At 40.3% G+C, this 72089-nt stretch overlaps 4 protein-coding genes across 8 annotated transcripts in view; 1 reads left to right on the top strand and 3 right to left on the bottom strand.

Annotated features, from left to right (window-relative positions):
* LOC123745811 (L27 and PDZ_signaling domain-containing protein veli) overlaps positions 1–13494 on the bottom strand; it is a 14114-nt gene extending 620 nt beyond the window's left edge. Inside the window, exons 1-6 of one of the 3 annotated variants that reach the window (XR_006771418.2) lie at positions 13362–13486; positions 12235–12276; positions 10746–10894; positions 9399–9608; positions 6503–6742; positions 1–2285 (exon numbers count right to left, since the gene is read on the bottom strand). The exon at positions 1–2285 is cut by the window's left edge and continues 620 nt beyond it. Coding sequence is in view for 2 of the 3 variants with exons in the window: in XM_045726817.2 (XP_045582773.1) it covers positions 2266–2285; positions 6607–6742; positions 9399–9608; positions 10746–10894; positions 12235–12276; positions 13362–13398 (594 nt within the window). In the remaining variant the exon portion in view is untranslated. Of the gene's footprint in view, positions 2286–6502; positions 6743–9398; positions 9609–10745; positions 10895–12234; positions 12277–13361 lie in introns of all 3 variants that reach the window. The other 2 variants (XM_045726817.2, XM_045726819.2) reach the window with 2 other exon arrangements.
* A 1314-nt stretch (positions 13495–14808) lies between these two features.
* Positions 14809–21446, bottom strand: dbe (KRR1 small subunit processome component homolog dbe). 2 transcript variants are annotated; one of them, XM_045726815.2, is made up of 6 exons: positions 21339–21446; positions 20017–20234; positions 18874–19059; positions 18154–18318; positions 15628–15729; positions 14809–15284 (listed from the first exon to the last, which is right to left on the bottom strand). In XM_045726815.2, the coding sequence occupies exons 2-6, from the start codon at positions 20212–20214 to the stop codon at positions 14922–14924; spliced, it is 1014 nt and encodes a 337-aa protein (XP_045582771.1). In that variant the 5' UTR covers positions 20215–20234; positions 21339–21446; the 3' UTR covers positions 14809–14921. The 2 variants fall into 2 exon arrangements, with proteins under 2 accessions (XP_045582771.1, XP_069173733.1); XM_069317632.1 differs by having other exon boundaries at positions 21342–21413.
* Positions 21447–23063: 1617 nt separating this feature from the next.
* LOC123745808 (uncharacterized) lies at positions 23064–40168 on the bottom strand. Of its 2 annotated transcripts, XM_069317633.1 has the most exons (5): positions 39918–40167; positions 39633–39716; positions 25896–26071; positions 25127–25324; positions 23064–24979 (listed from the first exon to the last, which is right to left on the bottom strand). In XM_069317633.1, exons 3-5 carry the CDS (start codon positions 26014–26016, stop codon positions 24783–24785), a joined length of 516 nt encoding a protein of 171 aa, XP_069173734.1. In that variant the 5' UTR covers positions 26017–26071; positions 39633–39716; positions 39918–40167; the 3' UTR covers positions 23064–24782. The 2 variants fall into 2 exon arrangements, with proteins under 2 accessions (XP_069173734.1, XP_069173735.1); XM_069317634.1 differs by lacking the exon at positions 39633–39716 and having other exon boundaries at positions 39918–40168.
* Positions 40169–43868: 3700 nt separating this feature from the next.
* Positions 43869–44294, top strand: LOC138359074 (acidic leucine-rich nuclear phosphoprotein 32 family member B-like). The gene has a single exon (XM_069317774.1). The coding sequence runs from the start codon at positions 43869–43871 to the stop codon at positions 44292–44294; it is 426 nt and encodes a 141-aa protein (XP_069173875.1).
* Positions 44295–72089: the final 27795 nt, after the last annotated feature.

Below are 72089 nucleotides of genomic sequence, written 5' to 3' on the forward strand. Positions count from 1 at the left end.
AAAAATTAGACTTTTTAAATGCAACATCCGTAAATATTAATTTTAACCAAGACTAGATTACAGGACCTACTACATTGTAGGGGCACCAGTGCGCAACACTGACGAAATGCACGCAAAAGTACAAGAGGCTAGTTTTATCCCGCTTAGGTTGGACTGGCAGACCTTTTAAGTCACGTGTGCATATACAGTACAGGCAGTTGTTGTGACCAATCTCCCCACAAATACTATCCTTCAGCAGTGGTTCCTCATCTAGGGTCTGGTACCTGGTTGATACCTGGTTAATGGGGTTCTGGGAGTTCTTCTACTCCCCAAGCCCGGCCCGAGGCCAGGCTTGACTTGTGAGAGCTAGTGGACCAAACTCTCACAAGTCAAGCCTGGCCTCGGGCTGGGCTTGGGGAGTAGAACAACTCCCAAAACCCCATCAACTATGTACCATAATTTACGACATACAAGAAACCCCCTATTTTACAAGGACACATTTTGTGGGGAAAAAATAATTTAGTAGGCTTCATCATACCAGTCAGGTGCCTCGCACCTACAGAGCCAGCTTCTATCCAGGTGAATCAGAAGCAAGGTAATATTTGTATAAATTTGATTTTGAAAAACTTGTTTCCTATCCACTGGCAAATATGCTAATTAACTGATCTGACAGTAACAAGGCTTTTTTGCCTAATGCCTCAATAATATTTCCTCATTTATCAGCTCCTTAGCAGAGATTGCATTCAAGATGAAACATGAAGTGCTCAGAAATAATAACTTTAAACTCGAGAAAATAAAATTTATTAACAAAGGCTAGTCAGTATATATTAATGAACATGGATGTAGCAGTAACAATGGCAAAATTAATTAGAAAATTTTGAACCAAAATCATTTTGCCAAATAATATTTTCTTTGTTTAACTACTGACTACTTCAGGTTATTTTGTTAATGTCACTAATCTGCATAATTTCTCTATGAAAATGTTAAATGTTTTAAAAAGTAAAGTGAAGTTTGGTTCCTCTGGAGAAAGAGAAAACAAACAAGGAAGATTTAAGTTAATTTCTATGTAATTTTGTTACTAACTACAAATATGAAAATCATATGGCTCTCAATAATTAGTGATTCACCCAAGCTTATTCCCAGCCTTGCCTCAAAAACATCACAAATGCCACTTTCAGTACATTTGTTCATAATCTAAGTTAAACTAGATAACTGTTCTATAAATTGGAGAAAATATTGTATTCAAATCAATAAAAATACTATGGCATGGTTCAATATTTTCATTAGCGGAAGTAAACTAAATTAGTAATAAAAATGAGTAAATACATTCATGTTAAAAGTAGACTTTACTGAACACACAAAGTTTTGCCTGAGTGGGGGTTTATGAAATCAAGCAGAGCTACACAGGACAGCTGCTTCTTAAGGAAAATGGCAAGGTGAAGATGGGCAGGGAACTATCGAGAGAAAGTGCCAAGTCATTATGACTATATAACACTGGGAAGGGATCAGGATGAGGATCTGGGATGGGAAGGAATGTGTTCCTCGTAAGAACTCATACAGACAGTACGAATGAAAGCTGTCCTCTGTCAAACACGTTTACTCGTAACATGGTGTATCTCTACCTTATTGCCAACACTTTGTTCCCACTTAATACGAACATAGAATAGTTTAATCACTGTAGACTCATTATGTCCTCAATTCAAACTTTCTTGCATAATACAAAATGCTGAATATTCACTAATTAAGGCTTTACATTTAACATTCACAGTTTCATTAAAATTAGAAGACACTTAAACTTCAATCAGCTGTGTCTGAAGCTAGGAATATAGTAACAATGAACAAATCCACAAGGGCCGTGACGCGGGTTCGAACCTTGTGGATTGTGGATTAGTTCATTTGTTGCATCACACTATTGTGATTTCTGTGTGTAATATAGTAACAATGTTTATCTTAAAAGAGATTCTCCAAGGTCAATATTTCAAATCACTATAATTTATAAAAAAATGGTGAACACCCTCTAAAAGCATCAATTTATACATGTGAACCTTAACATCAAATCAGGAAAATACTCTTCAATAAGTACAAGAGAGCACAAACCTATGTAACACTTTATGAGGTTTTCAAGACAACGCTGAAGTGATGGGGAAAGAAAATTCTTTTAACAGAGTCCTCTTGAATATGGAGTAAATATTTATTAACTAATGCTATCTCAAAATGGAAGAGTCAGTCAATCTTTGGTCTTCAAGTGAAACTTGCTCCGCTGGGTTGTACTCTGCATCACGGTGTTCAGTTCCACTGTCCTCCACCTGAGGGAAAACAAGCAAACATATACATTGATCATCACACCACTGGTTTAGGAACAATAAAAGTGGATAATTATCCTAACCTAGGAAGACAAAAAAAAGTAAAACTGAATTAAAAACAAATGAATGGAATCACAAATTAAACATTGTATTGTACTGGTAAGATGTGCCCCTCAAGAATTATTATGAGACCAGCTAAATGTATTAAATACTTAATAACTGTGATATCTAGTAATGGTAATTAAATTGTATACCCAATAACAGCTCTTCATAAATCTAGTCTCTGCAATTACTTTGTTAAGCAGTCATGGTTTTGTATAATCAAAAGCATAACCAAAGGTAAAGTATACAAGAAAGAAAGCATTATGCTCAAAAAGCCTATGCTCTACAGATGTCTGTGTTAGAGTAATATAAAAAGTGCCGAGATGTATTCAGGATATCAATATGAGCAGAAATACACAGGATGAATAATGTCCAAGGAATCAGTCGCAACAATTTTATCAACGGACATGTAACTCAAACGAGCAGGAAAGCCAGATTTCTTATAGTATCCCTGGGTGGGTGCCTCATAGCCACTTAGGAACCCAAACCAGGGGCAGAATCCAGATGTACCACCACTCAATGGTCGAAGCAAAAGTGGCAGTGGAAGCCACTGGAAGCACTGCACATTCTCAAGATAACTGAAATGCTCTTACAACAGTGAGGGACAGACAGCAGTGCTTCCTGCTGCAACAGCCGGTGCCCATAGCATGATCATACACAATGGCCACAACCTGATAAAAGTCACTGCCCAAGGTGACCATTCTGCAAAAGCAGAGGTCAAGCACAAAAATAACACAGATCCAAGGGAGGAAAGGGAGTCCTGCACCCAACAGGTTGAATAATGAAGGCAAAAGGAATGATCATCAGTGGTCAAAAACATTGATTTGTATCCAGAAAGATTGAAATCAGTAGTTAAGGGCGCACAGTTGGATGGAGAAGCCGTAACAACCTAAGGTTACAGGACTGATAAAAAATCCACACGAACAAGAGAAACCAGAAACCTAGACCAACACACAAACAGGTTGGTGTATCAGCCACAAGGTAGGTTCCACAGCTGAACAAACTCTGAACCCTGACCATAAACATTTAAGTGACATACATAGGCTGCCACGGACATAAAATCACTAATATGACTCCAGCACACCTTCAGCAAAAGCCACAACATACACAAGGAGCAGGCCTAGGCATGATCTTAATATGTTAGACAATACACGGCTGACTACTATACTCGATCACCAACAGGGCTCACAGTGCAGAACAAGTTCCATGTATCACTTGGAAGCAAGATGACTCGAGAAGAGGAACCCTAATACCTCAGAGCAGGTATCTAGTGGGTTAGGGAAAATGCACACAAACTACCAAGGAAGAGAACCCTGACTCACAGTTGAAGCAAAATACAGAGCAAGAGCACACACAATATAGGCGACATAAAACAATTATAAAGAAGATTAAAAACAATATAGCAATGGTCCAAAGCAGCGCTTATGCTCCAGTGATAGCCAACAACACTTAGCTTAACCCCATTAGAGGTTCTGTGGAGTGAAGATGCAGTCTGGATGAGGCCCCCTGGACTGTCTGGGATGCCACCTGGTGGCAAAATGGCACATGGTTAAAGTGTTATTTCAGAAACCTAATTTTCTTAAATCGGTTACTTTATAGCTGCGCTCATGCTTCCTGGTCGAGCTTGTCTTGGGTTTGGGTTCACATATTGCAAGTTCCTTTGTTTCATAGATCGCTGGATTCTAGTCCTGGCTTCCAGTAGGCAAAGGTAAGTCTGATGCCTGGTGCACCTCCCAAATGCTTGACTGGTTACCTTACCTTGCGATGATTTCGGGGCTCAACGTCCCCATGGCCCGGTCCTCGACCAGGCCTGGACCAATGTTTAGTGTGGGAAGCTACTTAGGAGGTTCTCCCAGAAACTTGATCATTATAGCCCCAAAACAACACAAAATTTGTCTAACCTTTTGGTTAAGATACAAAATCTTGACTCCTGCAACAAAAAAGGATCCAACTGAAGAGGACAAGATCTTGTTGCCCATGAGGACCACAAGGCTCATTCACAGAGAAGAGATAAGATGGTCTCTCTCCCATCCCCATAGACACAAGAAGGGCTCCACAAACGACACTCAACTGCCTTTAGGGTTGTTAGTGCATGCAATCCCCTTCACCACTTAAATTTAGTGTTTCAAGAAAGCCACATGGAATATAACAAATGTTATTACAGTAACACAATTTTGTAATTTATACACTTATGTACACAAAATACTACAGACTAGATTCACCTTCTTCCCAAGTAAGTAAATATAAAAAGATGGAAACAAGCCTGGAAGACCATTTAACACCATGTATGTCAGAATATTCTGAAGATCCTAATATCACCCCAGGATGCCAATATGACAGCATAAAGATGTAAGATGAACAATACCAAAGACATTGCATTCATCAAGTATTCTAGTGAGGGACAAGTGACTCAAAAGGGACACCAACCCAGTATGACTTAAGGTCATCCTGAAAACTCTGGACATTCTATGAGGAGGTGCACAGCTGTAAAGGAAATGATGCAGCTCGGTCAATAAGGTGCCGGTCCTTGCTTCACTACATGCTTATGAGTTAAGCACGTGTGAAGTACCCAATACTACTGTTGTGAGGAGTTAAAGTCAGAATCTCACAGAACTTGCTAACAAGTTTGGCTGTACTTTAATAGAAAATAGCCAAGAGCTAAAACATAAACAAATAAAAATTATTGTATAAGCAAACCGATCAGTTTCTAGCCCGAGGATTCTCCCCTAGTAAATAAATTTACTATTAAGTTTAAACCTGATGATCATGAATTTAAAATGACAGTAATTTACACAGATTCAGGATGAAAGATTACATATCCCCAACTATTTTTAACATTACTTTTGAAGGAATTTGTTGGGTATACAACCATGAACACCTGAGCAATACATAATGGAAATGCCGACAAAAATATATATCTCAATCTGAAATCCAAAAAGTCTTTAATTAATTATTGTTTATGTAAAAATATTATGATAAAATGTTTTTTTTATATATGTTAAAGGCTCAAATATGAGCTTCCTAATTTGAACTAACAGCTGTTATAGTAGGAACGCAACTCTCTAAGCAGAATACTTTATCACCTATATCTCCATTCTAAAAATTAAGTTGGATAGATCAAGCACTTTATTAACCCTCAACTGATTAAGTGATGAAACTTCAACACAAACAGTAAATATAATACAAATAACTGTTAAAAAAATTTAATAAAATTAAGTAACCAAATTGACTTGAACTCTGTACCTGGAAGGCTAAATGTTACACATAGCAGACATGGGATTCTTTAGCATCCCAATCCTCTTAAACGATTTATTAAAAGTATCTAAGACATGTAGGCTTAGGGGATGCAGGGGGTACACAAGTGGAACTGTGCAAGACAAATGTGAACCACTCCATCAACAGAGGCCAATATGTTTGCTTTAGACCTCATTTGCTATCAGGCTAAAGACGTGACCGTATAGGCATGGTGATCCAGAAACAGTGAGGTGCAGTTTGCGTGGCAGCCATATGGTGGTGCTCAAGTGGGTGATGCAGGAGTTAAGAGAGGGACAGGTGAGCCTTGTGAGCTGTGTTAGTGTTGTCATTAAGTGAGGTAGGCAATATGGGGCCACCTTCCTAGTGGCCTGCTTCAAGAGAAAAATATATACTGAAGCAATAAAAGTTTTAAACATGTATTTAAGCAAACTTCTAGGATATTTAAAATAGGCACAAGTACAGTTGAGCATCAAGGAGTTTATATTCCCCAAAGAAAACTGAAATATGGCTTGAATTTTGGTTTTTTCCTTTTAAGTGGAGATGTACTCACTGCTTGCTGCTTTTAAATGCATTACCATTTTATATAATTGAATGAAAAACATGAAAGAAGGTGAGTTCATAAAGAAAACTTATACACTAGGAGCTGTTAGGAAGCTTCTCATTACCAGAAATGTGTAAATGGCATTAATAATGTATCTAATAAATTTGTGAGTAAAATTCCCCATTATATGACAGATGCTCTACTGTAGGTACAAACACAGCAGCAGACCTAAACATCATACTAGTTTTAAGCCATGGCATGACAATGCCTCCACTCTAAACAGCGAGTTCTGGCTACGCTTCTACAACTGACAACTCTCAACCTGGCTGGCTCTCTGCCTGTTCCCCATCTCTCGCACGGAGTGACATCAGCCCACGCCAGTCCTTCACTAGGGGGTTCTCTACTGTAACTGGGAAGTTCGCCTACGTGACGCCCGCTGTTTGTCGAAGCGCATCTCCATCTCCTCCAAGACTCGGGGGGTGTAGCGGACCACCAGTTTAACGGAGCCACTGGCAGCCTTCAGCAACTCCACAGCACGCTCATGGTTCTCACCCTCAACACTCTGCCAGTTTTACCAATTAGTATTACCAACTAAATTAAAAAAAAAAAAAAATATTCATCTGTTTTTTCAAACATATTTGTACCACTGATATAATTTTCCCTAAATATAAATAGTTTCATTTTTAAAGACCCTAAGCCTTTCCTGACATTTAATATAGCTTTTGTTATTTATCTTTAACCCTTTGGCAGCAAAGTCTGGCTTTTGACATACATAAAACTTCATCACAAAATCTTGGAAATTGAAAATAAGTCCACTGATGGCATATACAGCCGACTGGTGGAGGTAGCAAAACACCATTACTCTCAGGCCCCCACCACCACCTCGGCACCGTATTTCACTCCATTTATCCAATTACTGACATTTATTAAAGTTTTACCTCACATAATTGACAGTGTTCTTGAACATCAAAGCATGCAATTTTATTTCAACATGTCATATACGAAAACAGTATAAACAGTTGCGTCAATATACCTGTACAATCAATATACTGTTTGACATTATTTATCCTATTTTTTTTTTAACTTTTTTATTTAAGAGCTTTGTGTTTGTAACAAACTATAATTGCTACACATGATTAGTGGCTTTATACAAAAAATAAACACCCACTATAAACAATGCAACCAGACTAATATTTGTGCATATTTTATTTTCAGTATAATAAAATGTAAATTGTAAAAACAATTGTAAAACATGTAAATTACATGTTTTTTCAAGATAACATTGTGTGTTAGTAATTTTTTTTCATTTATATAGAATGCAATGTTTTAGGGGTAAAAACTAAACAAGGAAATTCAGGTTCATTTTCCACTTAAATTACATAAAAACCCATTGGGCATTTATTGATAAATTTCCATGTTTATGAACCTATTTTAGAATTTGGGAACACTTTCTGTCTGATATTTTTTACCCACTACCTAAAAAATTTGTAAATGATTATAATGCTGTACAGTATATTGAAAAAGAAGCACTTTTGCTATATAAGAAATACACATCAAAATATCTATTCATAAAAGGCAAATTAATCTTTTTCCTTACCAATTTTTTCTTCATTTATGTCCCAATTCCATGTTTTGGAAACATTTGTTCTAGCACCGAGTTACTGTGTTTGATTATGGCTTCTACGTTAATGAAAGACACGGAATAGTTTATTCACTCCAGAAATTCAACATAAAATGTCTAACCAAACTTGTTTTCGAAGCCAAAAAAAATGCAGCCAAAGGGTTAATTACTTCATTGTTCCCTTGAGGGCAGTGCCCATAGCTCAAAATATTCCCAGACATTTAAAATACCTCCAAATCGTAAGAAAATTTTTGTAAGTAGCATCTAAAACATCACGGAAAATTTGTTCACATGCTGGTTTGTTTATACAAGAGCAGCAGCTGCTACTGGCATGCACTGAACCACAAGAATGTGTGAGGGAAAATGAGAAATACCCTCAGGAAACACAGACCAGAAAAAGTAGAAGAAATTGGAAATATATAAAGACACAAGGGGATAAGAAATGGATAAACAATGGGTAAACTGTAATTACTGAAAAGGCAAGATAGAAGTGGAGAGAAAGTGAGAGACCAACAAGCGGCACTGAAGTAGTAGTGCCGCAGTGGGAAAGGCTCAGAGCAGTCAGGAAAGGCTCCCAGCAGTGGGAAAGGCTCAGAGCAGTCAGGAAAGGCTCCCAGCAGTGGGAAAGGTTCAGAGCAGTCAGGAAAGGCTCCCAGCAGTGGGAGGAAGGCTCAGCATAGTGCTTCCATGGTGATTAAAGCTAGGCAGTCTACTATATACAGTACAATATTTGCAGTTGATTGTGTAATGTTTATTTAAAGTATTTTAGATGTTTCTATAAGAAAACAGCACTGGGCACATGATTGGTTTGTGTATGTACTACTGTATATGCATAAATATAAAAGAATGTGCACTAATACTGCCAACCTCACATACATTTTATTTCCGGACTATATCCACACCAATGACAATTTTCTCACTCGTGTGCAGGCATTAGAAATATTTACATGTTAACCCTTTTATGGGTAAAAATTCGTGAATACACACCAAGTGAGATGGGAAGAGGTATTGCCCTTATTTGGCTGGGTCTTTGTAAGCCAATCGAGTTTTTATGATAAAATGGTGTGGATATGGTTATGCTATACTCTAGAACCTAGCTTAAGCCAAATTTGAAACAACGCCGATTCCTAGCGGCAATTGAACACGAGATCCTTGGATTCCTAGGTCAGTAACGTAACCACTCGTGTTATATTTACAAAATAATTCATGTAAAGACTTAATATAATAAGCAAATTGATTTGAGCTCTCATAGGCATTACTTTTAACAAGGAAATAAATTACATCCTCATATATGATAAAAAATGCTACTTTTTTGTGGAAAAATAAGTTTCTTACTACTGACTTCAGGTTTATACAAATTTTACATTATAGCTAAGAAAACTAGCATAACCACAAATCTTGGACATAAGCTTAGTATTTCATGGCATGAAAACAAAAAGGCATTTAAGATTACAAATAATCATATTAAACAGTAAAAATTGAAGTATGCCACTTGGATGTTTACTAGCTGAATATTCAGAGTTGTCCAAAGAAAACTTCTAAAACTGTTTATAACAAGTTATATTAAAATAAAGCATTAAAAAAAAAAAAAACTAACCACTCCATTGACAGAGAGAAGCTGATCGCCTCTTTTCAGCCCACCATGTCGGTCAGCAACGCCACCTGGGATGATACGAGATATATATATGGGAGAATTTTGTTCGCGGCCGCCCATCACATTAAACCCGAGGCCTTCGTCGGTCTTGGGCAATTCAACAACTCGTGGATGAGCATGACCCTCACTGGCAGCAAATGCAGCAACTGTTGCCTGAAAATAAAAAAATTACAGCCTGTGGATTACCATTATTGGTGATACAGTACTTGAAATAACATATCATTGATGCTTTACTTAGCCTTATCTAGGATATATAATATACCCAGGAATGGTTAGGCAAGGATTGGTTAAGTTTTCTCACGATATGCGATTTGACCTAAAAATCTCAGAATTTTGCAATACATTGTGTTTTTTGGCGAGTTTTCTTGCATTTTGATTTGTACTAAAAATCATCGAATTTAGCAATATTTTGACAGGGGAGGAGGAGGGGGAGGGGAAACTTGGATTTTGGACTTTATATACATATACTGTACCCCTATAGGTAATTCTATTATAAACACATTGATACTATATTGAACGAAGTAGGACAAAAATTGAGGTGAGAATCCCACAAAGAGTACACACATTTTGATGGTGTTGCGTGCTCATGGGTAACCCTCAGCCGATTTGAGAGTTTGGAGTGGTTGGCATGCTGGGCTTTTGGACTTCATATGTATATATCCCTGTAGGGAATTTTATTGTGAACAAAAAGATAAAATTGAGGTGAGAAAACTTAAAAAGAGTATATATATATTTGAGTCTGGGCGAGCGCTCGCGGCCAATGATTGGTGCACCTTGAGGTAGTCTAGGGAGCATGTGGTGGAGATGGGAAAGTGTTAAAATGAATAAAACATCAACCAATTATGTATTCTCCACTTGTAACCAATATAAATACACAATAAATGTAAACAAAAGATTTATAGTACACTTTTGTTTCGTCATAATTTGCAATCATTCGAAATGCAAAATTAAAAACTAAGGCTCAGTTTTCTTTACTCAAAAAGGTTGCATGAAAGGACACACACAACAGTAGCAGAAGCATCAGAAATATTATAAATTCTGTACCCCATATTAGAGCAAAAGTTTAACTACCAACATATACTAAAGAAAATTTAACAAGATTTGATCTTACAAGGTATTAAAAATTTACATTGTCTCCCATAACTCCTCCATTTTATTAAAAGTACAGTACTGGTCTGTTCATAAACTCTAATATGCTGTGATAATTTAAAAATGGTTCACATTCTATTTTAGTTTACTTCAAAGTACTATAATTCAATTAAAATACTTAGGTAATATTGGCCATATTACTTTTGCTGTGGCAGAAGCTCGAATTTCTGGAGAGCCAGAAATGTCCACAGTCTCGTACACATGTTCGTACACTTCCCGCACTGCAGTTAGAAACTCAGACTGAAGAACACGCTGGAGTGCTGCTAACTTTGCAGATGGTATTTCCCCAGCTGTGAGATGAGAGAGATCCTTAGTGTACTCTTTTCATACATCATTATGAGAACATTTGCAAAATTAAGAAAAATAAACAATATACAGTATAACACTACATGTTTATAATAGAATATTAAATATGAACATTGTGACAATAATGTGCAAGCAGAAGACTACATCAAAATTAAACAATACAAGTAATATATTCAAATTTGAGTTGCACCAAATGCATCAGTACATATACTGGAATAAAAATAACTCAAGATTTCTCACTGAACTGTCTATAAGTTCACAGTATACAGAGTAGACAAGTTTAAACATCGGGATTTACTGCACCTTGGTTTAGCTAAAAGAAATGCGACAATTTGTATTTATCCATGCCTTCAGTAGTAGTTTTTTTTTTGTTTTGTTTTGGGGGGGGGGGGGCGTGAGGGGAGTGGTGGGAGTGTTTTACAGTACAGTAGTGTATCTAAAATTACAGACATTACAAGTAAGTGCCAAGGGCATGAGCCCTAGTGACAAAGATTCAGAGAGAGAATTACATAAAGGATCAAAATATGAAGACTTAGGTGAGGGTGCTTTTAAGCAGTAAATGTAGTACAGTACAGTACAGTACAGTACTGCTTTGTAGTTTAGGAACAGCTGTCAGTGCAGACACATAATAGCAGCAACAAGGAAATTTGATCTTGTCTTGGGAATTGATAATATTAAGAATAATGTACTCTCTGACCTCATAATTTAAACAAAACATGGAATTTGTAAGAATATGTGACAAATTAAGCACTATGATATTAAAAATGTATTAATCAAACTTGCTGCATCATTAAGCATCATTACCAAGGCAATAGATAGTAACATCCTAAGCACTAAAACGTTATTAAGAAATACATTGTTAAACCAGCCCGCTGTATCAGTAACCATCAACACACAAAGATCACCGGCAACGGGAGGTGAGAATAGCTTGAGCTACCTCCTCCCTTTGTGTGTAATGTATTAATACCTCAAGATATATATACTCCATAGGGGCAGTTCATTGTTGCCTTCAACCTCGTTCTGACAGTTGCTGCGACGGCACTGGAACCAATTGTATTGGCGTTTGCCTTTCCATTGGAGACTTTCGGCGCTGTGGAGACGGGGGACCTGCTGCATGGGTAACAGCTTCTCCCCAGTATCAACCTACCCTGGCTTTGCGTCCTGGTGAGGCCACTCCAGACCGATAACCAGAGCGCAACTCCGTAGTCTCCTGAGACTGATGGATGCCTACTACTACTCTGTACCTCTAAATAAACTTATTTCAAGACAACCAGGCTACGGTATTCTAAGAAAACGTAAGGAAAAAAAAACTCCTCGTACTTACTCTTTTGAAGTTTATCGAGCAGCTCGACAGCTCTCTTGACATCTGAGGAGACAAAGTTCATGTTTAGTCTTACACAATACCATTAGCAAAATTATCTAAATAACTTATGATTAAACAAGTGGTCCATTCTCTTACCACGTCAACAACTTTAAATATTAAGGACAATTTACATTCATTAATTCATTAGTTTGTGTAAACTCTCCCCCCGTGTCCCCACACAACACCAGAGCCAGAGCTCAACCCCCGCAAGCACAAATAGGTAAGTACAAATAGGTCAGTACACAAGTGAACATCACACACACACGTGTGTTCTTTGTACACGCGCGTTCTTTTGAACACACATTTAAACTTGAACGTACAACTATTTGTACCAACCCTGGCCTATTCTTAAACCAAGAATACAACAAAAATTAGATACACTCTAATTTCAATTTCATTCCATAGGCCTCAAGTTCAATTCCGACTACAATATATAACATTATACATATTCATAATTAAAGAACATAATCAAAGAGAAAAAATAACAATGAACGCTGACCAATTCTCTTTTCCTCCCCGCCATAGGCCTCCACCATAGGCCTCATTTCTCTGCTTCGTCCACAAATATTAATTAGAAAAATATTAATTCATTAATTATAAGAAAAATATTTTTGTACACTCGCTGTATAATACACATTCCTTATGTATATTAGGGGTTTGGAGTAGGTAAGATATATATGTCGCTTAAAACTATTATAGTGACTATAAGTAGTATTATATTATTATTATAGTATAATTATTAATATTATTATTATTATTGACTATATATATTATTATATACCGAGAAAATCAATGGTGTTAAAAGATGATTTCGGTTCACAAATTGCATCTTAGATCGTTAAGGACTGCCACTCTAATACACTTTCTTGGAGTACAAAATAAAATACAAAATCGTAAAGCCATCGTAAACAGACCTAAAACCTTAAAAAACAAAAAAAAAAGACTTTTCCACTTTGCAACACAGTGACAATCTCTTGTTAGGCGGCAAAGGCACACGGGTAGATTTACTCGTGGGGGAGAAGGAGGGACGAGGGGGAGGAAATTGCGGTTAAATTATCGGTAGATAAGGTAGAATTATCATTAATTACCTTGCTGGAGAGTGAGGGGCTCCGCCACGGACGCCATCTTTGTTACACCTTCGGAAGAGTCCAAAAAGATCCTCCCGGAGATGATCCCATTACGTCACGATGACGTCACACGCTTCTCACACCTTATTATAAAAAACACGTACAAATGTCTGTAATTTTCATTGTGTTAGATTAGGTAAGATTGTGATGGGAAATATAGACTTTGTTAGGTTAGAATAGCATAGGATAGTTTAGGTTAGTGGTTGAAAAGAGAAGCGATGACGTGAAGGAACTACTTTTTGAGCACTTTTTGAACCCTTGTGACCACCTCTCCCCAACCAAGCTGTCAATACTTCTTCTATTCATCCTAAAATCATTATAATAATATTAATCTTTTATTTATACAGTATATTACACATGATATTAATAAATTTATAATTTGTATGTATTTAATTGTTAATAATGCCGTTAATCGCGGGCAGGAGAAACCAATTATTTACCTGAATTTACCTGAGAGGTCACTATCTAGTGGCCTCGACGGGGACAGGAAGCTGGCGGCTTGTCAAATCTCTTCCAATTTGTCTTTATTTTATCGCGCTGGCTTTTGAATTGTAGCAGTGATTTGGCATTTACTTTGTGGATAGGCTTAGGCTGTTCTATGGGTTTATTAATTACAGTAATTCATCTTGTCAATAAACTCGCCCCTCGGGGCAAAATTTAAAATTTTTTAATCTTGTTAGGGGACAGGCAGCCAGTGTATATTCAAGGATTGTGGGATTAAAGTGTTATTATTCCCATTGTTGATTTATGTCCAGTAATAATGGGTCGTAGGTAATTATAGATTGTAGATTCCCAAGCACAGGTATCATATTTGAGATACAGATACATGAGTTAATAATAAAGTGCTAGCAATGAAGAGCAAGGGTCCATAGATTTTAGAGATAATCCCTTACATTTTAGAAACTTTTTTTTTGTATTTTGTATATGGCAATGGAGATTCAGTTTGTAGTCAACGTGAACACCAAGGAGTTTCCCATCTACTCTTAATTTGGATTTTGTTAATTGTTAGTTTCATTTGATTAGTGGACTTGTTTCCAAACAATATTTAATATGTTCATACAAGTACTGTATGTATTATCTTCCGTGACGAAAGGCTCTGTTTTAGAGATAAGTGTTGGGTTTTGTAAAAAAAGGAAAAAAAATGTTTTGTATTTTGTTGAATTTGATTTAATGGCTCTTATCTCCATTTTAGGCTATGTTGGTTTAATATTTTTTGTTTTTGTTTAACCTGATTTTGTTTTCTTCTTCACAAGAAAATAGAAACCTTCTGATCTCGAGGAAAAAATGGCAAAGTACCAACTACCAAATAGATAAAAAAACACATGAAATTGCATGCACTAATGGAAAAGGTAAGCATATTATGCTAATTCATACCCAGTAATGGACTGCTATAGGCTTAGAATACAAATTTATTTTACATAAAATATTTATTTAAACTTCAAAATGGAGTGCAAAGTTAATAAACTTTACAATAATGTGCAATACAGTACTGTCAGACCCAAGAAACTAAACATAAACACATTATTTGCTTTTCCTGTTTTTTACTTTCTTTTTTAATGATTCAATATCAACATGAGAGTTAACTTGAGGGGTGACCGGCTTGTACTTGGGCTCCTCGGGTGCCACAAATGCTTTGGCTCTCTTTTCCTTCTGCTTCTCGGCATTCTCTTTTTTCTTCTCTTCCGTAGGTTTCCTCTTCTTGGAGATCTTCCTTTCTTCCTGGTCAACGAAGAACTTGCCCTCGGCCATTTGTTTGTCAACTTTCCTCTCTGTGGCAGCCGGTGGAAATGGAGTGTAGGGCTTCTTCGCCTTCTTGACTTTCGGTTTCTTTCTCTGGACGTTTTTGGATGTAAAGTTGGGTATAAACCTTGACCAGTCTTCATCCTATTAAGAGAAAGAAAAAATTACTTGAAAAACTTTATACTTCTCCAAACAAAAGAAAGACGAGCTGAGAAGTCTACATACTTGAACAAGATGTTTCAATTGCATGAGGGCGATCAAGAAAGGCATCCTCTGACCAGCACAGTACAGTATATTAAATTGGGTCTAATGGTTACATGGTACAGTACTATAATGGAAATATAATGAACTGAAGCATAATAAATTGGGGAATAAGTACAGGCTAATGAAAGGAAGAAGTCCATCCAAGAAAAACTACTGTTGTTTTAACCGAGACTAATCATGGCACAATATTCTTGGAAGGAAATAATGCCTAATTCTTCCTTACCTTGAGGTTTGGGTCTTGAACTAACTGTCTTTTGATCATGAGAGCTTTAAGTAGATACACGGGATGAATGTTCTTCATTGTGCTCGTCACTACACGCAACACCTGGTGACCACAAGCAGTACATTAAAATAATATAAGGTACATGTTATGTCATAAAAATAAGGCTGACAAAGTAGTAAAAATGTACCTTTAACAGACATTATTATTATTACACTTAGTCTATATATTTTAAAAGTAATCTGTGATTACAGAGTAGTTTCCATATGGCTAAAATTAAAACAAAATATAAATTTTATGACTCAAGTGCCCTAGGAAATGAATTTATGTTCATAATGTTTGTTATTAGGTGTTTATTAGTCCAATACATCACCTCATTTATCTGTTAGATTTTGCATGTTGTTATATTCTCGCAGTCCGGCTTGGGGGCCGGGCTTCCCTGGTGTTTACCTGGTCAATGAAGCTATTTGTGTTAGTAGGCCACAAGGCCACATAACCATCACAACCTGGCTGATAATATAACTCCTTCAAGAACATGTCAACTCCCATCTTGAATATTTTAATCTTTATTATAGATACTTGTGATTGCCAACCTTTCACATGATGTATTTTTAACCTTTATTATAGATACTTGTGATTGCCAACCTTTCACATGATGTATTTTTAACCTTTATTATAGATGCTTGTGATTGCCAACCTTTCACATGATGTATTTTTAACCTTTATTATAGATACTTGTGATTGCCAACCTTTCACATGATGTATTTTTAACCTTTATTATAGATACTTGTGATTGCCAATCTTTCACATGATGTATTTTTAACCTTTATTATAGATACTTGTGATTGCCAACCTTTCACATGATGTATTTTTAACCTTTATTATAGATACTTGTGATTGCCAACCTTTCACATGATGTATTTTTAACCTTTATTATAGATACTTGTGATTGCCAATCTTTCACATGATGTATTTTTAACCTTTATTATAGATACTTGTGATTGCCAACCTTTCACATGATGTATTTTTAACCTTTATTATAGATACTTGTGATTGCCAACCTTTCACATGATATATTCTACACATTGTACTGTGCCTGCCACTTCAGTATATTGTAATTTTATTATGTAGGTTTTGTACCTGGCCGTACAGTATTTTCCAATGTTATGAGGTCTCTCTCTCAGGACCCACTCCAGGTATTTTTCTGTCTTCTAATAATAAGTATAGTATAATTTAAGGCAGTCCCATAATTTTAGTTCAAATGCTTAAGTGATTATTTGCAGGCAGTGAATGATCTCTAAACTTTCTAGCTCAGATATTTCACCGGCTTTGAGAGGCAATGTAAGCAAAGAGCATTGTTGTTGTTGTTTTAGAGTCAGCTATGCAGAACAAAAAGTTCCAAGTAGCACTTATGTTGGAACTCACCATAGTTGCAACTATGGTGAGCCCATAGTATTCTTATCTGGCACAGGAGCGGGGCTGTAACTGAGCAAAGAGCAGTATTCAATATGAGAGCACAGTGTCTTGTAGAGTATCGGTAACAATGATATGGAATCCCTCATTTGTGGAGTTTCAGTTTCCAATCTATTATTCCTGAAGATGAGGCACTGCATCACATGTAAAATGTTTTTATATGTTAAACAATATTTAATAACATTAACAAAACATTATAAATTAACAATACATTTAAAATTAACAAACCTCTAAAATTAACAACAAAATTAGTAAACAATTACACTATTAATTATTAGAAATGTATTATTCATTTAGGTAAATACTTTAGAGTACAGACATTGAAAGAGTTGGATGTATATATATCATCTGGGTACCTGGGCGTGAACTGATCCCGGAACTTAACTTTTCCACCCAGCCTAAATGCTTATATAGAACAAAAATCTATGACCCTTTCTACATGTATACCTCTTCTTCTGCATGATGTATATCCAAAATTCAACCTGCAGCTTGCAACTGAGGGCTGCTTTTACACTTGCAAATACAGTAGGGGGTGGAGAGCTCATATGGTGAAATTATTAAGTAATACTATTAGGGAAATCTATTTTACTGAGTTACTATCGAGATTAATATAATATAGCAGACCGCCGAATGGTGATGCAGTACAAATGTTCCCAGAATTCATCCTCTTTACTCCCCCAAATCTAATTCTTCAGTAGACTAACAGCAACAAGTTTACTGCCTGGAAAACTAATACAGTGTACAGTACACGTGAAAATCTGACCCAAAATATATGAAGTCTTATTGGGCAGTGGTCAACACAGTTTGATCGAGACAGAAAGGTCCCGGAATCGATTTCCATGGCAGGACAGAGATGGTGGCCATGTTTCCTTTCACCTGACGACCCTGGTCACCTAGCAGTAAATAGGGATGCAGGACTTAAACAACCGTTGTGGATTGCATCCTTGGTAAGATGAGTTAGCTGGAGTAGGAAGACCTTGGTAAGCCTAACAAGGTTTCCTGTCTCCAATTACAGGAAATGCAAACAATGGCAAATTACAAAAAACATTCACATACCTGTAAAACTCCTTTGTGAGGCCCAATGGCAGCAACTGTTCCACCTTGAACCAGCACATAGCAGTTTGTAAGTAACTCGAGGGCTTTAAGAGTGGTGCCGTTTGCACCAATTAGCCTCTGTCTTCGTTTTACAAATCTATCTTTATTATGAATCATGTTGCGAATCTGAGAAAATGAAAAGGACCATCTTATTACATTACATAAATTACGTCTTCTTTCCAGTAATATTGGCCATATCATTCACAGTCATTTCAATAATGGTGCACCTCAAGTATGTGTTTAAAAGTCAAAGCAAAATGTAAACAACAAAAAGTAAAGAATATAATAGACTGTACTATACAGTACTGTATTTCCTGTTTGGGAACCTCTGTTGTTTACCAAACTGTATATATAACTGATAGAATTTTGAAACAGATGAAAGATTGGCAGATCCTGTTTAATGCTGACAAAAGTAGGGTGTTGAACACAGGAAATAACAGTTGTCAGATAAGGGTTGAAAAAATCTGAAATTGCTAACTCTGAATGCAAGAAAAATTAGGCAAGTCATAATGAGCAGGGATCTTGTACCTTAATTCAATGTAAATTCAGTACTACTGTATTTTCAAAATACGGCCAATAGGATACTGTATTGGGATTCTTATTTAGAAGCATTAGTAATAAAACATCTAATATTATTCATCTTCATTATTCTTATCTCAACTGCTCTGAAATGTATATTACCTTGATGATTTCATGTGTAACATCATCTTGAAGAACTTTAACGGCTTGCTCAACGGGGACTGATCTTCCGAGCAGCATAATAATGTCTCGAGCTTTTATTATTATATATGGATCCCAAGTCTTCCGTGTTGTACATACCGTCATTCTTCCTTCTATGAGATCAAGGTCAGCTTTGACACCATAATCCTGCCAATGAAAGAATGAATTAAGAAAATTACTTAAATCGTTTTCATTACAACCTAATTTGTTTTACAAATAAGATGTTCCTTATGTTAGGAATCCTAACATAAGCAATAAATTGCTAATGTTAGGATTCCTAAATACTGAATGCTCATGCACCTCTCACATTATGAGCAAAAGTGTGGTTAAATTAAATTATTGGTTTATCTACATTTTTGCATTTGGTCAGTATAATTTAGAGTCCCATGTTTAAGCAAAATATTTGTGGAACCTGTGGCTACAAGTAATTTGCCACATAAACCACAAGGATAATACATTTAAGAATTTATTCTTGGCCCCTAATTATGAGAAACTAAGTTATTCTTCACGCCAAAGTTCCTCTGTGAAATGAGGGTTGAAATTATGTATTTACTGACCCTATTTGGGTGTGACAGAAGCCAGTATGAGTTATGTGTAGCATTTTCATGTTTAACCTTGTTTATTATACATTTTAGTGGGTACTTTTATTCACAGTAGGTGAAGTTGGTAGCAATTTCCCATAAACAGTACCAGGTTTAAATACCCATGTGCATGGGAAATAGGCTTACAGATTCCAGAAGATGAGAGGAAATGTCAGCACTGTGGAGAAATGCCCGACAGACCACTGGAAAGTTATCTAACACAGTGCACAGTTACAAACCCATTAAGATTTCAACTTCGATTCAACAGAGCAGAAGAAGTTGTTAAACACACATGGCAAAATCTTACTGAAGCGACCATACGAGTCATAAATACTCGTACTCCACCCAAGTAAAACAGAAACAAGCAACACTTAGTGGGCCAGCCAGAGACTTAGGGCCCGCACAGGAATATCCCTGAAAAAAAAATCCACCTGGCTTTGGGAGGGGAGGGCATTTGTGTTACCTGTGCATGTTGTAAATTATATCTAAGCACCTTGCGTAACAAAATAAACGCATTACTTACTGCCAGTGTTTTTGTTAGCAATGGCCAGCACTCCTTGAGGTACTTCTCTCTGTATTTTGGGAAAAGAACAGAAAAGGAGCTTTCTTCTAGAAGGTGGCTAGTCATATCACCTTTCTTAAATTCTGGAATTTTTATGGCCCAGGCATTTTCCACTGGTCCTTGTGGCAGTTCTTCAGTCTCTCCATCATTATCCGACATTTTGCCTGATGATACCTCAGCTAAAAATAAGAAAAAATGTGTCAATATTTGTATAAAATGAAACACACACACTGGTAAATTTGTCACATTTATTATATGAAAATTATGCACATATACAAGACATTATTATTTTCATAGCCCACCCTCTCCTAACCTAACCTATCTAAGCTCATTAAAAAATTCTGTAGGCTTTGTGTTTTGCTTCTCTGCTTTTTTTTAATACTTTATACCAAGTGCTAAGGTTTTACTATATCATTCAATATACACACAAAATACTACAGTACTGGTGTCTAGCTATATGGGGTAGAGAAATGAATACATCTGCTTAGTCTGTCAACTTGATGTGGTATTTAGAGAAAAAGCACCAATATGAACGGAGAATTCAGCCACCTGGTGGATGAGGCAAGGTAATTAGGTCTAGACTAGGTGAGGCACATTTGCAAATTATCTTTGCTTACATATTTTATTTGCATCTAAATAGCTCATCAGTGGAAAAATATTTCCCACCCATGGTAACCACGACAGCCAGAGATCAATAGGGTAAACACTCCAAATTGATTTGTTATAATAAGGAGAATTAGGGAAAAGATTAAGTAAAACCAAAAGTAAAACCCAAAAGTAGCTAATTTCATCCTCATAGTTTCCTCTCTCTCAGAATGTTTGGTAATATGTTTATTGCTTGTGATGTGTGTCTATGTATGTATTAACACGTTGTACTGAACGGGGTGAGAATAGCTTGAGCTACCTCATCCCTTTGTGTGTATTTTACCTCAATAAACTTATTTCAATTTCAATTTCAATTTCATAGTTTCCTACCTTGTGCTTCAAATTCACACTGTATCTTGTACTACCCACTTCCCCAATATTAGTACTTAAGAAATACATCCTTACCAATGTAATCACCGCTGTCAACCTATAGTGTAGTTATTTTTTTATATATAAAAATCTTGCTACAATGTACCATTTCATCTTACTTGATACGCTAGATTAAGGACCTGCCCGAAACGCTATGCATGTTAGTGGCTTTGTATGAATGTAAAAATACCAGTCTTATGTAATCTCACTAACCCATTGCAATTTCTTGCAAAAAAAATTATTATTATAATATTATTATTATAACTAACCTTCTGCACAAAATAAGACGGCAGCTCCACACGTGAACTGTGCTTGTTGTGATTGTTTGTGAAGACTTTAGTCTTCTCTCCTCACTTTACCTTAGAGCTTTTAATGTGTATATTTTCTTATTATTTATTATAAATAAAATTAAAGACTATTTTTTTAGCGATTTAGAATGAAACTTTCGGAAGCCAAACAATCAATATATGTATTCTGTTACCTAAAGTGTGTAGTATAAAATAATATTGGAATATTTGCATCGCTTTTCGAAAACTTGCTCAGTTTCCCTTTCCAACAGTTAATTTAATACATATATATTTATATATATAAAAGAATAGTACTCTTAATGGCCACCATTTGGTCCGGGAGACATCTCCCGTCACGCAGGGTGCAGTCGCGGCTCCACAGATCTCCAGTATCATCTCTTGATACTAGTAATGGCTCAAAAGGGCCACCACTTGCGGGCTATTCATGCCCGTGCCACCTCTTGGGTGGATTAATCTTTATCAATCAATCAATCATCTTAATGGCTCAACTATGACAAGCAGATGGCTGGACACCTACTTCGTCCGGGGACCGCTGGATAACGTGACGTTCAGGACAACAGTACATAAATGGAAGCTGGAAAGGCAAATGAGTCGATGACAGGAACTAAACTAAATGCGAGAAAAAACTTGTACCACATACGATTAATTAAATGGAATGCACTGAAAGAAGAAGTTGTAGAAGCCACCTACATCCACAACATTAAGGCCAGATTCGACACACGCGTCAGAGTAGCTAAATTATAACGCGACAGGTACAACTAGGCTATATAGGTACAACTAGACTATAAATAATATTATATTTGACCTTTTAAAGGATTGGTTTGGATAAATGTCCTCCATCTTGCTCAGAATTTTAAAGTCTCGATAAGATCAGCTTGGTCATGTCTGGTTTGCAGCGTTGTTAGTCCTGTGGACCTCTATGGAAGATGACTTAGTTCTGGGATGACTAATAAGTCAATATTGACTTATTAAATTTGCGAGAACGGGTTGGATTGTTACAGCCATGTGTTAAACTTTCTAGAAATCACACATATATATATATATATATATATATATATATATATATATATATATATATATATATATATATATATATATATATATATATATATATATATATATATATATATATCCTTTAGGAGATGAGGATATGCTGCTCAGATACAGACTATTCCTAGGCCTTGGTTAACTCTTTTTTTCTGACACTTGTGCACTTTGCAATGACTGGTGGATCAAAACTTCTGCGTTCCTTCGTCGATCTGCGCCAGAATGGTGTCTGTCACTTCCCTTTTGTTATGCATAAGTGGGGGACTATGTCAGAATGCATTTAATTTAAAAACAATGCATTTATTGTAGCTTTATCTATTGTATGCTGTGTGTTTAGAAACAAAGCAACAAAAATACTCATTGACTGATTGATGTTAAGGTGTTATAGGACAACTAGACAATCCATTCACCTGGGTTCTAGGAGACTCGAACCATAGACATCACGTGTGTTAGGCCGAAGCTCTATCAACCGAGCTATTGAGTAGCCTTAATAAGGAAAACCTGTTTAAAACCTTTTTAAACCTGGACAAGACTGTCTAAACATCTCATGTAAACCCATCAGGTTTACTCCAGTCTTTACCTTTCAGTGATGAAGTGTTGATGCATAAAAAAATTCAGGGAAAGATAATTAACATCAAGTATTTTTTCAACATTTTATTATTGGTAAAAAACACAATAGCATATATATACTAATTTGCATCGAGCGGTATAAAATGACTAAACTCTAGATAACTTCTTATTGGGCATATTTATGAAGTCAAAACATACATTCAGGCGAATCATATGTCCTCGGGAAATTAGGTGGAAGCGTCCACGATTGGTCTGCCTGAGTGATACTAAGCAGTCTAGCAGAGCAAGTCTGCCTGAGTGATACTAAGCAGCCTAGCAGAGCAAGTCTGCGTGAGTGATACTAAGCAGCCTAGCAGAGCAAGTCTGCGTGAGTGATACTAAGCAGCCTAGCAGAGCAAGTCTGCCTGAGTGATACTAAGCAGCTTAGCAGAGCAAGTGGGACCACGACCCTGTCTTGGCATTTTCTGTGAAGGAAGGAAGGAAGGAAGGAAGGAAGGAAGGAAGGAAGGAAGGAAGGAAGGAAGGAAGGAAGGAAGGAAGGAAGGAAGGAAGGAAGGAGAGAGAGAGAGAGAGAGAGAGAGAGAGAGAGAGAGAGAGAGAGAGAGAGAGAGAGAGAGAGAGAGAGAGAGAGAGAGAGAGAGAGAGAGAGAGAGAGAGGAGAGAGAGAGAGAGAGAGAGAGAGAGAGAGAGAGAGAGAGAGAGAGAGAGAGAGAGAGAGAGAGAGAGAGAGAGAGAGAGAGAGAGAGAGAGAGAGAAATACACAAGGATGTTTCAGGAGAGGGAAGAGGCAGGTAGAGAGACCGAAAGAGGGGAGGATTGGTGAGGGGGAGAGAAGAGAGAGAAAGGAAATTAGAAGAGCGGGGAGAGGAGGGGGGGAGAAAGGGCAGTTAGTAATGTGAGGGGAAAAAAAAAGAGCTCCGATCGCAGCTTAGATAACCCGCTTCCCCTGGTGTTTCACAACGGAGCTTGTATTAACCAGATGACACTGTAAATATTAGTCAATTAAATTATTCCCGTACAGTAAGGTTATGGCGGCAAAGGACAGTCTCTTGTTTGTCTCACCTCACGATAGGACTCCTCACGCCTCCTCCCACACACACACATGCACGTCATATGGAATGTATTGAAGGAAGAAAAAATTATATAACACACTTAAACAACGAGATAAGTAATTAGCGAGCCAGGTATATAGGCTAAACAGCGGGGTATAAGCTTACCGTAGTTGTTGGTATAACTATGTTGAAGTGTACCGTAGTTGGTACATCTGTGTGGATTGTTGGTATAACTATGTTGAAGTGTACCGTAGTTGCATCTGTGGATATGTACCGTAGTTGCGGCCTCCACGGTAGCTTAGTGATCAACCAGCAAGTGTACTTTACTCATTCGAAGGCTAAAATATACTCTCAAGTGTATATACACACACACACACCGATAAATATATAAACCACTAGGTGTATATACATATCCCTTTGATAGTAAGATGAATGCTATATGATACCGACATATACATCGCCTCTACACAAGCAAGTTGCCCAGTATCCTTGTAAACACAAGACATACTCTACCCAGGAGGTGCAGCACGATAGCTGTGGTCCCTGTAAACAATAAAATGTCAGCTAGGTGGTGTAACACGCCATCTTTGTTTACTGTAAACAAGTGAGACGGGATGGACGTCTCTACGCTACAAGTAGCAAAAGCTGCTGAGTGCGACTTGAACCTGAAGATAGCGGAATGGATCAAGGGATTTATCGAGATAGAAGATTGGTGGGAATTGGAACGGATTAGATGTTAGAGGAGAAAAGACGCCCACAGGCATCCTAGCACAGCCAGGAGCTGGACCGTGGGCGTGTGGGCGTGGTTACAACCATCCCAGTCACAGGAATCGTGGCAGACTTCGGCAACTGCTCCCCGTTCAGTCTTGCCTTTCTCACAGTCCCAGCCCATGTCTGTGGGTCCACACGTCCGCACCAGCGAGACTAGCGTTCCTGTTGGGAGTCGAACGAGTCACAAACACCTCACAAAAATAACTGCACATACCAGTGCTCCACCGAGGCACGATCTCATAATACTAATACATTGTGTCAGGGGACAGGCACCCAGAGTGTATTTATACATGTTAGGCTTATACTCACGTTTGTCATCTTCGGCGGGGGTGTAGGTCCTGATGGTCATGCAGACTGTCATGGCAGGCTCGCACGGTGCTGCCTCCGGAGGCTGGCTGATGCACGCCCTCCCCTCGCCCACTGCCTCGCCCTCTGCTTCGCCTCCTGCCTCACCCCCTGCCTCACCTGCTTCCTCACTCGTGCACTGCACGCAATGGATACCCACGGCTGAGAGAGAGAGAGAGAGAGAGAGAGAGAGAGAGAGAGAGAGAGAGAGAGAGAGAGAGAGAGAGAGAGAGAGAGAGAGAGAGAGAGAGAGAGATTATTAACTAGTGCGTATGGGAAGATACATTTAGGGGTTAAATTATACAAAATGCGGCAAGCAAGTGAGTGTAGACATTGATTTGTGAAACTATTACAAGGTAGACACAAGGTAGACACAGGGTAGACACAGGGTAGACACAAGGTAGACACAGGGTAGACACAAGGTAGACACAGGGTAGACACAGGGTAGACACAAGGTAGACACAAGGTAGATACAGGGTAGACACAGGGTAGACACAAGGTAGACACAAGGTAGACACAAGGTAGACACAGGGTAGACACAGGGTAGACACAGGGTAGACACAGGGTAGACACAGGGTAGACACAGGGTAGACACAGGGTAGACACAAGGTAGACACAGGGTAGACACAAGGTAGACACAAGTTAGACACAAGGTAGACACAAGGTAGACACAGGGTAGACACAAGGTAGACACAAGGTAGACACAGTATATACTCTACCAGAGGTCCTATACCTCGTTGGCAGAACAGCAGCAGAAGCAGCAGCAGCAGCAGGAGGCGAGGAGGGCGGGTTGTGGGCGTGGTCATCACGGGGTACCGCCCACACAGGGCTGGGCGGGCTGTGGGCGTGGTCATAGCGAGGCACCGCCCACAGAGCACCACTCAACACACACTAACCTCCTAGAAACACCTGCAAGAATCAAAATGATTGAGATATAGTGAAGATTTCCATTAACAAATAAAATCAACAACGATTACTAAAAATATATATAATAACAAACACAATACAACAAAAACATCATCAACAGATAATTCTATAATTATAAAGGCCCTGCCTTGATATAGTTTGCTATAGGACTTAAGAGACAGACCGTCCGCTCCAGCATCAGTCCTCACGTCCAATATTGAGTTGTGGAGATGAGAGAGATCACCGAAGGAGGCTGGCCAGTCTCCACATCTCTGATTAGTCCGAAGAGAACACGATGCGTGTTCCTGGGGTCTCTCTCCTATATCATAATTGTCCAGGTGTTATAGTGTAGATCACCTTTGGTGTTCTCTAGAACACAACAGGTGTAGAACACAATAGGTGTTCTCTAAAACACAATACATGTCTTTAGAACACAATATATGTCTTTAGAGCACAATACATGTTCTCTAAAACACAATAGGTGTCTTTAGAACACAATAAGTGCTCTCTAGAATACAATAGGTGTTCTCTAGAATACAATAGGTGTTCTCTAGAACACCTTAAGTGTGTTGTTACGCCAGGAAGAAGATGCAAGACAAATCTATCTCAAAAGAACATGGGAAGATTATCCCCCCCCCCTAGGGGCCAAATTGGGGAACTTGCCCCCCCCTTCCCCCCCCCCCCCCCCGAACAACTCTGGACACACGTCCAAATACTGTACATGAATTGCTCACAAGTATATAAATTAGAACACAAACTACAATGAAATATAACGTATAGTAGTTATAATGACTGAGATGAGTGAAGACAGAGGATCCAATAGAAGATCAGCCAGACGGGACAAGTCGGCGTCGCCAGCAGTCGCGCTGCTTCATATTCCACAAGATAACGATCGTAAATAACACAGTGATATCGAAACTGTGCTTCGTGAATTGTGGCGTTGTGGAGGCGGCTCCAGACGCTGGGCAGCGGTGTGAGACGGGAAAGGGGATTCTGTGTGTCTACATGCCTCTGTCTGCTTCAGTCATTCGGGCTCCTGTCTTTCTCTAACATGTCTCGTTGTCTCTGTGTCCCCTTATCTCTTCCTCTCTCTCTCTCTCCTCGCATCACCCATCTGGCTATCGCCAAACATCTCACCTACAGCGTCCCCGCCAGCAGTCATGGGTAGTGATGGACGGGTCCACATGTCCCCTGGTCTAATGGCGCTCCTTGCAGCGTCGAGACCGCTGCCTGAGTGAATCATGTCCATTCTGCTTCCTGCGAGACTTGCCTCCAGGCAACGGGAATGGGAATTCTCAATACGTTTTGTGCACTTATGAACGCAATTGGTGTTTATTTATACTTAACGATGAAAGATTTGTTTTGGTATTTTAACAGAACAGGTTAGCCTGGAATGTATGTTTATAATTGTGTGTTTAATATGTTGAAATTAATGTTGATATGCCTGCAATTCTAGCTGCAACTTGGCCTCTAACTTGGGTTATAATCTGTGCTGAAACTTGGAACTTTGATGATGACTGCGCCTGGGGATGTGCTGCTGTCTTCAGATGGACACACGTGTCTCCAAAGTGTGTGTGTGTATATGTCGTACCTAGTAGCCAGAAAGCACTTCTCAGCCTACTATGCAAGGCCCGATTTGCCAAATAAGCCAAGTTTTCATGAATTAATGTTTTAATTAACTACCTAACCTAACTTTTTTGGCTACCTAACCTAACCTATAAAGATAGGTTAGGTTAGGTTAGGTAGGGTTGGTTAGGTTCGGTCATATATCTACGTTAATTTTAACTCCAATAAAAAAAAATTGACCTCATACATAATGAAATGGGTAGCTTTATCATTTCATAAGAAAAAAATTAGAGAAAATATATTATTTCAGGAAAACTTGGCTTATTAGGCAAATCGGGCCTTGCATAGTAGGCTGAGAAGTGCATTCTGGCTACTGGGTACGACATATTATATATATATATATATATATATATATATATATATATATATATATATATATATATATATATATATATGCGAACAAGCCTGAATGGTCCCCAGGACAATATGCAACTGAAAACTCACACCCCAGAAGTGACTCGAACCCATACTCCCAGAAGCAACGCAACTGGTATGTACAAGACGCCTTAATCCACTTGACCATCACGACCGGACATAATGAGGTGATAGCCGAGGCTATTTGAACCACCCCACCGCCGGCACTCGGATAGTAATCTTGGGCATAGCATTTTACCAAATCACCTCATTCTTTGGGGCACACGTGAGGAACACAAATGCGAACAAGCCTGAATGGTCCCCAGGACAATATGCAACTGAAAACTCACACCCCAGAAGTGACTCGAACCCATACTCCCAGAAGCAACGCAACTGGTATGTACAAGACGCCTTAATCCACTTGACCATCACGACCGGACATAATGAGGTGATAGCCGAGGCTATTTGAACCACCCCACCGCCGGCACTCGGATAGTAATCTTGGGCATAGCATTTTACCAAATCACCTCATTCTTTGGGGCACACGTGAGGAACACAAATGCGAACAAGCCTGAATGGTCCCCAGGACAATATGCAACTGAAAACTCACACCCCAGAAGTGACTCGAACCCATACTCCCAGAAGCAACGCAACTGGTATGTACAAGACGCCTTAATCCACTTGACCATCACGACCGGACATAATGAGGTGATAGCCGAGGCTATTTGAACCACCCCACCGCCGGCACTCGGATAGTAATCTTGGGCATAGCATTTTACCAAATCACCTCATTCTTTGGGGCACACGTATGTACAAGGCGTCTTGTACATACCAGTTGCGTTGCTTCTGGGAGTATGGGTTCGAGTCACTTCTGGGGTGTGAGTTTTCAGTTGCATATTGTCCTGGGGACCATTCAGGCTTGTTCGCATTTGTGTTCCTCACGTGTGCCCCAAAGAATGAGGTGATTTGGTAAAATGCTATGCCCAAGATTACTATCCGAGTGCCGGCGGTGGGGTGGTTCAAATAGCCTCGGCTATCACCTCATTATGTCCGGTCGTGATGGTCAAGTGGATTAAGGCGTCTTGTACATACCAGTTGCGTTGCTTCTGGGAGTATGGGTTCGAGTCACTTCTGGGGTGTGAGTTTTCAGTTGCATATTGTCCTGGGGACCATTCAGGCTTGTTCGCATTTGTGTTCCTCACGTGTGCCCCAAAGAATGAGGTGATTTGGTAAAATGCTATGCCCAAGATTACTATCCGAGTGCCGGCGGTGGGGTGGTTCAAATAGCCTCGGCTATCACCTCATTATGTCCGGTCGTGATGGTCAAGTGGATTAAGGCGTCTTGTACATACCAGTTGCGTTGCTTCTGGGAGTATGGGTTCGAGTCACTTCTGGGGTGTGAGTTTTCAGTTGCATATTGTCCTGGGGACCATTCAGGCTTGTTCGCATTTGTGTTCCTCACGTGTGCCCCAAAGAATGAGGTGATTTGGTAAAATGCTATGCCCAAGATTACTATCCGAGTGCCGGCGGTGGGGTGGTTCAAATAGCCTCGGCTATCACCTCATTATGTCCGGTCGTGATGGTCAAGTGGATTAAGGCGTCTTGTACATACCAGTTGCGTTGCTTCTGGGAGTATGGGTTCGAGTCACTTCTGGGGTGTGAGTTTTCAGTTATATATATATATATATATATATATATATATATATATATATATATATATATATATATGACAATGTCAGACCACGGAGGAAAAATGAAACAGGAATTTCCTTAAGTACTTTCGTATATTAATACATCTTCAGAAGGAGTGACTGAAGATGTATCTCCTTCTGAAGATGTATTAATATACGAAAGTACTTAAGGAAATTCCTGTTTCATTTTTCCTCCGTGGTCTGACATTGTCACATTTTTAATCACGTGTTTATTTTCGTGATATACACACACACACATATATATATATATATATATATATATATATATATATATATATATATATATATATATATATATATATATATATATATATATATATTCACCAATCTTCGCAAGAATTATGGATTAAAAATGGTATTAAATTACTATAATTTTTCATGAATTTTAAGGATATATGTTGTACCTAATAGGCCAAGTTGCCTAACAAGCCGAATCTTCCTAAAATATTATATTGAAAAAGAAAAAAAATATAATGGAATGATTAAGCTTTCTATTACATTATTTATAATTTGATTTTTTTAATTTGAGTAAAAACTAACATAAATTTTATCAAACCTAAATTAACGTAACATAAATCAGTAATTCACGTTCTTAATGTAATATAATCATATTAATTGGAATAAACAATTTTGAAATAAATATTTTGAAAATGACGAAAATCCCTCTGATTGTTAAGCTTTGCATATCAGCTCAGGTATCGTATGGGGAAGGAAATTGCAGAAATGTGGCCTCAAGTGGCCCAGGCGGCCCGAGGTGGCCCCCAGGTACCTCCAGGTGGCCCCCAGGTGGCCCCCAGGTGGCTTCAGGTGGCCAGGGAATCAGGAATCAGTCTCCGGAACGATAAAACAAAGTCCTCGGACTCTCCTGTCCGAGGCACTGTCTCTTGGACAGAGACAGAGGAACGGATGTTCACTCCAGAGACACACAGACGTCTGAGAGAAGGAAGAACCATCGCAAGCACCGCAATATTTATATCTGGTACGAGGTAGAGTCACGTACTTTAATACAGAAGACAGAGACGCGAGTAATGAATCTTTGGAAGTGTCGTGGAGTGGTCCTCCCGTGTGTGTGTGGCTTCCATTAGTGCACTCCACTGTCGACGACCCCAGCAGCTGCCTCATGTGTCCAGAAAACTGGTCATAGCGAGCTCTTAACGCGAACTACGACAACATAAAATGGAGATCTCAATCAGCGGGACGTATAATGTGAGTGAGGGAGGGAATGGAAAAGGGGTTGGAGGGGGGTGTTTCTTCAGCTGTCTAAGAGAACTGTTTGTTCCTGCTCCTGCTTCCTCACCGCCTTGTCGTCCAGCGCGCTCCGCCAGACACACTTGGACGCTTTAATTCTCCATTCAGAAATATTTCGTTAATGTAAATTTTTTTTATTACTTCCGGGTTGAGTAGCCACTTCTATTCCGGACGCTGCAGCTGCATGTGTTGTCAGGATGAACGAGCGTAGTATTGCGGTCAAACTATGCATCTATTCCGGACGGTGCAGCTGCATGTGTTGTCAGGATGAACGAGCGTAGTATTGCGGTCAAACTATGCATACATTCATACATGAAGTCATATATGAATACATACATTGCAGACAGCAATTCACAATAACGTGGCTGAAACGTAGACACCCAACACACACACACATCTGAAAATTAACGAAGCGACGACGTTTCGGTCCGTTCTGGAATATTCCAAGTCGTGGTACAGAAAGTTAAAATATATATATTACAAGAATGTGGTGAACGGCCAGAAGGTAAGAAGTCTACCATATGAGTTAATATAAATCATGAAAACTGTAAATATAAATATTACTGAATCTCCTTTAATACAAATTCATGTAATTTGAATATAAAAAATTCGAACTATACTGTCTTGATCCATTTTTAATTAATTTATTTACACGAAATCTGAGCAACTAATCACATTAATAAAGTTAACTAACATTGACCATTACCCTAAACAATTTGCTAAGACACTCACCCGTCATTGTCTTAACAAGCTATTGGTGTTAGCACCTTGCACTAATGTACCACTCAATAGCCCACATATGTACTATCACAACCCACTATTGTGATAATTCTATATTACTTCTTAAGCAATCTAGTTTTCATTCCATTGTCGCAATTCTCAATTGAATTAACTACTTCGTCTGAATAATTAGTTATCTTGTTCGTCTCGTTATCATGATATTGGGCAGTGATTGAAGCGAAAGAAAATGGGATTTATCACGATATATTGGACAGTGGGAATAGATAGATATATAGATGGGGGTTATATAGTTATACTGATAGAGTCACATGTATAGGCAGTCAATTTGACAGATATATACTTGATTGACAGATACACAGATATACTGATTGGCAGATAAAAAGATATACTGATTGACAGATACAGATATACTGACTGGCAGATAAAAAGATATACTAATTGACAGATACACAGATATACTGATTGGCAGATAAAAAGATATACTGATTGACAGATACACAGATATACTGAATGACAGATAAAAAGATATACTGATTGGCAGATACACAGATATACTGAATGACAGAAACAATGACACACAGAAGACACAAATGCATAAACATACAGGCAAGCAGATATACCCCCCCCCCCTCACACACACATACACACTTTGACACACGCGCACACAAACACACACTCTCTAGAACACCCTCTCACACTATCAAACACACACTTCCACACCTGTTGACTGACGGTTGAGAGGCGGGACCAAAGAGCCAGAGCTCAACCCCCGCAAGCACAACTAGGTGAGTACACTCTCTCCTTCATCCCCCTGAAAGGCTCATATGAAATTTGCACCGTAAAGAAAAATCACAATTTATTTAGGAAGGAAAACAATTCATGCGAAGAATTTTGTCTTATCTCCACAGAGATAGGCGGAGGAACCGGTTTTAAGATTCATTATTAAAAAAAAAGATACGGACTTAAAAACTTGTCCAAGATGACGATTCCGTTTTACAACAACCCTCCCTCCCTTCCCCTTAAATATATATATATATATATATATATATATATATATATATATATATATATATATATATATATATATATATATATATAATTAAAAAAGCATGTCTGTTCGGGATGTGGAGGGCAGATGTCTATGGCTAGCCTCACCCAAGCTTGCAGGGTGACTGGATAATTGTTTCCTTTACACAGGTAGATACAGGAGCAGATGACTTCTGAATCCTGTTAGCAACCTACCTCTGATAATTCTTAACAGGGGAACTAAACGCTAAAACGCTAAACCGCTAAATTACGCGGTTTAGCGATTTAGCGAAAGGGAACGCTAAACCTTAAAAGAATTAAGGTTTAGCGCCCAGACAATCCTCCCTGGCCAAGAGTCGAACCCAGACCAGATCACTCGCGATTGATTGATGAAGATTAAGCCTCTACAAGAGGTGGCACGGGCATGAATAGCCCGTATAGGTGGTATAGATGTTTGGAGTGAATGATCTTTGGTCGTGTAACCTCTCGAAGTGTCTCTGGGCCCTCAGAGATCACTCGCGAGTCGTAGGTAAGTGTCTTTGTCTGGTGATAACCATAGCAATTTAAGCAATGGTGTTGTCAATTAATGGTGTTTTAAGCAATTAAGTGAGTTTCAAGCGACGGAGCTGCGTGAATTATGAACGCTGTGATTGACAATAGCAAGAGAATGGGAATGGACATCACACTTAAAATATGAGAACAGATATGAAGCACTTCGCCCCCTCGTGGCGCCAGAGAGAGATAGAGAGAGAGAGAGAGAGAGAGAGTGAGAGAGAGAGAGAAAGAGAGAGAGAGAGAGAGAAAGAGAGAAAGAGAGAGAGAGAGAGAGAGAGAGAGAGAGAGAGAGAGAGAGAGAGAGAGAGAGAGAGAGAGAGAGAGAGAGAGAGAGAGAGAGAGAGAGATGTGAGTGAGATATATAGAGTGTGTGTGAATGAGAGATATAGAGAGTGTGAGAGTGAGAGATATATAGAGTGTGAGAGTGAGAGATATAGAGAGAGTGAGTGAGTGAGAGATATAGAGAGAGTGAGAGATATATAGAGAGTGTGAGAGTGAAAGATATAGAGAGAGTGAGTGAGTGAGATATAGAGAGAGTGTGAGTGAGATATATAGAGAGTGTGAGATATATAGAGAGCGTGAGAGTGAGAGACATAGAGAGAGTGAGAGAGAGGGGTGAGAGTGAGGTCAAGAGAGGTTCACTGGACCACTTGTGTGTCAACTCTCACGCTCCACACCACAAACACGCCCTCTTCCTTCCCCAACGACAGCACGTGTACCTACAATTGACTCGAACGTACATAAACGAACTGTTACAGCCAACGTTGTCTATGTTTTGCACTATTTAAATTTGCATAGACCACACAAAATTAAACATTCCTAGGCCTAATATTTCACATATGTGAAAATATTAATTTCAATAAATAAAATGTGAAATTATTATTATTATGAATTATATCAGGTCTAAGATAGCGAATTTTAGGCCTAATTTACCTTCAGTGACATTTCCATTTTGTTAATATATGACATTTGTACTTATTAATTAATAATACAACAGGTAAACAGTTTTAGGACCCAACTGTCTATTTTTTTTATACATTTGAGGAAATAGTTGTAATAATTATTGATTTACGGTCTCCCTGATACATCAACCTGTCCTTACACGCAATACGCATCAGATATGACGGTATTGCATTTTATTGCAAGTTTATGTAAGTGAGCCCGGCACTCTGGTGTCAGTTGCAGGGAGTAGGCACAGCCAGAGCTTCGAGGCTTCGTTACAAGAGTTGTTACATTCTTGTACAGCCACTAGTACGCGTAGCGTTTCGGGCAAGTCCTTAATCCTATGGTCCCTGGAATACGATCCCCTGCCGCGAAGAATCGTTTTTTCATCCAAGTACACATTTTACTGTTGCGTTAAACAGAGGCTACAGTTAAGGAATTGCGCCCAGTAAATCCTCCCCGGCCAGGATACGAACCCATGACATAGCGCTCGCGGAACGCCAGGCGAGTGTCTTACCACTACACCACGGAGACTGTCAAACCTCAACCTCCTCGACCTCCTTCTTCCTCCTTCGACCTCAACCTCCTGTAAGCTGACGAAGCTCGCTACCTGAAGCTCATCCCCTAGTGAAGGGGAGGAGCCGGTGGCTGAGCGGACAGAACACTGGACGCGTGATTCTGTGGTCCCGGGTTCGATCCCGGGCGCCGGCGAGAAGCAATGGGCAGTTTCTTTCACCCTGATGCCACTGTTACCTAGCAGTAAATAGGTACCTGGGAGTTAGTCAGCTGTCACAGGCTGCTTCCTGGGGGTGGAGGCCTGGTCGAGGACCGGGCCGCGGGGACACTAAGCCCCCGAAATCATCTCAAGATAACCTCAAGAAGCCGAATTGTCGGCAATGCCCCCAGCGTACATCAAAGGAACTGGTCAAGAATGCCACGGAAAAAAAAAACTTTCGCGACTTACACCAGAAAGCCCATTCAAGAACGACAGTGTATGTCATCCACGTGGACTCCTGCGTCGACGTCTCGCAAGAGCCTGTCAGTCTGGAAGGAATCTGGGCAGACTGACGGTCCTTCAGGAGAGCATTTCTGACTGTAAGGATTCTGGATAGACATATTTCTTGTCATTGTTTCTGCCACTGGCAGCAGCGGGGGCAGATAGAGGAAGCAGAACACAATTGAAAACACGAAAGGCGCACTGTGGCAGGAGAGGCAGAGCAGTGACGGTGAAGGTGGTTTACGACGGTGACGAGACTAACAGTCATCGAGAAGTGAGGCGACACCTTCTGAAACCCAAGACTTAATTACAAGGATGAGGAGGGTGAGAAAGAGGAGGGAGTTGAAGAAGAGGGGGAAGACGAAGATGTCCTAGAGGAACTTGAAGAGCTTGTGCAGGCGATGAGTCACTATAACGTGGCTAAAGTATGTTGACCTTTATGTATGAAAGTATGTTGACCTTTATGTATGAAAGTATGTTGACCTTTATGTATGAAAGTATGTTGACCTTTATGTATGAAAGTATGTTGACCTTTATGTATGAAAGTATGTTGACCTTTATGTATGAAAGTATGTTGACCTTTATGTATGAAAGTATGTTGACCTTTATGTATGAAAGTATGTTGACCTTTATGTATGAAAGTATGTTGCCCTTTATGTATGAAAGTATGTTGACCTTTATGTATGAAAGTATGTTGACCTTTATGTATGAAAGTATGTTGACCTTTATGTATGAAAGTATGTTGACCTTTATGTATGAAAGTATGTTGACCTTTATGTATGAAAGTATGTTGACCTTTATGTATGAAAGTATGTTGCAGAGCTTCCATCAACATCATTCGCCCCGCTATTAGTGGGTAAATAGGTTGTGTGGGATTACACCTGTGTATTTACATTGGCTGTTGTTGTTTAAGATTCGCTACTTGGAACAAAAAATTCCAAGTAGCACGAGCTATGGTGAGCCCATAGTTACATTGGCTGATACCTATCTACCGCACAGCACCGCTGAGGGAGGAGGGGGGCTGCCTGAAAATTACTAAAATAGCCTCTCATGCCCTGGGCGCCTTTGGCAAATGTGCATTTAAGTTTCTAAAGGTGGCGGGTGAGAAACTCATTAGGCAAACTTAAGAGACTCAAGAGCAGCAAGTGTCCTGTTCCAGCACCTCAGACAGGAAAGTCTCGATCCCACAGAGAAAATGCCTACTGAATTTGGGACACACAACCCATCTCTACAAAGCTGGATGGTTTTCAAACAGTGCTATATATATGTATCTTTTATGTAAACTGAGACAATATGTAATAAATTAAATGTCACATCGAATAAAATATAAAAAAATAAGTAGTTATAATTTTTATAATTATAAAGTAAATATAATTTTTGGTATAGTTATACCTTAGATAGGTCAGCCTAGGTATTGTCCACATACTAGTAAATAGGTACCTTGGGGTTCATAGAGCTGTAGTGGTTGGCATCCTAACGATGGTCAGTACTACTAGGTTCCTAGTAAGAACTACTAGGCCTAGTAGTTAGACATACACACACATGATACACACACCCACACAGGGAACACAAAACCCAGGGAAGATTGACTGGGAACCAATCCCTAACAGTTCGTTTCTGTTCAACCCAAAAGCAATTGGGGACCTGTGAATACACCGATTAGCGGATGGTGTTCCAGGAAAAGAAACTAGTAGGGGGCAAGGTTTACCATGAGCTATGGGAAGGGTTAAGCTCTCAGTCTGCTAACAGAAGTCACAACTCTCCTCATGTTGACCAGACCACACACTATAAAATAAAGGGACGACATTTCGGTCCGTCCTGGACCATTCTCAAGTCGATTGTGATGATTGAAGGTCAAAATACTTTAGCCACGTTATTCATGCACCAACTCATGCAACTCCTCTACTCATGCACCAACCTCCATAAAAAAATGCTTTCCAAAGATGAAATTATACAATCCTCACCACAGTTATAAAGAGCTTTCTCTTTCCATTATTAATGCGAGTGTACCAAGGGTGAGAGACGGCCGCCATATGCATCTGGCCAGCACCCAGCATCTCATCTCCGGCAGTGCTTACATTGCATTAAATTGACTTAACTACTAACATCCATCGCTTGATTGTTCCTCAACGCCGTGTCTCTTTCTGACCCAGGAGTATGAGGGGGTCCAGACGTCGTCAAGACAGTCTTTCCATTTTGCAAAACGGTTTTTCCTTCATTCTAAGGAAACCTTTTAAGGCAGATTCCAAAGATTGATCTAAAGCTCAGTAGCCGTGAAACTATTGTGGCATAGTAAGAGTGTTTGATATAGGATGATATATATGACAGGAATGTTTTCGTTGAGTTAAAATAAAGTCAGAAACCTGACATATAATTTAAATCAGCCTAATATTTCTGCCTAATATAGGTAAACCTAGGCCTGTTAGAAATATATTTTGTCAATACAATATCCTAATATTGCTTTATTGACGTAACATTGGTCAGCCAGCTGGTATCCTAGCACACCAGTGACATAACGCTGGCCAGCTGGCACCCAAGACGAGAGCCACCTTAGGTGCCAAGGTGCCACCTGCTGCACCTTAGCACATTAAACGTTCTTATGAGGCTTCGCAGCTCCTCAGATATTTTTAATGTCACTCTGGGCTTAACCTAGATTTTATACGGGTTCCGCCTGAGTTTACGAAGGAGGTGGTGAAGGAAGAGGAGGAGGAGGAAGAGAAGACGGAGGAGGCAGAAGGGAAAAGAATAGGGGGGATAGTGAAAAGGGCGCCGTGAAGGCCATGCATAATATGTGAATTTTTTCGGGTCATCCATCATGATTGATTTTTAAATTTAAGTTTAGCGAGGGTTAGCTTCGAGTCCACACACACACACACACTCTCTCACACACACACACACACACACTCTCACACACACACACACACACACACACACACACACACACACACACACACACACACTCTCTCTCTCACACACACACACACACACAAAAAAAAAAAACAATCACTATAATCTCCACTATTCAAAGCCTACCCCACCCCCACCCCCCCGAGCCTGTAGTGTGCAATTATCAGTTAATACTATTTAATTACTCAATAACTAGGGCTCGTAACTGCCATTAACATCACATAAAGCGCGCCCTCAATAAAATCCTGTTATACAAGTGTGATTTTCAATGAATAAAAATAATGAATAATAAGGCAGACGAGGAATACAAGTCGTCGAGGAATGAATCGGAAAGGGAATGAGAATAATGAAAGCATGAAGGAAGAAAGCGGAATGCAACTGAGGAAAGGAGCAGTTCAGCTGAGGAGGAATGCAGCTGTGGAAGGAGGAATTCATTTGAGGAGGGAGGAAGCCTAGCATCAAGAGGGGGAGGGAGGAGGGGGGGGGGGAGGCGCTCGCTTCATCACATCTCTCAAATTCAGTTTCCTTTTTTCGACTGTTTATTTTGTGCATCCTCCTCCCCTTTCTCATTTCTTCCCTCTTCCTTTGCCATTCCTTCTTCCCCTTTATCCTTCCACACTCTTTTCTTACTCCTTACTTTATTTCTTCACTGTTCCCTTAGACCTTTTCTCCTTCCCTTTTCATTCCTTCTTTTATCTGCATTTTTACTTTTTTCCTTTCTCTTTACTCTTTTCTCTTCCTTCTTCCTCCTTTCCGTTACTCATCCTTCCTACCTCTCCCACTCAACGTCCTCATATTTAATAGATGTCTGGTAATTTTCTCCTTGACAGATTGAGGATCAGATCATTAAGGATGAAAATGGCGCTTTAAGGTGGTCAATAACAACCCAATTATCATTAAACTTCAAATAAATGATCTGCCTCGTAAGGAGAGGCAGATCCAGTTAATCGTTCCAGCTAATTATCCTCCAATTATCACTAATCTTCGATATTTCTTCATATTATTGCTAATCTGCAACGTTTCAGTACCGACGCGGGATTTTCTCTTAAACAAGAATGTGTTTTGGGGGGATTGTAATACTTAGGATATTTGTCGAGGAGTAACTCGACACTGTTGGGCAGTTTTGTTGATACTCGAGCGACACACAGGGTCGTGTGAGTGTGTAATTACCTAAGTGTAGTTACAGGATGAGAGCTACGCTCGTGGTGTCCCGTCTTCCCAGTACTCTTTGTCATATAACGCTTTAAAACTACTGACGATTTTGGCCTCAAACCTTCTCACTTAGCTTGTTCCAACTGTCTACCATTCTGTTTGCAAAAGAACACTTTCTAACATTTTTCTCTTGAAAGAGAGAGAGAGAGAGAGAGAGAGAGAGAGAGAGAGAGAGAGAGAGAGAGAGAGAGAGAGAGAGAGAGAGAGAGAGAGAGAGAGAGAGAGAGAGATACTGTATACATACCTCAACTGAAGTATCTGAGGAGATACTTGGGGAATCAGTCAAACTACGCCCATAGGGAGCGCCGTGTGTAGTTATAATCACGTCCTGTCCATGAAGATCAACCAAATGAAACCCAATTGCACCTATACTGATGACTATCACAAAAATATATCATAAATATATATAAATACGTGTGAGTGTTATTGAATATGACCACTAATACTGCTTATTTGAAGTGTTTTCAATAAATAAACTTCTGGATTTAGAAGACGAAACAGGTGAGAATATATTTCTAAGTTACTTCACCTTCGGCGCGAAACTATTGCCTCATTTGTTTCGCCCGTGGAGAGAAACATGGCGACGTTCACTTGAGAGCAGTTGAAAGGCGGAGACACGTTTCCAGCGACCAGAAAGGAAGAGTTTGTGAAGGCTGGGATGAGGGAAGAGACGGAGTACGAGGAGCGACGCGGAGCGTCCTTCCCCTCCGGCCGCCAGAGCGAGACTGACCGGCTCCCGCCGACCTCACGCTCAACGTCCAGCGACTTTCAAGTCCGAGCCTATTAGCTGACTGTTGTTGTCAATTGACTGTTGTTGTCAGCTAACTTTTGTTGCTGACTGTTGTTGCGTGCGCGCGCGCGTCTGTGTGTATGTTTATGTGTGTTTATGTCTCTGTGTGTGCTCACCTATATCTATGAACAGGGCACGAGCTCTAGCTCCTGGCTTCCTTCTCGGGACCACTGAAACTCGACCACATTGAGTCGTCGTGGAAGGAATTAAAACACTAAACAATAATCAACTAGCCTCTCCTTGGTTTATTCTTGTGTCAATATGCGCTCTGTACTAACCCTTAAACGTTCTCTTAGGCCCAAGTGACGCTGCTTTAATTCGTTTTGTTTCTAGCGATGACATTCTTAAGTCAAAAGCAGGAGGACTTTACTGAAGACCAGGAGGGCTTTACTGAGGACCAGGAGGGCTTTACTGAGGACCAGGAGGGCTTTACTGAAGACCAGGAGGGCTTTACTGAGGACCAGGAGGGCTTTACTGAGGACCAGGAGGGCTTTACTGAAGACCAGGAGGGCTTTACTGAGGACCAGGAGGGCTTTACTGAAGACCAAGAGGGCTTTACTGAAGACCAGGAGGGCTTTACTGAGGACCAGGAGGGCTTTACATGCTGTGTTAATTAACCCTCAGTATAAAAAATGCCTCTGTTTCTTACTTCTGCCAATCAAGTTATGCCTAACTACAAGCAACCTTAAATGAGCTCAATTGAGGGCCTCTGCTTCCCGTTTTCCATCCTCGGTAGTTTTTGATCCAATTGAATGCAATGCGGCTCAATTAGGATGCAACGACATGGTTGGTGTGTGAGTGTTGTTGTTAATGATATTCAATTTTTAGTTGCAGAGTTGACGAGGACTTGTTGCCCCTTGAAACAGGCACAGGTAGATATAGGTAGGGTAAGGTAATTATCAGGAAAAAGCACTACGCCATTACAACATATACTCAAAGTTGTGGAGAGGACTGATATCCTCACGACAAACATTTCGACTGCGCCTACCCTCAGGCGATATGACGAAAGGTCGACTGACATACACCTCTTACGACAGCTGAGGAGGTACTGACACTCGAGATATAAAAAACGGGCACTAGGCCGCCAGAGACATCTGTTGGCAGCAGCTATCAACTCTACATCCGCTGAATTCATCCGCAGTTTCCCACATACACTTAAGGGCTAACAAAAATAAAAACGAAACTACTTCATCTCGCCGCGATCGTGAAGAGAATATCATCCTTCTGTATTTCCTTGTAAGCTCAAGTCCAGCTTCCATGTCCAATTGGTAGAGAAATACAAATGGAAACTCTGCTTCTATTGAAGCAGTTTCACTCTGTGTAAGTGTTAATCACTTTCGCGCATCCGTAACTCCTGGAGGAGTTACCAACTTTTCTCTGGAGTGCGCGTAACGGACTCGCTCACGAGTCACGTGAAAAAATATTTGTATAAAATCCATTTTTTATTCGATCGACTTTGGGATAGTTTACAAATGTTTGCCATGAAATTTGCGTTTTCTCTAATAGCCGCATAGCCTATTTGGGAGAACGGCATGGCATTGCATCATCGTGGTAAGACCATTGTATTGTTGAAACGATGAATGTAATCGACGTAGTCTTTTATTTGGTGCCGGTCTAACGCATCTTTGTGTGACATTTTATACTTATGCTCTTCTAGAACATTCTATGGTGAACACATTGGTATAAAAATGAAATTGATACATCGAAAATTAATGTCAGGACGAGCTGGAACTACGAGGTAGTTCCACCTCGTAAGTTACGTTGACGCAATTCATTCCATTTAATATTGCAGTGAAAATAATGGTGATCTCCGGGGCTCGTTTCTCTCTCTGGTCGTGGTTCAAGCTCCGCCAATTTCACTTTCTAGTTTAATGGGGTTATTTTGTGTTGTAGTAAATTTATTGGCGGGGAAGAAAGGGAAAGAAATACGATGTATAACTTGATACAACACAGGCTCGCTCGTAAGACACAGGCTGTGGAGAGAGAGAGAGAGAGAGAGAGAGAGAGAGAGAGAGAGAGAGAGAGAGAGAGAGAGAGAGAGAGAGAGAGAGAGAGAGAGAGAGAGAGAGAGAGAGAGAGAGAGAGACAGAGAGAGAGAGAGACAGAGAGAGAGAGAGAGAGAGAGAGAGAGAGAGAGAGAGAGAGAGAGAGAGAGAGAGAGAGAGAGAGAGAGAGAGAGAGAGAGAGAGAGAGAGAAAGCCGAAGACTATATACATACCTCAAGTAAAGTATCTGCGGAGATACTTGGCGAATCAGTCAAACTACGCGAATAGGGAGTGACGTGTGTAGAGTACTGCTACTCCCGGCACGCCTGTGTATTCTACACCCACATACACATGACGTGGCTCCTGTTATAATCACGTCCTGTACGTAAAGATCAACCATATACAACCCAATTGGACCAATACTGATGGCTCCATATTATAAACATACCACAAAAATATATCATAAATATATATAGATACGTGTGTTAATGAATACAACCATTGAAATACTGCTTGTTTAAAATGTTTCAATAAATAAACATCTGGATTTAGAAGACGTAACAAGTGAAAATTTTGTTACTTCACCTTCGGCGCGAAACTATTGCCTCATTTGTTTCGCCCGTGGAGAGAAACATGGCGACGTTCACTTGAGAACAGTTGAAAGGCAGAGATACGTTTCCAGGGACCAGAAAGAAAAAGGTTGTGAAGGCTGGGGTGAGGGAAGAGACAGAGTACGAGGAGCGACACAGAACATCCTTCCCCTTCGGCCGCCGGGGCGAGACTGACCGGCTCCCGCCGACCTCACCCTCAACGTCCAGCGACTTTCAAGTCCGAGCCTATTAGCTGACTGTTGTTGTCAGCTAACTTTTGTTGCTGACTTTTGTTGCGTGCGCGCGCGTATGTGTATGTCTTTGTACCTATTTGTGCTTGCGGGGGTTGAGCTTTGGCTCTTTGGTCCCGCCTCTCAACTGTCAATCAACTGGTGTACAGATTCCTGAGCCTACTGGGCTCTATCATATCTACATTTGAAACTGTGTATGGAGTCTGCCTCCACCACATCACTGCCTAATGCATTCCATCCGTTAACTACTCTGACATTGAAAAAGTTCCTTCTAACGTCCCTGTGGCTCATGTGGGTACTCAGTTTCCACCTGTGTCCCCTTGTTCGCGTACCACCAGAGTTGAATAGTTTATCCTTGTTTACCCGGTCGATTCCCCTAAGGATTTTGTAGGTTGTGATCATGTCTTTCCTTACTCTTCTGTCTTCCAGTGTCGTAAGGTGCATTTCCAGCAGTCTTTCCTCGTAACTCATGCCTCTTAGTTCTGGGTCTAGTCTAGTGCCATACCTTTGTAGTTTTTCCAGCTTCGTCCTGTGTTTGACAAGGTACGGGCTCCATGCTGGGGCCGCATACTCTAGGATTGGTCTTACATATGTGGTGTACAAGATTCTGAATGATTCCTTACACAGGTTCCTGAACGCTGTTCTGATGTTAGCCAGCCTCGCATATGCTGCAATGTGTGTGTAGATGTGTGTGTGCTCACCTATATCTAAGAGCAGGGCACGAGCTCTAGCTCCTGGCTTCCTTCTCGGGACCACTGAAACTCGATCACATTGAGTCGTCGTGGAAGGAATTAAATACTAAACAATGTTAGTGCTATCTCTTAGGCTCAAGTGACGCTGCTTTAATTCGTTTTGTGTCTAACGATGACATTATTAAGTCAAAAGCACGGCTTTACTGAGGACCAGGAGGGCTTTACTGAGGATCAGGAGGGCTTTACTGAGGACCAGGAGGGCTTTACTGAGGACCAGGAGGGCTTTACTGAGGACCAGGAGGGCTTTACTGAGGACCAGGAGGGCTTTACTGAGGACCAGGAGGGCTTTACTGAGGACCAGGAGGGCTTTACTGAGGACCAGGAAGGCTTTACTGAGGACCAGGAGGACTTTACTGAAGACCAGGAGGGCTTTACTGAGGACCAGGAGGGCTTTACTGTGGACCAGGAGGGCTTTACTGAAGACCAGCAGGGCTTTACTGAAGACCAGGAGGGCTTTACTGAGGACCAGGAGGGCTTTACTGAGGACCAGGAGGGCTTTACTGAGGACCAGGACAGCTTTACATGCCGTGTTAATTAACCCTTGAGGTTACCTTGAGATGATTATACCCTCAGTATAAAAAATGCCTGTTTCTTACTTCTGCCAATCAAGTTATGCCTAACTACAAGCAACCTTAAATGAGCTCGTTTGAGAATTACTCTGCTTCCCGTTTCTCACTCTCGGTAGTTTTTGACCCAATTGAATGCAATGCGGCTCAATTAGGATGCAACGACATGGTTGGTGTGTGAGTGTTGTTGTTAATGATATTCAATTTTTAGTTGCAGAGTTGACGAGGACTTGTTGCCCCTTGAAACAGGCACAGGTAGATAAATTTAGGGTAAGGTAATTATCAGGAAAAAGCACTACGCCATTACGACTATATTACATCATATACTCAAAGATGTGGAGAGGACTGATATCCTCACGACAAACGTTTCGACTGCGCCTACCCGCAGGCGATATGACGAAAGGTCGACTGACGTACACCCCCTACGGCAGCTGAGGAGGTACTGACTCCCGAGATATAAAAAACGGGCACTAGGCCGTCAGAGACATCTGTTGGCAGCAGCTATCAACTCTATATCCGCAGTTTCCCACCTAAGGGGTAACAAAATTAAAAACGAAACTGCTTTATCTCACCACCGTCTTGACGAGAATATCATCCTTCTGTATCTCCCTGAAAGCTCAAGTGCGGCTTCCATGTCCAATTGTTAGAAAAATACAAATAGAAACTCTGCTCTTAAATTGATACCATTGGTATACAGTCATTTTCAGTACCATTCGTATGCCCTCCTCTGGGTACTATTAGTCTACTACTCTCCTCTGGGTACTATATAGTCTACTACTCTCCTCTGGGTACCATAACTACCATATCGACCCCTGTTTCATTGTCTTCCTGGGGTCGAGCCCCAGCTGACTAGCAAAGTTCCTCGCTAGAAGCAGTTTGATTTTGTGTGTGTACGTTCGAGTGCGTGAGTGTACGGAGGCTCACGTGGGTGTAAATTTTGCTGGACATGTAGGTCGATTGCGTGCGTGTGTGTGTGTGTTACGAGGTAGTTCCAGCTCGTAAGTTACGTTGACGCAATTCATTCCATTTAATATTGCAGTGAAAATAATGGTGATCTCCGGGGCTCGTTTCTCTCTCTGGTCGTGGTTCAAGCTCCGCCAATTTCACTTTCTAGTTTAATGGGGTTATTTTGTGTTGTAGTAAATTTATTGGCGGGGAAGAAAGGGAAACAAACACGATGTATAACTTGATACAACACAGACTCGCTCATAAGACACAGGCTCGTTTGTAAGACACAGGCTGTGGGGAGAGAGAGAGAGAGAGAGAGAGAGAGAGAGAGAGAGAGAGAGAGAGAGAGAGAGACAGAGAGAGAGAGAGAGAGAGAGAGAGAGAGAGAGAGAGAGACAGAGAGAGAGAGAGAGAGAGAGAGAGAGAGAGAGAGAGAGAGAGAGAGAGAGAGAGAGAGAGTGAGAGAGAGAGAGAGAGAGAGAGAGAGAGAGAGAGAGAGAGAGAGAGAGAGAGAGAGAGAGAGAGAGAGAGAGAGAGAGAGAGAGAGAGAGAGAGAGAGAGTGAGAGAGAGAGAGAGAGAGAGAGAGAGAGAGAGAGAGAGAGAGAGAGAGAGAGAGAGAGAGAGAGAGAGAGAGAGAGAGAGAGAGAGAGAGAGAGAGAGAGAGAACGCTGCCGGGTTCACAAAGAAGGAATTATAGATACCACCAGGGCTTAAACTGAAGTAGATATCTTCTCAACTTTTGTTTAAAAATAACAATTATTGATTCGGTTTATACATTTTCTGTGGCCCCCAGTATTCTTAAACTGGCCGAGGAAGCAATCCCTAGCATTTGGATTTTTTGTGTTAATATTCTATGTTAAAATAATATTGAAAAAAATTCCCACTACCCCGGCGGCCGTTTTCTCAGACATTTAGCAAACGAATCGTCTATTTTTTACGGGCCAATCCGATGGAGATTTCATGTTTATCCGAATTCGAAGTAATTGAACAATAAATTACTCACATAAAACGGAAAACTCACATTTCCAGCGTGTGGAAATTCGCTAATCCGCCTTCTCTCAAGCTCCGTAAGAAATACGGCCGTTTTGCCTAACCAGAGACGGTGGAGTCTCGGGTTGACCCACATGGCCTCGATAAGGCCATGTGGGTCAACCCACATGGCCTTATCGAGGCCCATCCTCGCAATACCTCCACATTATGGCGCATAACTTTTTTTTACTAAAACCCCCACAATTTTTACGGATTGGTCGAGTACATTAAAAATGCAATGTATCAGGTGATCTTGAGATGATTTCGGGGCTTATCGTCGCCGCGGCCCGCTCCTCGACCAGGCCTCTATTTTGTTACACATCCCCAGGAAGCAGCCCGTAGCAGCTGTCTAAACCCACAGGTACCTGTTTACTGCTAGGTGAACAGGCGTATCAGAGTGAAAGAAACTTCCCATTTTGTTTCCGCCTCCACCCGAGGACTGGCTGGAAATCTCTTCACTTGAAATACTCTAAACTCATCCCAGCACATCGTAGAGGAGAAGAGTAAGGAGAAGTAAGGAGTTCACTACGGGCTCACCATAGCCCGTGCTACTTGGAACCTTTTGTTCCTAGTAGCTGAATCTTAAACAACAACAACAATGCACCAGTCCTTTAATCCTCACCTGTACGTCTCTCCTGTTCTTCCTTCCTATAATCTCCTCCCCTTCCTTTCTCTCCTGTCCTATATACTCCCTTCCTCTCCACGTATCGTGGCCTCTCTCTCTCTCTCTCTCTCTCTCTCTCTCTCTCTCTCTCTCTCTCTCTCTCTCTCTCTCTCTCTCTCTCTCTCTCTCTCTTTCACCCTCTCAATCACTGCCACAACCACAACTTCTCCTCCATCATCAATCTCTTCCTGTCGGGAAAGAATGTCACTCTCCTTTTAGGGGGCATTTTGCTAGGGTGAAGAGAGAGAGAGAGAGAGAGAGAGAGAGAGAGAGAGAGAGAGAGAGAGAGAGAGAGAGAGAGAGAGAGACAGAGACAGAGACAGAGAGAGAGAGAGAGAGAGAGAGAGAGAGAGAGAGAGAGAGAGAGAGAGAGAGAGAGAGAGAGAGAGAGAGAGAGAGAGAGAGAAAGAGAGAGGTAGACAGTGAGGGGGAACTATTAGGGGAAAGCGCCAAGCCATTGCGACTATATAGCACTTGGAAGGGGTCAGGATAAGGATTTGGGATGGGACGGGGGAAAAGGAATGGTGCCCAAGCACTTGTGGACGGTCGGGGATTGAACGCGACCTGCATGAAGTGAGACCGTCGCTCTACCGTCCACCCCAAGTGGTTGGGGAAAGTAGATAGCGAGAGAGGTCGAGAGGGAGAGGTCGAGAGGGAGAGGTAGAGAGCAGAGAGCAACGCTTCTACTTTATAGAAGCTGTCTGTTCAACTAGAATATACGGCTGGCTATTTGTCACTTCGTATTTCAATTATATAGATAATATTTGCCTTCTCTCTTCTTTCATCAAACAAGACAAAATATATACCTCAGCTAACAATTAAACGATCTATTCAGTCAATTATAATTTAAAACAAATCACCAAATGTTTTCAGCAAATTTCACTAATAATTATATATTTCTATACAACTTATAGTTATATATTGACCTTAGCACTTCAAGTTCAAGTTCAAGTATGTTTATTGAGATAAGCAAGAAATACATCTCAAAGGGATAGAGTAGCTTAGGCTATTTCTACCCCCCTCTACTTCAAGTCCCTCAAGGGGCGCATCTTAGCATTTTGTAACCCTTCATATAGGAGAGGATATAGAACCACTTCTCTCTATACTTAAGCCTGTTAATAAAAAATAAAAAAATAAAAAAAATATATTGTGAGTTTAGGTTCTAATACTAAGTTATCAAATGTGTGAATACCGAGCTACTCACCTTAATTCTGAATTAAATCCGGATCTCTTTCGTTCCCTTTGATCTCATTTCTTAACCGGCTCGACGCGGGTATTTTCTTTCCATCAATAAATCCATTTCGGTAATCCTGGAGGCAGAGGCTCAGGTAATTCCCTCGTTAGATGCTTTCCGCTGTGAGGTTCTCTGATGTACGAACCGTTTCGCCTTTTCTGTTTTTAAATGTTTGTTTTAGTGTCTTATATACACGTTTCTATGTAGTTTTTGTGTGTGATAAATGACTTATAATCATTACTTGGTGTTGTCGTCTATGTTGACTCTTTTTTTTTTATTATCAGTACAAGGGACCAGATTCACAAAAGTACTTACGAACGTTTACATCTTTTCTCAATCTTTGGCGGCTTTGTTTACAATTATTAAACAGTTAATGAGCTCCGAAGCACCAGGAGGCTGTTGATAACAATAACAACAGTTGATTGGCAAGTTTTCATGCTTGTAAACTGTTTAATAAATGTAACCAAAGCCGTCAAAGATTGAGGAAAGATGTACACGTTCGTAAGTACTTGCGTAAGTGCTTTCGTGAATCTGGCCCAAGGTGTATAGTGTACATGATTTCTTATACGAAACGAAGTGAAGGTTCTTTTCTTTTTGTTTACATAGATGGCGTTGGGGACTGTGTGATAAAACCGCGGGAAATACGAACCACCAGTATTGTCTGTTCTCAACAGGACACTACGTATAGGGTTCTGTAGCGTGATGGTCTATATGTTATCAGCTCATAACCGAACGTCATGGGTTCAATTCTCGCGGTCACTCAGAAACGTTTTAGCAAAGTTTTCGTTAGCCTAATTCGACTGTTCACCTAGCAGTAATTATATATCCGGGAGTTAAACATCTGCTGTAGGTTGCATTCTAAGGAATGTCAGTAGTTGTTCTTGGCCTCAAGAGGGACACCAATAAGGCTAAGTATAGGCTTCCTGTCCCCATCAATCGGGAATCAAGGGTTCGAATCCCATGCGGGAGAGAAACGGTCAAGCACTTAATGCCTATGTTCACCTAGCAGACAATAGATACCCAGGGAGTAAGTTAACTGTATGTTACCTTCTGGAGAGGGTCAGTAGTTCGACCTTGAGAGGGTCCTAATATACATACACAGGCTGTCTGTTTTCCAACAAAACAAACTATTTGACAACGTACTGCACGTATATTGCAATTTATTATCGTCTCCCCTTGCAACATATTAGTTTTCTTTCGATGACCTAGCGATGACTATTTTAATCCTGCCACACAATATTGATCTTTGGTTTATTTTAAAATACTTAGAAGAAAGTTACAAATTGTTATATAGTAACGTTGATATGAACTTTATATCAGTCTGTGTTGATGTTTAGCTTCAGCAACAATGACATGTGGATTGGTTTGGTGTTGAGCCGAAGGACCTCTTAACCTCTGGAGGGTTATTAAGGTCATCACAAAAGATTACTGACCAACTAGCAAGTATATTCTAGTCCTGAACATATTCCGAAATTATTATAAACTCTCAATGTATATATATAAAGAGGTAGAGCACACCTCTCAGACTGTATACATTTTTCTTGGTTTACTTTTGTGTCCCCAAATATATTTGCTTGGTACATTTTCTATCTTTTCCGATGATTTCTTAGTAGAAAATAATTTTAACACTAACTTAGGAAAAACTAGAAAAAACTAACGTGACCGAACCTAACCTAACTTAACCTATCTCAACCAAAGTTAAACTAACATAACTAAGTTAATAATTTATGTTCCTAATGTAATATAATAATAATATTTAAAATAAACCGATTGGAAACAATTTGTTGATTATATTAGAGGGTGCAGAGAGTTAGAATTCAGCTCAAAAATCACGCTCAGGAGTCAAATTTCCGACATTTCAGATATTTTGAAAACTGCAGGAGGGGGGTTTGGGCAAAATATGACCCCATTGCCATTTTCAGTAATATGCATATTTTCGAAATGAAAAGTCGTAATTTGAAGATGAAAATAGGTGCAGAGAGTTAAAATTCGGCTCGAAAATCACTCTCAGGAGACAAATTTCCAACATTTCCGATATTTTGAAAACTGCAGGGGGGTTTGGGCAAAAAATGACCCATCGCCGTTTTCAGTAATTGGTATGTTTTCGGTATAAAAATTCGAAATTTGAAAATGAAAATAGGTGGAGAGAGTTAAAATTCGGCTCGAAAATCACGCTCTGGAGTCCAATTTCCGACATTTCAGATATTTTGAAAACTGTAGGGGGGTTTGGGCAAAATACGACCAATCGCCATTTTCAGTAATTGGCATATTTTCGGTATAAAAATTCGTAAATTGAAAATAAAAATAGGTGCAAAGAGTCAGAATTCGGCTCAAAAATCACGTTCAAGAGTCCAATTTCCGACATTTCAGATATTTTGAAAACTGTTGGGGGGTTTGGGCAAAATATGACCCATCGACGTATTCAGTAATTGGCATGTTTTCGGTATAAAAAGTCGAATTTGAAGATGAAAATAGGTGCAGAGAGTCAGGATTCGGCTCGAAAATCACGCTCAGGAGTCAAATTTTCGTCATTTCAGATATTTTGAAAACTGCAGGGGGGTTTGAGCAAAATATGACCCATTGCAATTTTCAGTAATATGCATATTTTCGAAATGAAAAGTCGTAATTTGAAAATGAAAATAGGTGCAGAGAGTCAGAATTCGGCTCGAAAATCACGCTCAGGAGACAAATTTCTGACATTTCCGATATTTTGAAAACTGTTTGGGGGTTTGGGCAAAATATGACCCATCGCCGTTTTCAGTAATTTGCATATTTTTGGTATAAAAAGTTGTAATTTGAAAATGAAAATAGGTGCAGAGAGTCAGAATTCGGTTCGAAAATCACGCTCAGGAGTTCAATTTCCGACATTTCAGATTTTTTGAAAACTGCAGGGGGGTTTGGGCAAAATATGACCTATCGCTGTTTTCAGTAATTGGCATATTTTCGGTAAAAAAATTCGAAATTTGAAAATGAAAATAGGTGCAGAGAGTCAGAATTCGGCTCGAAAATCACGCTCAGGAGTCCAATTTCCGACATTTCAGATATTTTGAAAACTGCAGGGGGGTTTGGGCAATATATGACCCATCGCTGCTGTCAGTAATTGGCATATTTTCGGTATAAAAATTCGTAATTTGAAAATAAAAATAGGCGCAGAGAGCTAGAATTCGGCTCAAAAATACCGCTCATGAGAGAGAGAGAGAGAGAGAGAGAGAGAGAGAGAGAGAGAGAGAGAGAGAGAGAGAGAGAGAGAGAGAGAGAGAGAGAGAGAGAGAGAGAGAGAGAGAGAGAGAGAGAGAGAGAGACTTCCTGTGTGTCCTTGAGCTAATTCTGATGAAGTGCGCGGGTCGGTGAATAAAGAGTTGTGATATACGAGGAAATATCACAGAGTGAAGGGTGGCCGTTCATCAATTGCAATCCCCCCCTTCCCCCCCCCCCTCCCCCATCATCAACGCCACCTCCTGCAGCTGTGCTCCACCAACGAGAGGATAACAACGATAACAAACTCGTCGTGGTGATAACAAACCTAAGTGCTTGGGCCTCCCAGCGACTATAGGTTGCCGCTTCCATAGGTGCTGATAAAACACATAATGTAATGTTTAATAACCAATGGGTAAAAATATATGTCGATTAGTTAATCGGTGTTACTAACGGGTGTTTACACCAGGTGTTTGAAACTACCTGTTACCTAGCAGTAAAATAGGTACCTGGGTGTTAGTCAGCTGTCACGGGCTGCTTCCTGGGGATGGAGGCCTGGTCGAGGACCAGGCCGCGGGGACACTAAAAAGCCCCGAAATCATCTCAAGATAAGATAAGATATACCGGTTAAGATATGAACCTGTTTTGGTATCGTCTCTTTGTAGTACCTTCCGGTTTAACTCTTTGGTTTAATTTTTTTGCAAATTCTTATAGAACATCCAAATGTGTTTTCGTATATATAATAAGGTACTTATTGTCTTCTAGCTGTACCCGGTCACGCGTTGCTGTGGCTCAGTAACCCTCCCATGTCCCCTCCGTCCTCCCCACCATTTCCCCCTCCTCCGTCCGGATGTTTCGACCTGTCACAGATGTGGCATATATATAGCAGGTATATAAAAACACGCGCGTACTCGAATGGAACGTCGTGTGAAAATTCCAAAGCAATCGGAGAAGAACTTTCGGAGATTAGCGATTTTGAACAAAACGAACATTTACATTATTATTTACATAGATAAATACGTACATACACATTTACACAAGTATGTTCGTTATGAATGTAAACATGAATAAACAATTACGTTACGAATGTTACCAGAAGCAATAAACCAATTACGTTACGAATATAGGACAAACATAAGCGAGGAACACCGCCTACTAACTACTCACCTGGTGGTTTGAGGCGTAGTTGAGACGTTGACCCACCTCCCGTTTTCTTAAGAGGAAAAGGGAGGAGATTAAGAAGGGGGCTGAGCTGTCAACCTGAGTCAGTTGATAATCTTAGAGTGTAGATAGTGGTCGCTTGTGTGGGGGTCCGGTTGTGGGGGGGTCCCTGCTTGACTGCTTGGACTTCTTAATTTAGACTTAAGGCTCAAGTAGACTTAATTCTCTCAGGTAAGTCACGCTGTACTTTTTTTCTTGGGGGGGGGGGGTATTTAAGATCATACAGAATCAGTCGCTTTTTCACTTAATTACTACGTGAATTAATTACTACGTGAATTAATTACTACGTGAATTAATTACTACGTGAATTAATTGCTACGTGTTACTTGTTGTAAGTTCCTGTTATTTGTGTTTTGATGATGTGATGTTCTGTTGTTGCACAGTGCAACAACAGTTCTGGCACCGCCAGTTGGCACTTCGTGGCACTCGGGCGCCTCGGGGTGACGTTATAACTCATGTCGTAAAACCAGTTCTGGTGTCTGGTTGATGGCTGTTGGCGTCACGGGAGTGCCTCTTCCAGCACTTGTTCGCACATTATCAGTACACGGGTTCGAGCCGTCAGGATTTACGAGGTGGACTTTGCGATCGACGTATTGTGGCTTTGAGCTCCTGCGTCCCACACTAAATATTTTACGAGATACTTAACATCGTTGTTGATGTCTGGGACATCAATCTCACGCTAGTGTGGGTGTGGGGATGTCATCAACATCTTATATCTTTGACGTCTTATGTGTTATCTATCTTACGTTCAGTTAAGCGTCTAATCAGTGTATCATCATTTGGTAAACAAATGGTATGTGATGATTGATGTGTAATCATCTGGTAATTGAAATGTCAATCGTGTTTTGCTAATTTACATAAACTTTTATGTAAGGAAATTTTACCCACACACAACTGACACCCAACTCACACATCTGAAAATGAAACCACAATGTTTCGGCCTTTTCTGGACTTTTGTTAAGTCCAAGGCGGACCAAACCAACGTCGTTTCTTCAGGTGAAAACAACTAGGTGAACACACACACACACACACACACACACACACACACACACACACACACACACACACACACGCGCAAATCTAAAGGAATTTCCCGAAGGAAGTTCAGGAATCTCAACACCTGTTGATTGACAGTTGAGAGGCGGGCCGAAAGAGCAGAGCTCAACCCCCGCAAGCACAACTAGGCGAATACACACTCACACACACACACACACACACACACACACACACACACACACACACACACACACACACACACACACACACACACACACACACACACCTAGGAAGCAGCCCGTAGCAGCTGTCGATCTCCCTGTTAGTTAGACAGCTACATAGACCTCTTAACAATAGAACAAGGCACCTCGGGAATCACCCTGAGTGACCACGGTTCAGTAAACTACTGGCCCCTTTGGCCGGTCGGCCAAAGGGGCCCATGTTATGCCTTGAGCATAATTTAGACTGCAGCCAATTCTGGAAAATAGCCGTTTGTTGACAGCCAGTTAAACTTCAGTAATATATCACTGCAATGTTGCCGGAAATGGAGAATATCATAATACGTTGTCCGAACTTTGTTTCGGCTTCCCAGGAGGGAGAGTAATGACTGTAGAGTGTTGCAGAAAGCCTTGCAACTTCTGAAGATAATGACTTTGGTTCTGCTCCTTGTAGAGTCTGGCTTGGTAATTGGAAAACAAGCGAGCAGATCTAAATATTTTTTACTGATAATTAATTGAAATGAAAACATTTCAGAACTAATTAACTTTGTCCTGTGAGAGATTAGGATTATTAGTGGAAGATTCCAATACTGAATTACGATTAAATCACGGGAAACGAAGTGCTTGTTAAATGGTGAAAACGAATCGTTAGAGCATCTTTAACTACCTCATGCTCGCTGTTGACCTGTGTTTAATTACTATGTGCTTTGAAACAATTGCACTAACATAAACACCACATAAACACCACATAAACATGATCCTCCTTCCATCTGATCAACCAGGCTGTGACTCATACGTCAGGCTGCGAGCAGCCGCTTCCAACAGCCTGGTTGATCAGTCCAGCAACCAGGAGGCCTGGTCGACGACCGGGCCGCGGGTACGCTAAGCCCCGGAAGCACCTCAAGGTAGGTCTAACAACCCTGGTTATAAAAAGGGTGCTATATGCCACCTTGAAGTCGACACACTTCGTTAATCACAAGGATGAATTTAATGAGCCACAAATCCGACGGATTAGAAAAGGCGGGATCCCGGAGCTGAGACTCGTGCGTGCAAGCACATCTGAGTGTATTATCCCAGGACTCTCACTCTCAGTGTGACTCTCAGACGCCTTCCTCAGTACCCTCACAAGAGGGCGCTCTTGTTTACTATCTCAGCGGCGTCACTCCATTCTTCCTCAGTGGTGTGTTGACCCACTGGCTCCTCCTCCCCCTCAGGTGCTCTCTGTGTTGCTGGTCTCGTCTGTCTGTGAGTAAGTGGGTGAGAGTGAGTGAGAGTGAGTGAGAGTGAGGGAGAGTGAGAACCAAACAGGGGAAAAGAATATAAGTATTTAGGGTATATGGCTGTGCCAGGGTCTCTCTCTCTCTCTCTCTCTCTCTCTCTCTCTCTCTCTCTCTCTCTCTCTCTCTCTCTCTCTCTCTCTCTCTCTCTCTCTCTCTCTCTCTCTCTCCGTCTTTCCCTCTCTCTGTCATATTACATTTTTACTCTTCTCCTCTCATCTCCACCTTTCCCTTCCCCCTGTCCTCTCCTTCTCCCTGTCTCCCAAAAATTAAATATGACTAAACACTGCTAAATAAGTCTACAGCCAACACCAACCTTTAAGACTTGTCCTGGTGAATATAGCATGAGGTATGGGTAGAAGGGGGCTCTACATGTCAATATTTTCCTTAGTAAGGCACTTGGGCCGACCCTGACTGATCTATGACGCCCTCTTACCTCCCATGATTCGCCCTGAAGAGTTTAGTGACACTCGCCCTAGGCGTCTGGCACGGAGAGACAGATATATTCTTTTACTGGACAAATTTGGACAAAATTACATCAAAGAAGTCAAATGGTCGGTCAGAGGAGATGTGGGGTGATGAGACGTAGCAGTTCCTGGACAACGGTCGCTGGCGGAGCCGTAAATCCTCCTTCAGAATCCACATCTTTAGTTTATCTTGATGCAAATTTGGGCCGAAGGGAGCCGCACGTCTTCGTGTGATCAGGGAGGGGTGAGTAATGGGCCCCCCAGGTGAGGTGGGGCTGCCAGGATTAATGGGGGGTGGATTACCCTGGGGGCTCCGGTGGATTATCTTGGGGGCACCGGTGGATTACCCTGGGGTAATCCTCATGAGTGAGGAAAGATGTAAAGGTTCCGTAAGTGGTTGAGTAAATGGAATAATGAATCCTGGTATCAAGTCTAGTTTCCCCGTAATGATCCGTTCCTGAGGGCCGCTTCTCGCCGGTGTTTCGGTAAGTCGGCGATTGGCAACTGTCCGGTTACAGAGTCGTCCAATAGACGACCACCAACTGTGTCCGGCTGGCAGCCTCGTCCAATCAACGCTCCTCACACTGATTCTCTGCAATAAACATAGGAATATAACCCCCATTAACACCCCGGAATATAACCCATTAATAACGTGTTATCACCCGCCTCCACCGGGTCGTTACTGTATAACAGTTAAGATAACCTCGGGAGGGAGAATCACACAAAACTGTTATCAAGAGTGAAAGTCTTTCACGGTGCCTTCTATCTCAATATTACTCTGGAAGAAAGGGTGAATGAGAGAGAGAGAGAGAGAGAGAGAGAGAGAGAGAGAGAGAGAGAGAGAGAGAGAGAGAGAGAGAGAGAGAGAGAGAGAGAGAGAAAACACATCCACAACACATTAAATACTCATCCAAACACACTCATACAAATACACTCATCCAAACTCATATATTCTCATTACTTTCTCAATCTGTGATAGACTCTGTGGTATGTATTGTCTACATTTCTTAGATGCATTTTTACAGCTTCGTTTGCAATGTCATTTCCTAATATTCCCACATGACTTGGCCCCCCAGTTGATAAGTATCCGACGGCTTTGACGTTTGAGTGTTTGCACTAATGCTATGACATTTGTGATCAGTCCTCAAACTATCCTGCAAAAATGGAAATACCCGTAGCCACTATTAATTGGATTGTTCAAAATATTCAGTGTTGAGCATCTTGAAGAACCAACTACAAGCTTGAAGAACCAGCTACTGAAGCGGTGTGCAGTTTGATGACACAGCTGGTTCAGCTGGTTCTTCAAGTGACCCAGCTGCATATATGAAATTGGAAATGATTAAATGATGATTGAACGCTGAAATTGGAAAAGATAAAAAGAAACATGAGCTAGAATTCTTTGAGCGCAGTAGTAAAGAACTAAGATAAGCTGGAGATGATGGTGGTGAGATGACAGCTTCATTCCCAGCTTTAATAAAAATATGATAAACCATCAGAGATTTGAGTCTAGGAACCAAATGCCTGAAAATGTCACAAGTGAGGTCCCGATCAAGAGCAAAAGCTTAATTACGCCCACATATACATACACACAGACAGGCAAGAACATATATATACACACCCCCATATATATACACATATGGGAACATATATATACACATATGGGATTGGGAGCCGGTCGGCCGAGTGGACAGCACGCTGGACTTGTGATCCTGTGGCCCTGGGTTCGATCCCAGGCGCCGGCGAGAAACAATAAGCAGAGTTTCTTACACCCTATGCCCCTCTTACCTAGCAGTAAAATAGGTACCTGGGTGTTAATCAGCTGTCACGGGCTGCTTCCTGGGGGTGGAGGCCTGGTCGAGGACCGCGCCGCGGGGACACTGAAAGCCCCGAAATCATCACAAGATAACCTCAAGATAACCCCAGGTGCTAGTGAAAAACAAGACCCGTATCATTCCTGTAAACAACGGCGTCGCTGAAACAAAACACACACGTTTTCCTTACTCCCTTGTTGTTGTGATAGGCAATTTACGCGAGTTATTTAATGACCATTAGAGAAATACTGCCCCCTCGTTATGAGTAATTGCCACGAAATATCCAACACACACACAAGTCTCTTTTTTTTTATGTCAGGTCTGGGGTAACTCGCCACTCAGGAAGGATACAATATTTTTTACCGAATATAATTTTGCTGAAAAAAATTATACCTCCCTATATGTAGTTAAATAAAGAGGCTTGAGGCAAGATAGTGTCTTGGCAAATGATTGGATACTGAATGAGGCCAAGGATTGGAAACAATCCAAAATCACTCAGATCTTTAAGGCTGTCTTACATATATTACTTAATTTGACAGATTGGATGAGATTAATGACTCTTGCACACATCTTCTCTAAGAGTTTTCTTCCCATGGGAAGTAAGTTTAAAAACGAACTCTCAAAAGTTCATTTTACAAACTGAACGGCAGACGTGTCGGTAGAGAACGTGTGAATGAAATGAAATAAAATGAAATAGAATGAAATAAAATTCAAATTGGAAGATTCGATGGCATTCTGAAGTCTATATATAGCGACAAATCTTGGGATATTTTCGCGTTTGTTAAATGTTAAGCTTAACTTTCAGGCTAGTGATTGGTAAGCGAGGATTGGCCATATATACCGTATATCGACCTAATCACTATTTATTATTGTGAAAGTATGAAAGTTTTCAGTATATTTCAATGCCATGAGTACTCTTGACAATTATTTTTTTCATGGATTACCCATGAAAAAATTATGGATTTATGGATTATGGATTTCATGGATTACCCATTACTTAGGGCTGCCCGAGCCCTAAGCCTCTGGTTGGAAAAGAGAGAGAGAGAGAGAGAGAGAGAGAGAGAGAGAGAGATGTAGCCTAGGTGATGCTGGGGAAGGGGGTTGGCTGTTGCCTAGCAACCATCATAGTCTCGTGTGCTAGTCTGCCAACAGTTACATATGAAAATACATATTGTAAACAATTTTAATTATAGACAGCCGGCCAAAAAAGTCATTTGATACACAGAATTGCACCAAGAAAACATTAGTATATATAACATGTGATATTTTCGTACATTTTATTTTTTTAATTTACATAATTTTCCCTTTAAAATACAATTAAATGAAGTGGCCTAAGTTATTTTTTATGTATGATATGTATTTGTTCCTTATGGCCCTTGATATGCATAATATAGTGGGCCACTATTGTAGGGTGTGGCCACTAATTTAGGGTGTGGGCACTAATGTGGGGTGTGGTCACTAATTTAGGGTGTGGTCACTAATTTAGGGTGTGGCCACTAATTTAGGGTGTGGGCACTAATGTGAGGTGTGGTCACTAATTTAGGGTGTGGCCACTAATTTAGGGTGTGGGCACTAATGTGAGGTGTGGTCACTAATTTAGGGTGTGGCCACTAATTTAGGGTGTGGCCACTAATTTAGGGTGTGGCCACTAATGTGAGGTGTGGCCACTAATGTGAGGTGTGGCCACTAATGTGAGGTGTGGCCACTAATGTAGAGTGTGGCCACTAATACTAACATGATCATTAACACACACACAGGGGCCGTGAGAGGCTGAGAGCCGACCTAGTGGCTCAAACACACTTAACCTTCCTCTGCCATTTTCTCGTAAGTATTTCCTTGCATGTTGAGCACCTTATTGCCGGAGCAAATTGCATGTCCTCTTGTATAATATCACAACTTTCCACTCCAACAACTCCCCGAGTTGAGGGCCACTTCCTTCCGCCTCGTCCTCGTCCATAACGTTTAAATTCTAATCATCTCTCAATTGGATGTTCAGCCAGTGAAAATAGATTGTTAGGGCGGCTCTCAATCAGATGTTCATCCAATCAAAATAGATTAAACAACTCTCATTCGGAAGTTTATCCACTCACAATTGCTTAAACAACTCTGTTCACCTGTTTTATTGTGTATAGGAAATTTTCTATTTTTATCAAAGTATTTTGCATTATTTGTCGTAATTTGCATTCTGCGTAGTTCCCCTCTCAATAAGATCATTATTATTGCTTTCTCAAATTAAGAAAACGAGTTACTTAACGAGCCATTAATTGGGTTTTAAAACGAAAGGCTTTTGGATGCTGATATGATAATATATCAGTGCATATTATATTATAGCTCAGGGATTATATAATTTTATAAACTGAATTATTATAGGGAAGCTACGATAAAAAATGCATGAACACATGATCATATTTAATGTTGAATATATTTTTGTTTTCGAAATTCATTTATGAGTCTGAAATTAATTCATATCGCATCCATGTTTATATCATTAATCAGGTATATATACCAAAAGTCGTATATACCTAATATACCGCTACATATACACACTGATAGAGTTTACATTGGGTTTGGGCTATGAATAAATTCACAAGGGCCGTGACGAGGATTCGAACCTACGTCTGAGAGCATCCCAGACGCTGCCTTAATCGAGTGAGCTAACGACATGGTCAAAAGAATTGAAACCAGAAGTTCTACTGAACTTACTTGCTCTGGACTATATTTAAATGCTTACGCATAGTTGCTGACTGTTCAGTTAACTGGCTGGTCAGTCAACTGGCTGGTCAGTCAACTGGCTGGTCTGTCAACTGGCTGGTGAGTCAACTGGCTGGTGAGTCAACTGGCTGGTCAGTCAACTGGTTGGTCAGTAAATTGGTTGGTCAGTCAACTGGTTGGTCAGTAAACTGGTTGGTCAGTCAATTGGTTGGTCAGTAAACCGTCTGGTCAGTCAACTGGCTGGTCATTCAACTGGCTGGTCAGTCAACTGGCTGGTCAGTCAACTGACTGGTCAGTCAACTGGTTGGTCAGTCAACTGACTGGTCAGTAAACCGGTTGGTCAGTAAACCGTCTGGTCAGTCAACTGAGTGGTCAGTCAACTGGTTGGTCAGTCAACTGACTGGTCAGTAAACCGGTTGGTCAGTAAACTGGCTGGTCAGTAAACCGACTGGTCAGTAAACTGGTGTCAGGACCTTAATAATCCTCCACAGGTTGACTGGCCTAAAGGCTATCACCAGACCAAACAGCGAGAGGTGTACCCCATTTCTCGGTGTACAAACATTCTGAGTTTACTTTTGTCCTGGCCGGTATACAGGGGTTAAAGTATACTTGTTGGACAATAAGGTTATTGTGGCTTGGAGGTCGCACCGTCCCTATAACCACTGATGCGTTCTAACCTTCACACCTCTGTAATCAAGGCATATAATACTTTTTTTTAAGTAACTTAGAAATTAGGCTCTTAATTGGTATATTCGTGTCGCTGTCTGTTCCATTCCGTCGTTGCGCTACAGTGATTTTATCGTAGATATCTCACTTTATTGTAATTGTGTACTTGTTCTAATACGCTGAAGTAGACCTAGATGTAATGAGAGAGAGAGACAGACAGACAGAGAGAAAGCAAGAGAGAGAGAGAATGACAATTTAAATAGTTAACTAGAGGGGTGGAGGGTGATTCCCTCGTTAGGGCATCTCTCGGCTGTTCTCGGATCATTGGACATTTTCGAAACTTGGTCATGCATTTTGTATCGAGTTTAAAGGCAGCCTGAGGCTATGGAGGGTGGTTAACGAGACGTCTGGCACTGTGTAGGAGTGCCAGCACCCCTCTCGTTGTTGGTGGCATTCGTTCTTACCGTTGGTGGGCCCTTCCCGCCAAACACACACCGAAACTACGACGTTGATACAACGTTCGAACAAGTTTTAACACCTCCTAACCAGTTATAACAACCAATATAGCAAGTTGTAACAACGTTCTAATACGTCATAAACACGTTAAGCCAAGATGTAACAACTTTATTACAAGTTGTAACAAGCGGAAAATAGAGACAGTTTCGGTTTGTGTTTCCAGGGTTGGTCTCGTTAGTGGTGTGACTTAATCTGGAATTATTTCCTGGAACCATATACGGAGTCAAATACTTGATCGTATAATGGAACTTCTTGCTGGAACCATATACTGGAACTGTATACGGTTGAAGCACATACTGGAACCATGCACTCTTCATTCACTTTTATATTTACACTTTAATTAAATGCCTCGTGGGTTATGTTATTGTTTATGTTGGCGGAACAGATGATAAGTCCCCCTTTCCCTCCTTGTTGTGTGTTCGGGCTGAGTTTTCAATGAGTTAAGGGCAATTACGTGTCGTTAGATGTACTCCAGCCTACTATTACCCTCTTAACGAGCTTGAGAAGTTAACTTAGAGTCAGTCCGCTAGAACACCGGTAATTATATACCTGTTTGTTTGTAAGTTTTGAAAAAAAAGAAATCGTGATAATACTGTTGTGTTTTCTGAATAAGTAGGTTATCGCTAATTATTGCAGCTCATGTCATTATACACTGTGACCTTGATTTTAAGGTCATTGTGAATCAGATTTTAAGGTCATTGTGAATCAGATTTTAAGGTCATTGTGAATCAGATTTTAAGGTCATTGTGAATCAGATTTTAAGGTCACTGTGAATCAGATTTTAAGGTCATTGTGAATCAGATTTTAAGGTCATTGTGAATCAGATTTTAAGGTCATTTTGAATCAGATTTTAAGGTCACTGTGAATCAGATTTTAAGGTCATTGTGAATCAGATTTTAAGGTCACTGTGAATCAGATTTTAAGGTCATTGTGAATCAGAATTTAAGGTCAACTTGACCTTCACTTCAATTCGGTTATCTCAATCCTCTCCACCTTGCCAGCCAGCCTCCTGTGTCTCTCTTTATTCCTTGTTCTTTCTCCCCCTCTTTATGTCATATCCTCATTGCTTCTCAATCATCGCAATCGCCATATCGTTTCTTCTCTCTCTCTTTCATCTCCTAATCATCTCTTTTTCTCACACTTATGTCTCTTTTTATTTTCCTTTCCCAGGTGTTCTGTAGTCATAGCAGCTCGCTGGTTTGTCCTGTTAATCCTATTCTCTTGCTACATCTACCTTTCGTCTCTCTCCTTTCTACCCTTTCGTTCGCCAACTCGGCTCAAACTCACCACAGCGAACTGGAAACAGTCGAGCTAGGGAGGAAGTTAAGTATGATTATTGTGCATGTTAATTCACGGTCTGCAGTTCTGCAAGAGGGAACTCCTCCAACGAGAACTCTCGGGAATATATGTTCTGTCTGTCTGTCTGTCTCTGTCTGTCTGTCTGTCTGTCTGTCTGTCTGTCTGTCTGTCTCTCTCTCTCTCTCTCTCTCTCTCTCTCTCTCTCTCTCTCTCTCTCTCTCTCTCTCTCTCTCTCTCTCTCTCTCTCTCGCTCGCTGTCTCTGATTCTGTCTCTCTCTCTCTTTCTCTGTCTGTCTGTCTGTCTGTCTGTCTGTCTGTCTGTCTGTCTGTCTGTCTGTCTGTCTGTCTGTCTGTCTGTCTGTCTGTCTGTCTCTCTCTCTTTCTCTCTCTCTCTCTCTCTCTCTCTCTCTCTCTCTCTCTCTCTCTCTCTCTCTCTCTCTCTCTCGCTCGCTGTCTCTGATTCTGTCTCTCTCTCTCTTTCTCTGTCTGTCTGTCTGTCTGTCTGTCTGTCTGTCTGTCTGTCTGTCTGTCTGTCTGTCTGTCTCTCTCTCTCTCTCTCTCTCTCTCTCTCTCTCTCTCTCTCTCTCTCTCTCTCTCTCTCTCTCTCAATATATAAATTATATACATTTAATTGAAACTTTATAATTTTAAAATTTTTGTGTGTCATTCCAACACGAATATTATATTTAGTTCTTCACTTGCAAACAAGTTAATTATTCAACTCTAAACATCCTTAGGGGCAGAGGGAGAGAAAATACTAAATGTCAAAACTGCCTTCACTAATTCCCCTTGAGGTGATGTTGATGGTAGGACGAACTTATGAGTAAGATGGAGCTGGTCGGCCGAGCGGACAGCACGCTGGACTTGTGATCCTGTGGTCCTGGGTTCGATCCCAGGCGCCGGCGAGAAACAATGGGCAGAGTTTCTTTCAGCCTATGCCCCTGTTACCTAGCAGTAAAATAGGTACCTGGGTGTTAGTCAGCTGTCACGGGCTGCTTCCTGGGGGTGGAGGCCTGGTCGAGGACCGGGCCGCGGGGACACTAAAAAGCCCCCCGAAATCATCTCAAGATAACCTCAAGAAGATGGCTGTTAGTAGACGCGAGTGTTTGGTGGGAAGTGCTTCTGCTATATCTAATCTCCTAATTTTTTTGGAATGTCTCTCGTGGCGTGTTAAAAATTGTGATTTCTTTACGTAGTTCCTCTTTACTAATTCTGATTCTTCATAAACGACTAATAGTTTATAGGAAGTTTGTAGGACAAGTCCAGCTATTATTGGTTTTCTACATTATTTACTATGAAGACATCTCAAAAGGGTAATATATGTGTAGGTCGGATGGAAACATTGCTCACGATCTCACTACACTATTTAACACCTGGAGATACTGATTTCTCTCGTAATATATTTTAAAATCGTCTAACCACTCGTAAACTCATTCTGATCGTTTATCAGAATATAATTCTGTTGTACACATGTAAACAGGAGCGTCATTGACCAATGGTGGAAAAATAGGCAAGAAGCAACACCCTATTAATAAAGAACTCTGACTTTTGACGTCATCGAAGACCTGTTTTATGCTCTCGACTTTCCCATATACCCCCTCGTTCCCTTCCGCTGGGATGGGCAGTGAGGCGCTGGCTGGATCATTACGAAACTCTCCCCTTCCGGGTTAATGCCTAGACGAGAGATGGACGCTGACCCAAAGGTGATTAGATATGACCAAGCGACCTGGCGCGGGACATAGAAAAGTTTTTAGGAAACAGGAGGACAGAGGAGGAAGAGAGATATAGCTAGGGACAGCTGCTATGGGATACTGTTGATGGGATCTGCACTATGATACTGTTGCAACGTATTAATGTGCACGATCTTGATATGTGTGCTATAATATACTGTGAAATGTTAGTGCTGTGGAGATGCTGCTGTGGAAATACACTGTAGTGTTGCTGTGGGGTGATATATATCAGTTCTGCCGTTAATTTGTCTGTGGTTGATCGCAGAATAGAGAGAGAGTGAGAGAGAGAGAGAGAGAGAGAGAGAGAGAGAGAGAGAGAGAGAGAGAGAGAGAGAGAGAGACAGAGAGACAGAGAGAGAGAGAGAGAGAGAGAGAGAGAGAGAGAGAGAGAGACAGAGACAGAGACAGAGACAGAGACAGAGAGAGAGAGAGAGAGAGAGAGAGAGAGAGAGAGAGAGAGAGACAGAGAGACAGAGAGAGAGAGAGAGAGAGAGAGAGAGAGAGACAGAGAGACAGAGAGAGAGAGAGAGAGAGAGAGAGAGAGAGAGAGAGAGAGACAGACAGAGAGACAGAGACAGAGACAGAGAGAGAGAGAGAGAGAGAGAGAGAGAGAGAGAGAGAGAGAGAGAGAGAGAGAGAGAGAGAGAGAGAGAGAAAGCAAAACTATACATGTTCAACTTAGTTTAAAGAAACAAGAAAATGGAACAGGAACTCAAGATAATGAAAATTATCTAATTGCCCCCCTCTAACTCCTCCTCTTTCTCCTCTCTCCTCTACTTTCCTCACAATTTTCCCTCTCGTAATCTTAATATATTTAAGAAGTTTTGGTGTAGATTATGTCAAGTCATTCTCTCATCAACTCACTCTTTCCTCCCTTCCATCCATTCATTTTCCCATCTTCCCTTTCATATAATTCTTCATTAATTCCGAAGATCAACGTCCCCGCGGCCCGGTCTATGACCAAGCCTCTAGGTTAAGGGGGCAACAGATTGTCAGAATCAAAGTTGTTCAATGTCAACCAATATTATTTGACTAGTTGTATATGAAAAGTGCTTTAATTGTCCCAAGTTTCAGTACTGCAGCATAAATAGAAAGGGAGAATTTTTTGTTTTTGTTTTTTTTTCAACGTTTTTTACACATTTTCAAGTCCACACTTCAGAACACACGTTTCAGATATAATTATTCTGTGACACTTTTCTGACACATTAGAATATAATAAAGGACCTTGAGATATAGAATTTTTAAAACATCTTTAGTTTTCCTAATACAAATGTTCAAAGTTCCCAATTTTTTTTTTTGCAAATATTTCATGTTTATTACTATTATAAAATCAATAAATGAACTTAGAGAAAAATGAAAACTCTCAAATGTAGAGACATGCCCTCCACATATACTGTATAAGTTTCATGTAAATTGAATAAAAAATGAATCAGTTTTGTAAACGTTTGTGTCAATTGAATAAAAAAAACAGAAATGAATGAAGTCTAAGGTTCTAAAATCTGTGGCTGAGGTTGACATCAACCAATTTTCTCCAAAATTGGCGTCCTTACAGATAGGCTTACGTACAGTCAGGTGTGTAAGTTTGATGCAAATCGCCCGAAAAAAAAATGAAAAAAAAAATAATTAAAAAAAAAAAAAAATTTTTTTTTTTGTTCTTAAAACTTTTTTTTTTCAATTAAACTAATTATAATATTTGTTTAATATATACTATTGTGATAGCAAAGAGTCATAGCTATGATTTCAGTTGACACTTTTGATTGATAATCGATTTTGACCATTTTGGCATAATTTTCACAACTACTTCAATATTTCTTTTCTTCCTTCCTATTTATGCTACGATGCTGAAACTTGGACCAGATGAAACACTTTTCATATAGAACTTGTCAAAAAAGTTTGATTGAAATCGAATGAGTTTTCATTTGTTGCATTTTTAGGGCAAATTGGAATCTGACGCCCCCTTAAGGGTCTGGTCAGCCAGGCTGTGGGACGAGGCTAATCGCTGCCTGACGTATGAGCAACAGCCTGATTGATCAGGTATCCTTTAAAAGGGGTTCCATCCTACCTTCTATTCCCCTCTATTGCTCATGTCTTCCTTCCCATGTTCTCTTTTCCGCTTTTCTGTTTTTCTCCATTCTTTCTTTCATACTTTCTCTCTGCTCCCTTCTTTCTTTCATATTTTCTCTCTGCTCCCTTCTTTCTTTCATACTTTCTCTCTGCTCCCTTCTTTCTTTCATACTTTCTCTCTGCCAATGTAGAGTTGAGTGGAACTTGTAACACGTCCTGGGAATAGGGACAATGAATCAAAACAAGTGACAAATATAATAAAGACACACACAAAAAAACACGTTTTGTAGATGGTCGGAGTTTGTTATTTGTTTGTATAGGGTTAGGGAAAAAAGGCAACAAACAAACCACAATCGTTTGTAGCATATCACATGTTCGTTCTCTTAGGCTTAATCTGTACATGAATAGTACTTAAATAGGTATAGGTTAGGTAATAATTGTAATTACGAAGCAATAAGATGCTTATCTTAAGATACTAACAAGGTTAGGTAAGGTCGGTGTTTTCTATGAATCTTTTTAAGGGTATCTATTATGTTTAGTATATCACCTATGCACGTAGTTAATTAAGAGTCTTTATTTGGACCTAAGACAAGTCAAGATAGGCTCTTAGTCAAGTGCAGATCTTCTATGAAACCAGTGAAGCATAAGGTTCAGGGCCACTAATCCCGGAAGGGGGCCCCCCGCTTATAACAGTTCAGGGCCCCCCAATAGCAGTTCAAGCTTCAGGGGGCCCCTAATAAACTTCAAGTCCCCACAAATTATAGTTCCACCATTATCCATAGTTCCCGTTTCCCTTTTTCAGCGTGTCGTTAAGAGTACTCATGGCGTCAACTAACGAAACCAAACTAATTCGACATCAAATATATATATAATTTGGATTGAATGACTTCTTAAGTACATCAAACCAAGTTGGCATGTAATTCCCTGAGCAGACATTGCAGTAAGATTGCCAGGCGCCAGCTGGGAACGGCATTCCGCGAGTAGTATTAATTGTAACGAGGCAATCCCAACACTGCAGCTCCCACGAGTACACTTGCGAGGCATTAACGAGACGCTAATAAATTGGAAGTCCTGTGGTCCCGGGTTCGATCCCAGGCGCCGGCGAGAAACAATGGGCAGAGTTTCTTTCACCCTATGCCCCTGTTACCTAGCAGTAAAATAGGTACCTGGGTGTTAATCAGCTATACTGATTGTAATGTGGGTTACTCACTGTATTAGAGTGAGCGAGGCAGCGAGAACCTGGGTGAAGAAGGTGTCGGTAGAACGAGTGATATATGTAGTGGGAGGAAAGGATATGAGAAGATACATAGCCTCAACCTATTTTTTTCTTTTTCAAGATGATACATGTGGGGTATGGGCGTGTCATAGGTCAGGCAGAGTCGGTTTTAGTGTAAAAGCTTAATATATCTCGGCCTCATTCGCATCCTACTGGGATTTTAATTAGGTCTGAAATCGCAGATGTATCTTCCATAGAGTTTTCAGTTTTTCAGTGCTTCATACTGTTACATTTTTATATTTTACTTTTTAACCTGCACTAGATTTCATTTTCGTTACCAAATCTAAACTATTGATTCATTTTCGTTACCAAATCTAAACTATTGATTCATTTTCGTTACCAAATCTAAAATATTGATTCATTTGCATTACTAAATCTAAAATATTGATTTATTTGCATTACTAAATCTAAACTATTGATTCATTTTCGTTACTAAATCTAAAATATTAATCTATTTTCGTTACCAACATCACTACTCCTCGCTCTGTTATCTAAATAATAATAAGAAATCCATATTTTCCCATCTGTCTCACACGAGTATATTTAACCGCAATTTAATTTAATATATAACCACAATTTAATTTAATATATAACCGCAATTTAATTTTATATTTAACCGCAATTTAATTAATTATTTAACCGCAATTTAATTAATTATTTAACCGCAATTTAATTAATTATTTAACCGCAATTTAATTTAATATATAACCACAATTTAATTTATTATTTAACCACAAATTGTGGTTAGAAAAAAATATGTAATATATTCTCTCCTCGTAGGAATGAAATATCTATGAAGCTTTCCCTGCGTCATGGTAATTAGATAACTTTCTTCTTCATCGCCGTGTAAGACACACTAAATCATATCTTTTTTAGAGATAAGAGCAAACATAGTATTTACAGCATTCTAATTTATAGAGCATTAGAGCGTAAACGATAATTATTGAATGGTCCAATTTCCGCTTCGAAATTATATTGTTATTAATGACTTGGAAGATTTGATGTTGATGCTGATTAAGAGTATATAAGATCAGCTTCTTTCTTGGGGAGATGACTAGTGGACGTACAGATGCGCACACACACACGCACGCACACGCACAAACACGCACCTGTACACCTGTTGATTGACGGTTGAGAGGTTGAGGGACCAAACAGCCAGAGCTCAACCCCCGCAAGCACAATTAGGTGAGTGCAATTAGGTAAGTAAGTACACACACACACACACACACACACACACACACACACACACACACACACACACACACACACACACACACACACACACACACACAAATTAATATTGATTAATTTGCATTACTAAATCTAAAATATTGATTAATTCTCGTTACTAAATCTAAAATATTGATTAATTCTCGTTACTAAATCTAAAGTAACACACACACACACACACACACACACACACACACACACACACACACACACACACACACACACACACACACACACACACACACTCACATACAGTAGTATGTGAGTGTGTTCTATACACACTCACATACTACATATATATATATGTAGTATGTGTGTGTGTTCCATACACACTCACATACTACATATATATATATGTAGTATGTGTGTGTGTTCCATACACACTCACATACTCATATATATATGTGTGTGTATTCCATACACACACACATATATATATATATATATATATATATATATATATATATATATATATACATATATATATATATATATATATATATATATATATATATATATATATATATATATATATGTATATCTGAAAAAAAAAGTTTTGGAGGCAACAGGAGGGCAGATGAAAGGCGTCTTACCAGAAACTCTTAGTAAGTTTTATTCATATGAGTCTCACCAACTCTCTTACTTAAGCGGTTGTGCCGCTATGCAAATGGCTCCCCACGTGGCTTCCACCACTTTATGCAAATGTTGCCAGAGCATTTGCAACATCTTGAGCCGGTTAGATGATCGGCGCCCGAAGGTTAGTTATGATGAAAAGGTTTCGGTGTTCAATATCTTCACAGGGGGGGGGGGAGTTGTTGTTCCACCGTGCAGTTTGATTGCTCCAAACAGACTCCTTGCGATAGTTGTGTAAATCAAACTAAAATGTTTATCGCTAAATAAACTGCGTCAAAAAATACATTGCGTCAAAAAATACATTGCGTCAAAAAATACATTGCGTCAAAAAATACACTGCGTCAAAAAATACATTGCGTCAAAAAATACACTGCGTCAAAAAATACACTGCGTCAAAAAATACACTGCGTCAAAAAATACACTGCGTCAAAAAATACACTGCGTCAAAAAATACATTGCGTCAAAAAATACATTGCGTCAAAAAATACACTGCGTCAAAAAACACTTAAAAAAATTACAAAAATAAACCACATATAAAAATAAACCGTGTCCAAAAATAAACCGTGTAAAAAACTGCATTAAAAAAAAGGTGTAAAAAATGCATAAAAAATAAACCACGTCAGAAAATAAACCCCGTACAAAAAAAAAAAAAGTTCAAAGTTAAAACTCTTCATCTCATATTAAACCTGCAGCCGGCAAGAAGGGATCTTATTTAATGCAATAAATTTTTTTTTACCGAATCTCTAAACTCCTTTAGTGGAACAAACCCCCCCCCCCCCCCAAGCTCGATAATACTTTTGTCATTACATATTGGCCATAAATAACAGGCAAAATAAATGGGGGCGGCCCCCATTTCAATGAGTTTAGTGTTGCATTAACCAAGTAGTGTAATGCCCTGCAATAATGTCGACACATTTACACCTCTCCATAACTTCTCCTTGTGCCGATAATAGTCCTTGCAAAATAAAAGTTTTTTTTGTGAATATATTTGCAATAATATTTGAACTACTTTCTACGTCGTGGGCATTTCTAGAACGTGCTTATGTGATGTATTTAATTTTAAAATTTTGAATGTAAACGTGCGAATGTTTATGGAGGAGGAGGGGAATGTTTACAGCATAAAAGTGCCATCAACACTTTCGTGGAAATAAGCATTTCATTCACCTTGACAAAGCGTCGACCTCACAAGCATGGGGTCCAGGGTTCGAGACCCATACAGCCTTAAACTGTTAGACATGCAACCTGTTGCAAAATAATTCTGTAAAACAAAAAATACAAAAATCCGTATAATATTTGTACCGGAAAATTGGAACGAACGCAGGCGTCACCAAGTGTTTGGATTCCATCAGCCGTGTTCACAGCCCCATGGCCACCTCCCTGGCCCACACTGGCCCACACTGGCCCACACTGGACCACACTGGACCACACTGGCCCACACTGGACCACACTGGACCACACTGGCCCACACTGGCCCACACTGGACCACACTGGTCCACACTGGGCCACACTGGACCACACTGGACCACACACTGGACCACACACTGGACCACACACACAATAATAATCCTTAAATTAAACATAAATCCTTACTTAACATTAGCGTTTATTTTGTCTTTCAGAAACGGAAAAAAATTAACTTTCAAGACAGACACCAAAAGTTCTAATTAAAAAATATATATAATGAATATTTCACAAAAAAATTGAACATTGCCAATGCAATGTATGCAAATGGGATGATTTAATAGGGTAAGGGGGGGAGAGTCAGGGACCATATGCAGAATAATGAATGGGTGTAACTGATTGATGTTTTCACCCTACACCCACACGCTTCACACACCTGCTAGCACACACCTACACCCACACGCTGGACACCTGGAAGGACACACCTGTTAAATGGCCCCTGGAGGTAAAATAGAAGCAAGACTATTATGCATTAACTATTAAGGCAGAACCATTAGGTCATAAAGAATATATTTGTAGTATTGGACTCCTTTGTGGTGACGTCAGTGGGTGTGGCTGAGGTCACTGGAGGTGGTGGTGACGTCAGTGGGTGTGGCTGAGGTCACTGGAGCTGGGAGTGACGTCAGTGGGTGTGGCTGAGGTCACTGGGGCTGGTCATGACATCAATGGGCGTGGCAGTGGTCCCTGGAGCTGGGAGTGACATCAATGGGTGTGGCAGTGAGGTCACACATCAGCTAGAGACATCACCAGTGAGGGGAAAAGGGTGTGGTCAGTCCGCTCATAAATATGCATGTTGATACAGCAATTAAGGCTGTCTTCCGGAAATTGAACTGTGTTGCAATGATTGCCTGACTGATCCCTTCCTTCTATTTATTAATACCAGAGGAACCTCGACCCTCCCTCCCTTCCCCCTCTCACCTGTTACGATATGGAAGAGTAATGTTATGACAAGAACACATGCAATTAACGAGAAGGTAAGTTTAACCTTGCTGATTGATTGCCAATTCAACTGTCCCGTCGAGCTGTGGACTTGAGAGCTGATTGGTGGATGGGTAAAGTTGATTCAGGAGTTTATCTCTCTGTTTCTAATGATTTAAAGCTGATTCAGGAATTTATCTC

Source organism: Procambarus clarkii, chromosome 88, assembly GCF_040958095.1.
Source record: "Procambarus clarkii isolate CNS0578487 chromosome 88, FALCON_Pclarkii_2.0, whole genome shotgun sequence".
NCBI classification, from domain to species: Eukaryota; Metazoa; Arthropoda; class Malacostraca; order Decapoda; family Cambaridae; genus Procambarus; species Procambarus clarkii.

Bases quoted from the DNA above. Each gene is read 5' to 3' on its own strand.
- LOC138359074 (XM_069317774.1), top strand. From the start codon at position 43,869: ATGACATTATTAAGTCAAAAGCACGGCTTTACTGAGGACCAGGAGGGC.
- dbe (XM_045726815.2), bottom strand. From the start codon at position 20,214: ATGTCGGATAATGATGGAGAGACTGAAGAACTGCCACAAGGACCAGTG. The intron at 15,730-18,153 runs GTATGTGAATGT...TGTGGTCACCAG, and splicing joins CTCACAAAGGAGTTTTACAG to GTGTTGCGTGTAGTGACGAG. The intron at 15,285-15,627 runs GTAAGGAAGAAT...TTCTCTTAATAG, and splicing joins TTCAAGACCCAAACCTCAAG to GATGAAGACTGGTCAAGGTT.
- LOC123745808 (XM_069317634.1), bottom strand. From the start codon at position 26,016: ATGACCACGCCCACAGCCCGCCCAGCCCTGTGTGGGCGGTACCCCGTG. The intron at 25,325-25,895 runs GTATAGGACCTC...TCTCTCTCTCAG, and splicing joins GCTGCTGTTCTGCCAACGAG to CCGTGGGTATCCATTGCGTG. The intron at 24,980-25,126 runs GTGAGTATAAGC...GACTCCCAACAG, and splicing joins CCCCGCCGAAGATGACAAAC to GAACGCTAGTCTCGCTGGTG.